The following is a 69576-nucleotide window of genomic DNA, read 5'->3' as shown; positions in this document are numbered from 1 at the left end:
TCTGCCCCCCCCCATATAACTGCTAGTGGGTCCTAATAACGGCAGTAAGTCAGGGGAATGTTCCCCAGGTGACTCAAACAGCCAAGAGAGATAGAGGAGCTGGAGAGGAAATAGAGGAATCGAGCACTGTCAGTGCTTCTGCTGTACACTGTTGGAGGGGCTCACTTCCTTAGGTGCTCCTGGCAATGTGACAGGCTCGCACATGCCACCAGTGGGCACTGGCAGGGCGACACAGGGCTGCACAGGTCCTGCACTGTGTACAAAGCAGCACAAAAACAGTAGGAAATGTCCCTGCTGGGATCAGCTGGGCCCAGCAGTACGGGGCAGACAGCACAGCCCAGCATGGTGTGCGATATGTGGGCTCATGATGGGGAGGAGAAGGACCTATGGGGTCAGGTCGGAGCAGGAAAGGGAGAGACTTCGGCACCCAGCACAGCCACACCTGGGAGCAGCTTCAAAGGGAGAGAAAATGCTGCTGCTCCAAGTTAATATTCCCTGGTGGAGCTTCTTCTCCTCATTATTCTGGTCGTTACTTAAGCAACAGCCGCTCAACACTTGTGGTTCAGCAGCTGAGGAAGGGCTGAGTGCAAGAGGCTAATTTATTTTCTTTTAGTGCTCCTCATACATGGCAGCCCCTGGCTGCTCCTCACCGCTGGTAACCAACTGTAGGCATTTCAGATATTTCTAATGTATGAAAGCAACCGGGAAACAGAAATTACCCTCTCTGAAATAATTCCTGAGACAGATTTCTGTTGGCACTCTGCAATAGATGCGCAGGGGAGGCACATGCTGCAAGCACTAGCTTGCTTTTCCTGAGCAATTTATTAGCCCTGCCATCTGGTTAGGACTTCATTTCTTTCCCCTGGTTAAACGTTCCTCATCGACAGAAATGGCATCTGCAGGAAACATGAGTAATGGGAGCAGCAGTCAGAACCCATCCCAGCCCCACATGCTGCATGGATGTGCTGGGCTCAGTGGGGCTGTGCTGGAGCCCGATGGCTCTGTTGTCACTGCCCTTCCTGCCCCACTGCTCTGCCGCAGCCCAGAGCTGCAGACATTTCCCATGGCGGGCGCCCACTGAGATCTGGAGTGGGTGACGGATGATCTGCTGAGGTTGTGCTGCCTCCGCCTCTGCCTGTGCAGCCCAAATGGAATTAAAATATTGACAGAAGCAATTTCCAGGGGAAATTGGAGGAGTTGGAAACAGAGCTGGAGGCTCCCGCTGGGTGCTCAGCATCCACCATCCCCACTTGGGGATGGTGCTCATCACCTCCCCCTTGGTGTAATGAAGCATCCCAAGCACAGCTAACGGGCACTTCTGGCTGGAGGGTGTCGTGGTGCAACCCATAATGAGCAGTGGCTCAGGCCCCAGGCAACACAGGGCTAGGGAATCTTGACTCCAGGCAGGGATAGGAGGACTTCATGCCTTACTTCCTTACCTTCCTCTGCATAAGTAACACAGATAAACTGAATTACATGTTCTTTAGCTACATGTCTTAACACTGCCTGGATGGAGTTAGTAAAAGGCACACTGTGCTGCTTCATTGCCTTTACATAAGACAACCCATGGAAAGAGAAATCGGACCATTATTCCCTGCATACCTGAACACTGCTTGGGCAGTTGGGTGTTGCCCTGGCACTCAGCCCCAGCCCAGCACTGCCCTAGGATTACTGCAGGGCTCTGGACACATCCTCATGACGGGCACCAGCTGCCACTTGGCACCCTGCACAGAGCATCCCGCAGCCACTACTCCCCTCTGCACCACCCCACGGCTGCAGGAGCACCATCATCTGCAAAGGTGGGAACCCAGGGCCATGCAAGGGCACTGCATGTGCATGCATCAAAAGGCTGAAGAACGAAAGCAATTGGGCTGGAGAAGCCCCACAGAGGAACTGGAGAGCCCATGCCCTACCTCTCAGCGGCTACTCAGAGTCTGATGGCAGCTCAGTGGGCTCTGGGTGTGCTCCAAGCTGCCTCAAACAACAGGCTGGCAGGAGATCAGGTTGACTGCAATAAAAATTTCATTACTTGTGTGTTTGAAAAGCTGTTGTACTATTTTAGAGAAGAAAGGTAACCTGTCATGGTTTATTAATGCGCTGTAATGGGGCTCTTCGCAGGCAAAGGGCACGTGGGAGCTGCAACGTGTGCCATGGGCTGTGCAGCTCTGGCTGCAGCACACAGAGCACACACAGAGCACTGCATTCCACATCCCACCTCATGCAGGGACTCCCAATGCAAGAAGCAGCACTGCTGGGTGCCATTTCCAGGGACAGGGCCCGGCACAGCCATGGGAGCCCAGCATCTCCTGCACACACACTGAGCAAACAGCAGAGAGGTGCTGAGTTAGCCAGCACCCTCCTCCTTCCCCTTGAAATGTGCATCAAAGTGTTGAGGATGGCAGAGACAAGAGCTGCGTAAATCTGCCTATTGCTGCAGCTCCAATGAAAGGGAGTATGGCGGTTAATTAAATCCATTCATAATCAGATGGATTTTGGTCTTACTTTGGGCACAGTTTCTGCTGTTTTCTCTCCTCTCAGAATCATCTTCCCAGAGAGATTCAGGGGAAAAAAGCAAACCCAACACTTTCTGAGTGCACACATTTTCCCCAGAGAGCCTGTGCGTGATTTCCCTGCAGGCAGCACAGCAGGGCCGGCCCAGCACTTGGCTTTCTGAATGCAGTGCAAGGGTTTCCTATTCCCCTCTCTTTCACACTGTCCCACAAGGCAGCCACGTTCCACCTGCTCCCTGCCCCTGGCTCCACATTTCTTGCCACCTCCGTATCCCCCTGCCTATGTCTCCATGTCCCCATGTCCCACATCCCCATGTCCCCATGCCATCCTGGTGTCTGCTCCCTCCCTGCCTCCCCCCCAGCACCCATCACTTCTGTGCCATTGCTCCCATTGGCCAAACTTGTAATCTCATCAGAGAATGAAATCAGGTTTGTCTGACAAACCTGCTCCTTTTCAGCCAGGCTGACAGGCAGAAATTTATGTTCCCAGGCTCTAATTCTCCCATTAATTGACTCTTGCAGCAGTTCTCCCACTGCTTTGTTCAGGACTGATGTCAGGCTAATTGGATGCAGCCTTTCTGCTCACCTCCCTGCTGCCGCATGGTGCACCACATCCTTCTCCTGCTGCCGTTTCCCTGCTCCCACCCCAACTCATCACCCACGGTGCCACCATGTCCGTGCTGCTGCCAGCAGCTGGGTGTCCTGAAAGTAGCTTTGGGACAGCCCAAACTACCATGGCCTTGCAGAGCTGCTGCATCTCTGGGGCTTTTCCTCCTTAGTGTCCTTTTCCTGAGTGTTTAATGCACCATTTGCATGCTGCAGATTCGTTTTTAACAATGCTTTTAATGAACGTACATGGCTGTGTGTATGCATGCGTCAGCTGTCCAGGCTCACGCTACATTTTACAAATCAGCACTACTTTTGGGAAAGCTAATTAAACATAATCATGAAAACCTCATTAGTCCTCATTTACATAAGATACACAGAGAAATTCCTTAACCCTTAATCCTGGCAGTCACAATCCATTTCGGTATCTCCTGTTTGTTCTATTCAAAGGCAGCAGCACAGCCTCATCCTCTCCATGCACACTCCTCTGCAGCACCACTCTCAGGGCAGGATGGGGCTGCTGCTCCTCAGCCCTTCAAACGACGCTGAACCCAGCCCATGCCAGCACAGGTCTGTCTGCATGGTGGGCAGCGCATCCTGCACCACAGAGTGAGCATCAGCACATCTTACACCGCAGGTACCAGGGCTCTGCAGAGCAGCTGGGGATGGTGGTGGTCATGCAGCCCATGCCAGGACCACCACGTTGGTCACCATGAGTCAGGACGGTGCCTGCCACTCCCTGGGCAGTACAGGAGTGGCTACGTGCCTCTGTGCTCCTGGTGTAGAAATGCAGCTCAATTAGAGCCCCCGTGTCATACAAATGTTGGAGCATTAAAAGTATTGGATAAAAGTGCTTCTGCTATTAAAGCAGCTCACGTCCTGGAAGCCTCCGCAGTAAGCTGTGCAATTTCACCCTGCGATACCACTGGATTAAGCTGTCCCCACAAAAGCCTCTTATAGTACGAAAAAAACCATTAGCAACCTATGAAATCAATAGACAACACGGTCCTGTTGCTGTAAAACAACAGAATTAGCCGCAGAGCCAGCAATAGCACCAATTAAGCTGGGGCCTCATTCCATAAACTCACACAGGAAGGACTCAGTGGAACCAGAGGAGCAGTCATCCCACATGGGAACGTGGGAGCCAGCGCTCAGCAGTACAGGCAGTGCACATGGCACAAGGGGCGGCTCCTCAGCATCAGCCCCTGCATGGGATCCAATGTGAGCATGGGGAGCCCCTCTGAGCCCCCACTGCCCCCTGTTATCTTCCAAAGCCATTAGTTCTATTTCTCAGTGGCTCGATCCCAGGCGGAGTTGGACGAAATGCAACAAAGCAACAGCAACAACAAAAAAATGCGGCAAACTCTGCAAAAGTAAAAAAACAAAATGCAAACTGGGATCTTGCTCAGTTTTTGCCAAGTAGGCTCATTCCCTATCAACATCTAAGTCAGCGAGCACAGGAAACCGCTCTGCGAGCAGCTGCCCTGTATCCCTTATCTCAGCTGCCAGCAGCAGCTCTACGTCTGCCACTGGTGGCTGAGCTCACTGTAACTGGGATTGAGGGTCCTAGTGAGAGGAGAAGCAGAACAGAAGTGGGCACCCTGCAGTGAGCCATCTGGGGGCCAGCAGGGACTGTGTGTGGCTCCGTCCCGGTTGGTGCGTGGGGCTGAGGAGGGACCTGGAAGACTGCGTGCAGAGCCTCGAGCCCTGGTGACAAGTGTTTAAACATTAAACGCCGCCTTACAGGGAGCGTGAGGCTGGGAGCTGAATCATCACAGAAAATAATGTGCTGTGAAGGATGGATGAAAGGACGACCAGGGAGCGGCTCTTGGTGAGAGATGTGGCTCGGGGCAGCCATCGAGGGAACTCCCATTCTCTAGAAAGCACAAACCCACCAGACTCCGCCAGAGTGTTGGCACAGCAGTAATTTAATAGAAATCAATCATGCAAAACAGACACGGTATGAGTTTGGGGATTCATTTCCATATATGACGCTGTTCTTTATTGTCTTCCTGGCCTCAGTCTGACCGTCAGAGGCAGCAGGAGCTGGCACGTGGCTGGTGGAACCACACAGTACTCAAGCTGCCCAACCCGCACAGGTTCACCCATCCCAGCTGCACTCACTGCCCCTCACTGCCCACTGCCCCATTCCGCCCCATGCACTGCAGCATCCCCTGTCATTCTGATAACCCAGAGGGTTTTCATCACCTGCAGGCAGCCTGAAGGACACGGGCAGCTCCCCTGCACAGCTGCCCAGCAGCCCCCAGTAGCCCCCAGTAATTGCTGTTTACATCCCCTAATTGGACATTCAAAGGATTCCATAGACAAGGTAGTGGTCCAACATGAAAAACAGTCTTGATAGTGTGATGCAATATTTATACAGAGCCTCATGCTGGCATTGATATGGAGTGTGCAGCAGGCCGACTCCTGATGGGGTGAGGACCACACATCCCCCATCTCCATCAGGGATGCAGAGCCTACACTGCATTCTCATCTCTACCCCACCCACTCCTGTCCCCATCCCATCTTCATCCAGATCCCATCCCCACTTCCATCCCCACCCCATCCCAATCCCTGTCTCCATCCCATCTCCATCCCATCCCCACCTCCATCCCATCCCCATCCTCATCCCACCCCTCACAATCCCATCCCCACACCACACCCAGCACAGCCCCAGTAGCATGCAGTTCCCCCTGGGAGCCCCATGATATCACCTAGCAGACAGCACAGTGAGGGCAGCTCCTCCTGGGAGTGCCCTGTGCTTTATGGAAACATGATTCAAAAATACTATCACCTCAGGGAAAAGAGAGATATATTTGGATGGAACTTTATGGGACACGTTTCTAACAGGTTTAACATTTACCCAGTTTCATATTTTCTTTAGCTCTACTGGGAGAACTTAACTTCCTGTGAAATTCAGGTTGCAGATTTGGCTGCTCAGCCAACCAGGAAAGTGGCTCCAATATATGATTCCATTCCAACTGATCAGGAACACCAGCCCATCTGGAACACGGAGTGCAGGAGCCTGGTGGCCTCTAAATGCTTGGATTCATGCTGATTGAAATACTAAAATCCCACAGAGCACACAAGTACCTGTCTGAAACCAGCACAGAACAGAAAACATCTCACTGCCCACTCAGGACAGGAGGTGCTGCCTTTCCTGACAGTTTCCCTAATTTAATTACCAGCCCTCCAGCATGTCCTTATCACCATTTCCCAGGAGGTACGCCTCTTGGGGAGGTGTTTACAGGGGCTCTGTTCCCAGTAGCTCCACAATTTAATTGCAGTTTGCTGCCACTTGAGTGCAGGGTGAGGGGCCACGCTGGGCCCTATGAGCCAGGCCAGGGGGCACAGCCTGGTGAGTGAGTGCCTGGCAGCACCTGCCTGCAGCAGTGCACAGCCCCAGCAAACAGATGCAAACACATGAGCATGGAGGAAAAGTCCTCAGGATTTCTAAGGCAGTCAGTAACAGCAAGTGAAGGCAATGCATTATTTAAAGGCTCTTCTAAGGAAAGAAAAAGCTTAGTTAGCTTTTTAGGGCAGAGCAAGGAGGGAGCAACAGAGGAGCTGCAGGCGGCAGGCGCAGTGCTGCAGCAGCTGCAGGGCAGGGGCACAGGCTGTGGGCAATGCACTGGAGCTGACACCGCGCAGTGTGGGGTGCCAGCAGAGCCAGGCTCAGCCTCGTGCTTCAGCTGCAGTGAGCAGCCAGCTCAGCTGTGGGCACATGGTGTCCCCCGGGCCGCCTGCACTCGGAGCGCTGCCGCTCGCACCGTGCCCGCATGGAACCTGTGATGGACGGCACCGAGCACTAATGGGCACTGCGGTACCGGAGCGCTGATGGATGGGGTGTCACTGGGTTTAATCCAGCGCCATTAGCCATGCTGAAGACTCGCATATCATTTGTAAAACTAATGGGTTGCTGGAGGTCATTCGGTAATAAGAATGAGAGAGAAGGGTTATTAGTTTTTATCAGACATTAATTGGCCAGAATCGATTACTTCTTTGGCATTTGCAGTATACTAGGGGCACTCCTCCCAGAACCCCCAGTTGGCAGAGCAGGGCAGGTGGCAGTGGTCATGCCAGGCTCTGGGCATCACCCACCCACCCCAGCCAAGGGCAGCCCCAGGTCCCTGCAGCCTCCACGAGCTCCAGCACGGCCCGAGTCTGGCACAGCCATGGGCACAGAGGCAGAGCTGCTATGGGACAGTCCAGGAGCTGTGGGGTCACCCTTTGCTTCCACACTCACAGCACCGCACGTATCTGGGGAGCAGCAGAAATGCCTGTAAGGCGGCTCAGGTGATGCCACATTTATCTAACAAGCTTCCAAATGAAAACTAGCATTTGGACTTACTGCGTTCTGGCTCAAAATTTGATTACATTTTTCTACAGCTGTAAATCTGCCTTCCTTTCTGCAACATTATTATTAAAGCCAGTATTGAATTGGTGGTGTGATACGTAAAATTTCAATCCTGGCTTTGACATTCCAGGAAGTTAAAAACCAATTACAGTGTGTGCTTTGCCTCAGGACAGAATGAATCATTGAACACAGCCACTTCACCAAGAGAAATTAAAGGCTGAAGCAGCAACACAGGGAAGGTATTAAGCTAAAAATCAAAGGTCAATTAAAGTAAAACTGAGACTATTTTATTTTTAATATTTTGCTTACATTTTCATTCCTTGCTGATGAACAAGGCGGCCAAATAGACCTGCACTTTTATTTATTTGCTGGGTGATAAATCTACTCTGAGGCTGGTCTCAGTAGCTAAGAGGAAACAATCAGGGATGAAATTCTCAGCCAGCAACCAGGTTCACTTCACCATAATGGAATCCACCAGGCCCCTTGCACCACACTGCTCTGCACCACGCCATGCCGTGCTGCACTCGCTCCATGCATGTGCACACACACTCTTGTTGCACATGCACACATCTGCTGCATGCACACACACATGCACATCCGCACCATGCATCCCAGCCAGGGCCGCCTCAGCTCACCTCACAGCACCTCACCATACAGGGGCAGTTCCAGGCCATTGCTCATTGCCAGGGCCCACCTGGCACCATCACAGGAGCCACTTCATGTATAAACAAGCCAGCAACCTTCTCCCAGAGGACTCAGAGCATTGGACAGCCCTGGAGAGACAGCCATGAGAGACCATGCACTGATCCAGCAGTGAATCAGCACCGCGCTCAGCCCTTAGCCAAGCACTAAGCTCCAGCTCAACATGCCAAAGCCTCCAAAGACAGCAGAGGGGAAGAGGCAGGACCACACAGCACCATGCCCAAACTCAGGGCTATTTACCAATGTTGTTACAGGACAAGGGGAGAGACCTCATGAGCTGCTGATCCCTCCCAATAAACAAAACAGAAGTTGTGATTTCAGCTTTCTGTTAGCAGTGCGTCACCTGCAGATGCCTCCTGCGTGGGGACCTTAATGGATAATCCATACCCTTGAAGTGGAGTATATCATCTGCTCATTACCTATGATAAATCATTTGCAAAATATTAAAATGCTCCAAGATTGTCATATGGTCTTCATGAATTGCTTTGCAACACACACACTTCTGTCTATTAAAGGGGAAAATGTATTCACGGTGGATCCAGGCAGAGCTATCAAATTCTGCTTTATTTACAGGCTGGAGTACAAAGCTATCAGAGACTCACAGCAGTGCAGAGAGCCACCTCCTGCCCTGCCATTACCGCCCTTCGAGATAATCTGACCTCAGCTATGGAAACTCATTAAGGTCGTTAGGAAGTGCGCCAGTTCTCCAGGGAGCAGCTTCTCGTAGATTAAAAAAGGGAGCGAGCGCTGCTAACCGCGCACTTACCCACATCATACGAGTGCGCCAACCTCAGGGAGAGAGTAATCTAATCTATTCTCAGACAATTTAAACTCATTTCAATAAAAAAAGAATTAGACGGAAGCAAACGGCAGAGAGAGCAGATGTTACAGTGTTTGTGACACCCCGAAGAACAAGCTGATAGCGGCGTGTGGCGCAGCAGGCACTTCCAGCCAGGTGGGAGGGCAGAGCTGTGGCTGCTGGCTATGGGCTGCACTGCCCTCCGGGATCCCCCCCCCCGTGGGGCCATCAGACAGCCCGCACTCAGGGGATCCTGCAAACAGAGCACTTGGTTGGTAAATACCAGCATCGTTATAAATATTCGATTAGCCCAAGAACTGCAGCGCATTAAATAGTGATAAGGCCCTGCTTCCCAGGCAGGCACGGCTCCGTGCTGGTGCCCTGGAAGAGGTGTTTAAAATAGGACGTCAGCGAGGGCTGGCAGAGGTATTTGTCGTGGGGCTGATGAATAGTTTGAGAAGCACACAATACCATGAGGACGGATCAATTCATCACAGATCAGCTCAGACTCAATGGTAACTAATGCTCAGCCGCTCCTGTTGCATTCCTTTAAGAAATCATGTGGTTACACCAGGCTTGCTGTTCCTTACTATTAAGTATTTTTCCACTGGATGAAACTAACATGGAAAAGGTGTCCATGTCCAGCTGAGCTTTGGCAGCTCTCTTAGCCTCACCAATTTCCATTAGTTAAAGGTGTGGTTATGAAATATGATGACAACTGAGCACCCTGCAAGCAATGGAGTCCCCGCGTACAGAACAGCTGTGGTACCAATCCCTAACTGCCAAATCCATTCACTAACCGGGTCAGGCTGACAGAGAGGCAGTGTCAGCGGGTTTATTAAAAGCTGTTTTTGCTGTAAGAGGGACCGGGTTTATGCTATCATAAATTGTCAACAGTTGGTCAGATCCCCACAGGGAGTGGATCAATATGCAGCAGAAGGGAGAAAGTGCTGAGGAAGGAAAAGCAATGCTCTAATTAGAACGAAATTTAAGAGTCCAGAGGTACCGATGACAGTGCCTAATACGTTGTAATTTATCAATGGCCTCCAACTCTTGGTGTCACTGTGCTTAGAGGCAGCAGTGCAGAACACAGGGGGTTGTGCCACTTGCATGCCATGGCGTGTGCCCCAGCTCGCTCAGGGCCTCCCAGCTCTGGGGACAGGCCATGGGGCCACCAGCCCTCAGGCACAGGGCCCTACCCAGCATCAGGACCCTATACGATGCTCAGCCCCCCCAGCACAGCGCAACCCCAACCCAGGGTCAGACCTACCCTTATTGGGCACAGATCCATCACCTGCCCCACCTCATTTTATTGCTCCTTGTTTTCAAGGAGTTGAGAAATTTAATCACTCAAGTTCCCCCGTGCCTTCCAGTTGCCCCCAACACCCTCCCAGCGACATGAAGGGAAGTGCAGACTCCCTGTTTAATAAGTAGCCATAAAAAGCCTTGGGGATTGGAGAAATATCAGCAAATATAATAAACAAAAATATATTAACTCTAATCCCGCAAAGCCCTCGGCAATATTAATATCTGTTTAATGTAATCACCTATAAATAAGTGATGACCCCACGATTCAGTACGACATCTGTCAACCCCATTTCCATACAAGTAATTATGCTTCCTAATAACTAATATAAGCCCAGATCTTTTACACTACCGACCAGCTGGTGTAACACAGCCTCTCTGCTGGACTCTGTCCCCATGGTGGTGCCCAGCAGAGCTGCACCCCATGCAGTGCTGTGCAGCTACAGGCAGAAAGCAGCAAGGCTCAGGAGCAAGGCATGTCCCAGGGACACAGGGTGTAGGGCTGTCCCACCCCCAGGGGACAGTGCAGAGGGGTAGCCACAGAGGACTGAAAAACACTCACTCAGCGAGGAAGGCCTAGTAATAAATTTATTGTATTTTATTACATTTTTCCCCCTTTTTTTTTTTTTTCCACTGAATTCCAATTCCTCATATTCCCACTCTTCTTTCTGAAAGAAAATGATTTTTAAACATAAAAATAGAAATTCTGCATATTAAAAGTGCATACACCTTGAATAATAAAACATACAAATAAATAATAAAAGGCATTGACACAGTCTCATGCACTTGTCCTCAAATAATTTAAAATTTATGGTACAATGTTCAATCCCAAGTAAAGACAGCCTGCTCTCCAGATTGCTGTACAGTTCAAAAACATTAAAATACAGAAGAGAATATCAAAGGTGTGGGCAAACCCCACGTCCCAGTATCGGCGTACAGTGATGTGACATGCAGTTTTCAGAACCATAGATATTCCAGTGTAAAATCTGACGCTGTGTCCAGAGGAGAAATTACATTTGTAACAGGACTTAAAATTCAATTTTAACCAATGGTGAGGCACAGTTGGTGAGCAAATCTGTACAAATTAATACTTGGAAGGCCACAAGAAAATATTGTAGCCGCTTGTAGCCTGTATTCCCTTGTGTCACCCTACCCAAGGCAATGTAGCACCTAAAAAATATTTGCTTATTGCACTGCACAAATGCCATACAAACCTAACACTAACCTTCTCACAGCACATTGTGCTGCAGGGCCTAGAGCGAAACAGGGTTGGTGTTCACAATTTTAATCTGTGTCTTTAAAATAAAAAACACTATCTGCAGATAAACTGAGTGCTATCGCCTTGAAATAAATAGAAGACTTCCTAAACCTTTAGGCCTAAGATAATCTCGTGCAAGTCTTCACGTACCCTTATTTTACAAAGTAAAGCTCCTAATAGTAGATGCTTCATGGTGCTTTTGTTAAGAAAACCACGTAGTTGTACTTTCATCTCACCACAGATTAAAACCAAATTTCAGTTCCCTCCACAGGTAACGTTGGATGCCGCCAAATTGTTTCAGATTAGGAGGCAATGACAAAGATAGAAAAAAAAGATGACAGCAAAACCAATTGGAATGTCATTTCCCACCCCTCTCTATGATGGCTGAGCCCTGGGCACGGCCCATGGGGGCACGGCCCTGCCCCACAGCCCCTTCTCACCACCCAGAGTGTGTCAGCAAAGGTACACAAAGCAGCAGGCTACGCACAGAACGCTGACCAGGATTGCCTTGTTTTAAAACAAACAAAAAGAAAATCAGAAAAAAAGGGGAAAAAAAGGAAAAAGAAAAAACAATACAATACATAAAACCAGTTTGTTCTCATTTCAACGTTTCTAATTCCTTTGACATTACACTGCACTCCAGCCTTGTCAGTTATCTCGAATTCTGCAAAGGAAAGAATCAAAGATGTGCAAATAAAGCAGGAAACCAGGTACATGCTCCTATGTGCCAGCACGGCACTGCACCAAGGAACAGAAGCACAGAGTCAAAGCATGCTCTGGTGCCCACCGAGCAGCTCTGGGTACTGAAAGCACGGACTGTGGTTCATATTAGATGCTTGCATAGATAATAAGTGCATGCATTTGAGTACAGCGAGAGAACCGCCATGCAAAACTGCCTTTGTTACTGAGAAAAAATGGTTGACCATGCTCAAGTTTCAGCTTTGGGAAGCAAACAACTCTGCAGCTAGGAAGGATGAGGGCACTTGCAGTGGAGTAAGTGTATTGTCATTAAGCTGCTAGTTTTCTATCCTAAGCATTTTTGTTTTTTAACGTAGCCTTTTTTGATAAGTTCGAACGGGTTAACAATTTATACACCCAAAGTGAGACATTTACAATTTACCGAGAACTGCAGGCACCAAATTGTCTATCAAATGTGATTAATACAAATAAAAGATGCCTCTTTAATACACATCATTGAAAATGTGCTTATAGTTTTATACACTACTAAACGCTATCCAAAAGACAAAGCCCAAAGAGGGTAAAAATAACTTCTGTAGGAGACTCCAGCAAAGCTCTGGCACTGGGCAGAGGTCTACCCTCCACCCCCGGTGCAACCATGGTTTTAACAGCAATCAGGTGTGGCTTTAAACCATCAGGAACACTGCTGCTTCCTGGGCCCACATCCTTCAGCCCTCTCCTACCCGAGAAAGTTCCTACGCTGCTGGGGATCTGTGACACTGAGGAGCAGAGGATGCTGAGTGGCAGCAGGCAGCTACTTCCCAAACTGCTGTTTCACAGAATCAACACAGCCATGAGAACAGGGACTGCATCTTCCAGGTCCTGTACAGGCAAGCTTTGCACGCCTGATGTGTACCTTATATTCAACAAGAACTACAGTGCACCCTGCTAGATCAAAGCACTTTGCTCGAGGATGCTCAAAGTCATGCCCTCCTGAGCCAGAAAATGTGCTCTAAGACAACAGATCAACAGGAAGAGGGCACTGTCACTATCAGCGACTCAGCCCACCCTATGCTTGTTCACAGCGCAATGACTCGGTGCACTACAGCTTCTGTTTCCAAAGGGACAGGCAGAGATCCAAACAGGCAGCATGCAGAGAGCAGCCAGTGCTGGAGCTGGCAGCGACTGCCATCAGGAACTACAGTAAGCAGAGAGAGAAGAGCTGGAGACTTCTCACAGCAATGCAGAGATTGGACTGTTTCTAACCTCAGCTGCAGGAACGCTTGGCACCACGACCTCTCATCCCCTCTTTGTCCAACCAGCAGCTGTCATGACCACTCTCGTGCCCCAAACACAGACATACTAACTGGCACTCAGCAGAATGCCAGCTTGGACATGGCTTCAAGTTTCCTTCAGCACAGGCATCAGCTGAAGACACCTCAAAAACCACACAATCAGCTTCCAGTTTCAACTTCTCCAGTGAAAGATGGATGATATGAAAAGAAAATGTCACTTGATAAAAATAACCTTTCACAAGTGATCCCATGGTGAAGTGCACAGAAAGTGAGGTTCTGTCTTATTAAAAAGATATCAAACCAAGTTAGCAGTAGCTTCCAGAATTACATTCTTGCTAGAGGAGTTGTTACAAGAGAAGAGCCAACACGGTGCAAGATCTTAATACAGATAAAATCTTAAGTATTTCAATATCGACATTATGGGAGTAATTTAAGTACCACAACGTGAAGCAAGTCCTATCTGATCTGCTGGATACAACAAAAAGTAATCCAGGAATAATCTGAATTATACATGGAAGAAGCAAGTAATGCAATCTTCGCTTCTTGTGCTGCACTAAATGAGAAGGAAACAATGCATGGGAGAAGAAATAGATCAAGATGGCTGTGTTTAGGCTTAAAAAATAGCCCAGGGCACAGAGTCCAACACATCGTAAAAACATGCAGGTCACTGGCACTGCTTCTATGGTGCACAAAGGTAGGCCCTGCAGAGCACAGCTCGAATGGAGCAAGGGCTGTGCTGCAGGTGGGCTCACAGCCACACACCAGCAGAGCTCTGTGGCATCCCGGGCCAACTCCTCAGCTCCAAGGTAACAGCCACCTCAAACTGAGCACACTGAGCTCCAAAGCAGTGAGCTGGGTAAGAGGAGGGTCAGGGAGCAGCCGTGTGCCCAACTGCCCCAGGTGAGGCTCCTTGCAGGGACCCAACAGCAGCCAGGAGTGCAGGTGGAAGAGGCCAGCTGAAAGAAGTGCTGGTTTGAGGGCCACCTGCCACAGTGCCAACAGAGGAGTGCCAGCAGGGCTGCCCACAGCTCAGCCTGGAGAAGCTTCGCTCAACGAGGCAGGCAGGGACCCCACTGAGAGACAAGCACACAACAGGCTGCTGCTGTACGTAAAGGATATGCAGAGCATTAATAAAAACTCATTGAATTACAAAAAAAAAAAATTATACCACGTGTATATAAAAGGACTAGAAGAATCCTCCTCCTAGGAGGAATCTTGAAGAGTGTGAGGACTCTCCCCTTTCAGAAGGGCATGTAAACAAAGACGTCACAAATGCAGTGCTTTACCCCTGACAGAGCCCACCATGACCACAAGGCCCAGCAATGCTTCAACCCAGTGCCAGGCAGGGAGGAGTGCAGCAGTGCTCTGCAGCGTGGCTGCTCCTCAGCACCCAGGCACCTGCAGCCCACATGAGACAGCTTGCTAAGGGCACGCTCAGAGCAGGCAGAGAAGGTGAGACAACACTTTGCTTATCTAAATATTACCCCTATAAACAGCAGATGCCATATTACACCACTACAATTAAGCATCAAAGCACAGAAGCTTCTTCTCAGGAGGCACAGTGGTGCTCTGTACAGCACCACTGCCATCCAGACACTAAGCCAGCTGTTTCTTGTGGCACTGTAACAATCTCCACCCTGTGCTCTCACAGGTACAAGCTGGTGACCAGCTGCTGCTCAGTGGCTTCCATCACTTAGTATAGGATTTTGGAGGAGAGAAAGCAATTAAAGAGGACAGGCTAGAGGTTGTCTTAGGTATGGACAGAGTAAAACTCTCTGCAGACACAGCAACAACAAAAAAGCAGATTACACTTTATGAAAAAAAAAATATCTTTCTGCTGTTGGAATGCCAGAATGGTATCTATTATAAAGACACACAAGTACCTTTCTGTCCATCCACTAATGCTAGTCCCTCCTATACTGGCTGAGTATATACCTGAGAAACAACATTAGTGTTGAGATATTGCCCTTTAGAAAGCTTGAAAATGATAGGGAGTAGGGAGAAAGGGTTGAGAGAGAGCATAAGCAGCGGCAGTCTCTTCTGTCTGGTTTCCTTCGCATCCTCCCAGCTCAGAACAAGGCTGCAATCCGATGTGGAAACAGCCTGCTCAGAACAAGACTAAAGGAGTATCAGTTCACAGCTCTATAAAGCACACCAGTGTCAGTACAACTGGGTTTCAGACTTCGAGCCTGAAAGAAGTTGATGCATTTTCTATAGAGAGACTCCTGTACAAGTGCTACGGGACAGCTGCATTCACGTTCAATGACGACTCCAGCTAGCCTACTTGCATCAGTGCTGGCTGCCTGTGGCTATTTGGTTTGATGGCAGAATCAAAAGGCGCTTTAACAACTTGCAGTTAACTTCTCCTCAAAACATACATTAGGCACATGAACAAAAAAAAAAAAACAAAAAACAAGAGCTCAGAATAAATTAGCTTCTCAGCAGAAAAGACACCTGGATTGCAGCATTTCACTGAGGTTCCATAGAAGGCCGTACAGACACCTGCATGCTGGAAGGTAACCTTTTCAGTGGCTTGTCTGCAGCCTGCTTGCCACTGGAAGGAGGAGACCGGGCTCCAGGATCTAGCAGGGAAGACTTGGACTTGCGGCTGGACAGCAGAGAATGTTTGTTGGGTGCGGCATCTTTTGGGACATGTTTTTCTTTTGCAGTAACGTTGGCATTGGTTTGAGAGGCTGGTGGGACACCACCTTTCTCAGATTTGTCCTCCAGCGCGTTTTTGCTGGCTGATTTGGAGCTGCCACTCGCTGCCTTTTTTGAGAGCATCGTTGTCTTTCCCAGGTCAGCTGATCTACGGGTCTCTTTCTGCCTCAAGGCTGATTTAAAGAAAGACAATCCCTTCTCCTCCGATTTGCTGTCTCTCTTCAAACCAGAACGCATACCAACATTTGGAGACCGCAGGTTTGCCATAGAGGAGCTCCGTGTGTGCTTGCTGTCTACTGCCCTGCTGTCACTCCTGGAGTGGCTGATCCGCGGGGAGCTTGTTCTCGAACTGCTGGTAACACTTGTTTTATCTGACCCCAAGCTTATTTTAGAGCCCTCCCTGCTGAGGCTTCGTTCTGAAGTCCGGCTCTTCCCAGCAGAAGAGCCCTTAGTCAATGAGCCTGATGCAGCTTTCTTGGCAGCTGTGGAGGATGGAGAAGAACCTGACTTTTGTTTCTGTTGAGCCAACGGGACAGTCACCTCAGACTTGGTGCTATGGTCCTTCCTAGCCTGGGTGGGTGCAGGAGACCCGTGTCGCCCAGTGGCCCTAGAGGCATCGGTCTTACTCCTAGACCGGGAAACCTTCTGGGAACTCTTGAGGGGAGGAGAAGAGCGAGACACTTTAGTCTCTTGGGTAGATAAGACCGTCCTTCCTTTCCTCATTCTGTCTGACTCAGAAGCTCCCTTGGAGCTGTGAGCCTTCTTCGGGGTTCCCTCCACTTTCTCTGGAGCCAGTCCTGTCCCACTGGGGGCTTTCACCTCCTTGACTGGAGAGCTATCCACAGAATCACTCTGATCAACAAAGGCGATTTGATTGTTGTTATCAAAAGGGTCCAAAGCAGGGTGACTCCTGTCTGGCTGCTCAGAACTCTTACCAAGCCCATCTGAAAGATCTGAGCTCGATGTCCTTACAACAGGCTCTTCCCTGAATGCCCCTTCCATGACAGCCAAGGGGGCCCTGCGAGCTGCTTTATGTTCTCGCCGGCCACCATCACAGGGCTCCAAGTAGCTGCTAGAGAGATTCCTCAAGCTGCCAAAGCAAGAGGTGGAGACTTTATCATCAGCAGCCTCTCCGATCTTCTCCAGAGTGGAAGCAGAGGTGTGTACAGGGGAGTCTCCAGAGAAGCGCGATGGAGAGTTGGAGCGCATCTGCAGTTTTGCAGAGAGTGACCACGAGGGCCTGACACCATTCTCACTCACGGCCAGTGGGCTGGTGACAGAAGATCTGGATGACAAGCTCTGACGTTGGACACTTCTTACAAAGGGCCGAGTTGAAAAACCTCCTGCAGAGCAAGAAAGCAATGCCATCAGTACTAAAGCCAAGCCCACAGTTTATGTCACCCCTCCATAGGTGCAACTTCAGAGTCACACCATTCGGTTGAGATGGAATAAACTTTAAAGTCCCCTCCACTTGCCTTTCGCTGGTTGCCCTCCACAAATTCAGACTGCCCAGGTCTCCATCCACAGCCTCGGGCAGCTCCTGGGATGGGGCACCAACAGCTCTGGGCTGCTACCTCTGAGTAAAGAATTTCCTCCCTTCCCTCTTTTAGTTCAAAACCTAAACCTAAAAGAGTCGGACAGACACAACCACACCACACTGTGCACTTGTCTCTTCACGCCTGCCTGAGGCACAACTGTCTTGCACAAAAGCTAAAGGATTCAACAAGTGTCCACCTCCCCAGCTGCTAAAGGAACTGTCCCTCCTAGGCATCTTGGAATTGAAAGGCTGGCAGCCTGAGAATTTTTTTTTTGCCCAGCTCCTTCTCCCTGTGCACCTCAGTGTTAATACACACCATCATCCTCACTCCTTTCTCCAGTCAGCTCCACCGATTCCGAGAGCGAAGCCAGAGATGTACGCCGTGATGATGCTGCAGAAGCAATGCTGGGCTGCTTGCTGCCAGGAAGACGGCTGACCCAGTGCTCACAGAGCGAGGAGCTTGTGGAGCCTGCGAGGAATAGAACAGAGACATCAGGCCAGGAGCACAAAGCTGCAGAACACATGAACTGCTGGGAAGATCAGTGTCAGGCATGTACTGCACCAGCTTCAATCTGGGACTGTCTCATGTAGCCACAGCTTTCTGATACAGAAGCGTTAAGTCTCTATTCACACATAGTTATGGCCACAAACAAAAGAGACAATTACACTTGTCCCAGCATGCTGCGAATGAAAAGAATTAACACCACAGCACACAGACAGGACAGTCCTTGAGCTGCCACAAGAACACTGTGCAAATCTTCCCTTCCAAAGGCAAGTCACCAAACCTTTACCTGACCCTGTTCACCCCAGATTCCAAATCAACACATTCAGCTGCCAGCTGCTTACCCAAGACCAGCTGCACTGCTAGTAGGAATGAACTAGGCCCGCTGCTATGGCATGGTGGTTTCCACACAGGCAGCTCTGAGCACATGGCAGCAGAAGGGGCTCCCCCATGTCCACAGCTCCCTTGTCATAATTAGCCAAGAGAGGTAGGGGGAGCAGAACACACGGGAAGCTTCCCATGTCTCCTGTGCACAGCAGAGGACTCATCCCAGCTCCCTGTGAACTCTGACACAGAGAGCTGAACTATAAGCAGAGCCAGGCAGAGAAATTATTCAGTTCTATGCAGAACAAACAATAACCACTTCCTAACAAAGCCAACAGGGCTTACCTGCCACAGAGCTGTTAGCAGACCATGATGGGATTGCTGTGCGTCTCTGGTAGAAAAGAATATACGCTGTCTGCTTGCAGACTTCATTTTCAGAAAGCTGCTGAACATCACTGTCATCAAAGCAGTACCACTGGCCATCAACCGAGTTTTTGCAATATGCTGAGAGAAATATTACCATTACTTTCCTTACTCCTACAACTCTCAAGTTTGCTGTATGATAAGGTTGTGCTTTAATTATGTGCTCTGACGGACTCAGAGGAGAATGAAAGGAATGGATTTATTCATGTAACACATCCTCTTCCAGCCTGACTAGCAAGAAGGAAGCCTGAGATGCAACAAACAGCTCACATTTCAGGATGCCCTTTCTTCAGTATTGCTGCCCAGAACAGAGCACCAGTTGGGGTAGTTTCACTCATTTCATGTTCTGTTCTTTGTGGCAGACTGCTTTCATTAGTGAATCTCCTCCTGCCTGAGCCCACCCAGGACAAGGTGGCCCAGAGGCATTCATCTGAACTACAAACATGTACATTTTTTGTGCTGACTGAAGACATACAGATCCTATAACCACCACAGAGCTATTGAAAAATGCAGAGAGGGATTCAAAAATGGGCTGTGCACAGAGGCAATGTGCAAATGCTTATATATAATAGTCTCTTGCAACTACAGAAGTGGGAAAGAACATTTTTGAAACACGGTGATATTACTCCCAAGGGAAAATAGTGCAGAAATGAATGTACAGTAGGATCTACGGGGTCTAAAGGCATTGTTCCATTTCTCAGAGTCATAAAAGTTACCCCTCCAGTATTACATAGTGAGCCCTCCTGAGCTGACTTAAGTCATTTTGTTGAAGAAGAGGAAGAAGCCACAGACAATAGAAAATATAACTGTTTTCTTTCTGAGAGGACATAATACTGCAGGGAACTTGCCTGTATAGTGTCCCCCTTGCATGGTGCCATGATGATTGCAGACAGCATACAGGTCATAGATATAGTCCTCAGGATCCCTCCCAAGACCATAAGGTCGCCTCCAGGGTGACCAGTGGGATGGCAGACTCCAGCTACTCTGACTGCGCTTAACAACATGAGGGGTCATGTCCAAACCACTCAGGGGAAATTTAACCATGTTCTGAAGTTTCATCCTTCGGTCTCCTTCCTGTGCAAAGAGAGGACAGCATGAACTGCAGTGACAGCAAGGCCACCGTCCGTGGGGAAAACAAAAACCAGGAGAGAAATGCACAGGAACAAGCAGTGCTGCTGAAGAGGTGCTCTTGCCAGGTCACTCTGTGGCTAAACAAGCAGCCCTCCAGGATCACTTACCTGTCTAAACCTTTTGAGGTGTATGATGAGAACATCAGGTAAGGTCCAGAGGCTCAGTGTGATGCTACCCTGCTGTAGCTGCTTGCAGTGTGGGCATCGCCATGCATCATCTGGGGCAAGCTACAAGGAAGAGGCATGAGCTGGTACTAGTTTCAAGTTCCAAGCCACTGCTTCTTCACTGGCCAAGCTCAGCACAGGCACCAACCCACAAATCCCAACTACCTCCAGCATTCATCAAGCTTCAGGGCTCCCAACAATACCTTTCAAAACAGCAAGGCAGAATTCACCTATAGCTGCTGAGCACATTACTCATTTCCACCTTTCAAAGCCCATAGTCCCTTAGAAATGAACAAAAAAAAGAGGCCTGAGTAGAGTTATCCTCACAAAAAAAAACAGCAGCAGAAAAGACATCTGAACAAAAGGAATACTGGCATACTTCAAATTTCATCTCTGACACCATGCTGCCCTCTGAGAATCCTTTTACTCCTTATGTCCCAACAGCCCAGACTTACAAGCTGCAGAAATTTGCACAGTCCACCAAGGAGAATGTATCATTTCAAAGACACAGGCATGACAAGCACTTCCATCCAGAGCCCCACGGTCAGAAAATTCAGAAGGCAGAGAGCTATAAAGCTGTCAAACAATGTTTCTTCCACCTCTGAAAGAAGCGACCAGAGGGGATCCAAAATAATTAAAGCTCAATCAGGGGTCCACAACCCACCTCAGGGACCAATTCTTTTTACAGCAGGTTACAGACCTCTCTCAAAGGGACACAGATCACTTGCACGCTCTGGATCAGAACCATCTCAAGCCTGCCCCATGGCACACTACTGCTTCTGCCCATTTCACCTCCTCACATCAAGAGCTGAGCTGGAGGAGTAGAGCAGCCGCACTCTTAGAGTCCGGTCCCTGGGTGACTGTGCTGCAGGACCCTGCTCAGCACAGGCTGCCTCGAGCCTGCTGCTGCTTCACTCAGGACTGGGAGAGCATAACTGCTCCAAGACAGAGCAGCACATTCCCATGAAGATGCCACAGTGTTTTAATCCTTTCTCCATACATCAGAAAAAGACACTGCTATTTCACAGGAGGAAACAGGAACTTGCACGTCTGTTCTGCAGTGATAAACATCAGGGGTGGAGAAGGAACATTACTGCCTTCAGCTTTCTCCTCACTGCAGAAAAACTGCTAGCAGGACTGCTAACTAGTGCTGTGTTAACAAATTTATTCTCCTGCCTCAACAAATCAGTACTTGCAGAAAACAGCTACTCTGCTGAGTATGGCATTCAGGCAGCACACAGACCAATCAGACATTCAGAGACATGGTGCCATACAGTCAGGTCCTACCTGCTCCTCTTTGGTGTACAGTTGGAAACACTGAGATAAAGTGCAGGTCTGAGGTTGGTGATGAAGCTCTCTCTGCTGGCGGACGCTTTCAGAGTCTGGAATATACTCATCCTCTGTGTTCACAAACAAGCTGCAGAGATACAACACATTTTTACCAGCACAGCCACCTGCTTCCCCTGCTGCTACTGAGCCATTGTGGAAATACAAGTAGAATTAGCAGCTTTTTCCTGGATTTGTCTTATTACACGTGAGCAAGAACTGCCTGGCAAGAGATCCCACCAGAGGAACACAACTGAACACAGGAGCAAACTGCTTCAGCTGCATGTACTGCAGTTTATCTCAGATAGACAACGCTGCTCACAGCCCACTGAATATCTCAAGTGAATCTAATTCCTGAGGGAAGGAGCCACAAGTGAGACACAAGCTCCGTAATTCAGAACCCCAGCTACAGAGCAAAAGGCTCTGAGGCCAGAGCAAACCCAGCATGTACAACCTCCGCCTGCCCCCACCAACAGCAGCCAGGGCATGGATGCTGGTTCTGAGGTCTGGTGTGTGCTGAGAGATTCAGTTCACAGTGTGATCTGGCCAGAGGTCAAAACACTTCACAGCTTTCTATTTCATACTTACAAATCTTTAGTTTCTTTGTCCCATTCTACGACTAATTTCACATGAGCAGTGCCCCCCTGTCCACATGACTTCAATGCCCTGGAGAAGAACAGACACAAGTTAGAGCATCTTGGAATCTAACACCTACATTATCTTCCATACGTATATAACTTGTCTGCCTTTGCTCTTTGCCTTCCTCACTGCCACCCAGATCAAGTTTAAAAGGAGAAAAGGAATTCACACAGCAAAAAGCTTGACAAAGAGAGAACTATATTTACTTAAATGCTTAGTTCTGGAAATGAATGCATGTTTATTTACGAAACAAGCATCCAGAAAAAAAATCTTCTGAAGAATAGTCAAGAAAAAAAAAAAAACCGTGGGGGATGCTTTCATTCTCTTCTCCATTTGTGAGGATAGATTCCAGATGGCAAGATGGCAATCCTGACAACTCCCTGAGGACACCCAGCTATTCCTCTGCTCCTGGCTCCCTGCACGCATCTGCACCAGGACTGCCCCTTCCCCTGTGCCTGCATTCCAGCTCCCAGCTGACAAACCTCTCCCCACCCAGGAGGAGCAGCACCACCTACCTTTCCACTGTTGGATGGCAGAGGGGCCGCTCCTCCTGAGGTAGCAAATACGTTATGCCCACAACACTGACCACTCGCAAGCTGAATGGACAGACCTGCAGCAAGACAGCAGAAGCCACGTGAGTGACTCCAGTACAAGTTAACTTGCTCCCAACATAAGCAGACAGTGAGTTTAACTCAGAACGCATTTTACATGAGTGCCCAAGATCCAGCTATGCCAGGCAGCTAGCAGAGGGGGTGCAGACAGCAGCTAATATTCCATGCCCCCAGACCTCCCCCCTGCAGTGACCAGACAAGCTGTCCCTTCTCATCACTGCACAGAGGGAGCTCTCAGCAGAAACACGCAACCACTAAGCAAACTCTGCAGCTTTCCTTAAGGCAAGCACCACCAGCCAGGGGATTTCCAGTGCAGATAGCAGCACTTATTTCTCAAGTGCCTCTTAGGGGTAAGGAAGGAAGTGAAGCATGTAATTTCTTCACCTGACCAGTTTACTTTTAGCTGGAACACTCAGCAAAGCAGACAAAAGTATAAGCGACTTGGACATTATTGCAAAAACAAACATGGGAAAGCATCAGCACAGCACGTGCATTGCTTCCAGCAACCAGGTTTCCTGATCAGGTCATCACACAGCACAGGACATGCCATAGAAACTGAGCCATATGCCTCACCTGCAAACAGGCTGCAGGCCGCAGGAAATACTGCATCTTCTCCAAGATTTCCTTCTGCAGAATATCCCAAGCAATTGTTTTTTCCAAATGCAACACAAAGGGCAAGCCAAACCTAGAGAACAGACAAGCATTTAGGGAAGAAATTAAAAGATCATCCTTTTCAGCAACCCAGACCCCACACTAGGACAGAGCCACAATGCTCCCCACTCTGCTCCTACAGAAACTCCTCAGCAACAAGGCATTCTGTACAGCTTTGCCAAGATCACTTCTCGCTCTCCCCCACCCGAATGCACTCAAAATCTCCAGCTGTTGTTGAACACAGACACGCTTGCTGTCTCCCAAAACATGTGGCTCCCCAGCAGGTCACACATCTTGATGGGCTCACCATCCTCTCAGTAACACTAGGCCATATTAAACTCAAAATCAGGAAGATTTGCTGCATTCATTAATGGGTTTTGATCAGTTTATTTAATACTCCATGGAAGCTAGGAATGTGAACTGGCCCTGCTGCACCTTGTGTTTTCACTATTCAGTGGGGGAAAACACAGGTCATTCAGGCAACAGCCACAACAGTCAACCTGACAGGGAATGTGGCACTCACCTTTTGCTCTGCTGTCCAGTGCACGCTCTATTACACACCAGCAAGACAATCTTGTCATTTGCTCCTTGTCTAGTAGAGGACTGTTCCAGTTTTCCAGACACCACAGTTCCTTGAGAGTATGATACTGTTCGTGAGTGTTCAGTGCCATATTTTAAGTTATTCAGGTTATTGTTCACATGTATTCCTGAAGAAGTAGAAATGAATTACTTCATTATGTCATTTACAATGTGTGTCCCTCTGGGGAACCTTCTCTGGGCATCAGGGAGCAGGTCAGTATGGAATAGAGACTCACTATTTTTATTACACTAACACAAAGGCTTCAAAGAGCAGTTGCTTTTCATGGTGACTACTTCTTTATAGAGATAAATTAGATGCAAGTGCTCACCTAACTGATTTTTCACAGTAATTTGTGCAAATACTCATAAGCTTGTCTGCCTGCATGAAAAGCTGAAGTGAGAGAAATTCTGCTTGTTACATTCAATAGGAAAATTTACCTTTGATTACCCTCTGTCCACCCAGGATGCAATTACTCCCTTTCTCTGAGAAGGAGATAGAAAAAACTGCATTTCTTGAGCTTTAATAGAGAAAAGTGCTTGCTCATTCCTGAGCCTGTTCATTCATCATTGACAATCTGATTTTAAATAACATGATTTTGGTGTCTTGATCTGGTCCTTAGAAGACCTTTAAAAGAAAACTAAACAGATATTGAATTAAGCCAGCCAGGCCTGCAGAACAAGCCCAGGAAGAGGAAGACAGTCATGTACATCACTTCTTGATAACCTCCCAGCTGGCACCACCATTACACCTACTGGAATAAGACTGGACAAAGCCCGAGCTGAAATCAATACACAACAGAATTGACTATTTGTAGGACATAAATTATTGAGTAAGCTCTCTTCCAAAAATCAAACCTCTCTCATCCAATCACCTGAGGTGGGCACAAACCAGTGTTCTCCACTTACCTCTCTGACTAAGGATACCCTCAGGCCTAAATATTTCCGGGGTCTCAAAGGCAAAAATGCAGTCACTTTCATGAATTGTGTCCAGGTCATCAGTGTCACAGAAGGAACGATGAAACCCATCGTAGTACATCTCCGTCAGCACAATCTAGAGCCAGCAGAAGCAAAAAACCCATGAAGCCACCCTAGTCGAGTCCTGCTGAGCTGCCCCATCTCTCTCTCAGCATGGGCTGCCTGCTGCAGAGTGCATTCCTCAAAGTATCCATGTGCTGGCCCAGAGCAAGGCGCAGGGAAGAGGGCAGTCACAGAATAGAAGACAAGGCAACGGCAGCATGCAGGGGGTTTGGTGGGATCTGACAGCCTTCTTGGAACACTTCCTGTGCCCATAGGTGCCCAACAGTTCCCTGATACATAGGAACCACAGGGTTATCAGGCAGGATAGTGCAAAGTCTGCACAGGAGGTGATCCTAACATCACTAGATTTCAAGAAGTCAACCCACAGGAAAAAGCAGGATCCAGGATATCACCATACTGCTATGGGTTGCAAGTCACAACTCTACACATCCAACACTGCTTGCATACAGGATGAATGCCATGGTATTGGCCTCCTTTAGCAGGAGAACTCAGGCAAGACCAGCCCTTACCTGCTCAGTGGGTATCTTGGTTTCTGAGGACACAGCCTCCCGCAGCCTGGCCACCGTCCCAGCGATGGGTACAGCCACCCCAATGCGCATGCAGTGGGAGCACTTCCCCTGGTACACCACAGTGACATAGAGTGGCCTGCAGAGAGCACAGACAGGTCACAGGACCTCAGGCACAGGCTTTACAGCACCCAGAGGGGGCCAGCCTGACCAGAGGCACCCCAGCTGCAGCTGTGGGGCGACACAAACTTATTTGACTTCCAAAGACCTCTTTTACTATGTATGCTGCTGTTACTTGTTCCTAAAAGCAGGAAGCTTTGAAAAAAAAGATGCACAAAGTTAAAAGTAAAACCCTCTTGTAAAACAATCTAATTTTCCAGCAAGGATCCTGTAACAGGTCAGTTCAGAGGAACAACTCAGTGTACTCAGAGAGCTGCTGCCACAACCACAGGGATAGCTCTTCCAAGTTGTTTCTTAAAACTAAGTCCTGCCTCCAACAGTACCAAAAGTAATACCTCTAAAGTACACAATGGAGAATTGAGCCTACAAGGAAACTTCCCCTGGAAAGCCCACTCAGCCTCCACTTAGCAGTGGAACAGGGATTTTGAACCAAACAAGACATCTTCCTATTTAGTATCTTCTTTCAATTCTTTTGTTCCGTTGCTTCTTGAACTGCATCCATAGTGTCACATAAAGGAGCTGCAGAGCTCAAGTACCCATTGTATAAACAGGTGCCTCATTGCTACGGGGGAAACAGGCAACACATACTTCAAGACAATGCCACATACCGTGTGTGAGGCAAAGGAATCGGCAGAGAGATGCAAAGAAAAGGGTCAAAGGTGTTGCTCTGCTTCTGGCAATGAGGGCACGTCAGAGAGGACCTGGTACAAACACCAGTAACAGAACAGTTATACATCATTTCATCAAGAACAGATCAATGATCACATCACAAATAACCAACCCCACGTGTCACACTTTTCTTCCTCCATACAAAGCAGCTTGGCACAGAGACAGAACAGACATAATTCCTGTAAGAGAAGGGTACTGAATTTCTAGATCATTTCAAAGTAATTAGCTTGAAAGTTCATTACAGGGCATGCAAGGAAAAGACTTCACTCAAGACACTGAATTGGGCTTTGAATAAGCATCACTCCAAGATTAATAATTCACCAACAGCAGCTCCAGTGTGAAAGACCTGAAAGGATTTTCTCTTTGAAGAGAGGTGAAGTGATGGGAAGGAGACTGTGACAGTCAGCACTGCAGGAGCAAAGATCTCTTACTCAGAAGAGGACAAATCCCAACAACATATCTCCTTCCAAATCAACCTGCACCTTGCACTGCCAGTGTTTTACACTACACAAAGTTTCTCCTTTGCAGAAGAAAACCTGGCAAGCAGTGGGGAGAATGCCCAGTAATTCAAGTTCCTACAGCAGCACAGATACAAGACACTGAGGAACACTGGAATTAGTTCTGCACTAGTTCTGAAATTAGAAAGCTCACTTCCCAGAAGTATGAGAAACTCACAGGAAATAACCTGAAGGGACACTGAAGGATTCAACTCAGGATTCTCAAGCTCCAGATAACAAGAACCCGGCAAGGTGCCTGGGATCCATCTGCAACTCCCCAGCAGCCTCCAGGCATCTCTGCACTTTGCTGCAGCCTCTTGCCTCTGAACAGGCAGGGTGAGCTTCACAGCAGTGAGCACCCCGGGCCTTTGCTCTGTTAAGCACTGCCTTGTTTTCAGGACACATCAGGGCAGGTGGCAAAGGGGTGCATACTGTAGAATATACCAAATTTGAAGTAATCAAACTCTTTCTCTCTTCCTTCTGGTGAAAGTTTCTAGTTCAACTTTTATTCAGCAAAAATTCAGAAACATCTGTTAGCAGTCCCAATTGTACTGTGAGCTAGTGTCAGAGTAAAATTAAACTGGGGTCAGTACTGCGTGTAATAATGCCTCAGAATTTACAAAATGTCATACCTGTACTGGGCTTGAAAGAGTTCCTGCACGAAAGTACTACTGATGGGAAAGGCTGGTCCCTCAAGGAGCACATCATCCTCCAGTGGTGGCTAAAAGAAAAGAAGAAACCCCAGAAGCAAAGCCAAGCGTGTAGGTGTGCTCCAGCTGACTCCAGTACTCCCAGCCAAATCTGTGCTCTCCCTGACCAGAAACATCAGGAAAGTGTCCAAGATTTTTAAGCAGTGCTCTCTGCCCACACAGGTTGTCAGGGCCCCGTGACTGCACGACAGGCAGGGGTCCTGCACCAGATGCAAGGCTGGCAGCGTTTCCTCTGCGTGTCAGCATTCTCTAAGGGTTGCGTCAGGGAGCCCGTGCCAGGGATTACTGAAACAGCTAGCCACATTCACAGGGCCAGAAACAAACAGTATTTGAACCCAAGCTTTTGTCTCATTTGAACCACCAGAGTTCAGGCACCAACAGGCAGATTTGATTTGAAGAGCAAAGCAGCAGCTGATCTCCCACATAGGCTCGCAGCAGCGTTTCTTACCTTGAGTGGAGGCACGCTGCTGTAATTCACCACGTTGTTCAGATCCTCGTGGACTCTGTCCAGAAGCCAGAGCAGGAACTCCTGCGCATCGTGCTGGGCATTCCCACGGTACTGCATGGCATTCTTGGACACAATGTTCTGCAGAGGAACAGAGACTGCATGCAGTAAGACAACTGGCACTACTCCGGATAAGCTTTCAAGAGTCGGAGGATGTAATTTACACTTGAATTTCCAGAAAAGCCATCTCAGGAGTGCAGCAGCACACCCAAGGGATTTGCTCAAATCTCTTTTTCTTCCGGATGCAAACGGGAACGGCTTGAAAATTCACCAGCAACAAAAGTCTGCACTTCCACAAGTCTGCCCCTGCCCTGCAGCTCCAGGACACCTTTCGCAATGCTGACATTTGTGCTGAGCCTCAGCCAAGCCACACGTGCCTCTTCCTCCCCATGCAGAAGTCAGAAGGCTCGGAATCATCTTTCACCATAAGCAATCAGCATCAGGAGGTGCTTCCTGTGCTGCAGCCCCTTGATCTCACTTTCATCTTCCCTACAGCACTGGGACAGACCCAGGGGACGGGAACCATGCACCACCACAAGGCACCCAGACTGAATGCTCTCCAAAATAACAGGACATGATGAGCTGACCCTGGAAAGTTACAAACTGAGGAGAAAGCAACCCTTGCTGCAGAGAAAAATAAAAAACAGCTTTTTCTGCTTCTTCAGGGACACAGGGAGCATCAAAGTGACACAATGCTGGCACCAGCCATCTGCAGCACAAAGGCAGAGAAGCCCTGCACCCTGGCAGCACCAGACATGCTGCATGCCCACCACAAACCTCCTTCATTTCTCTAATCAGACTTCACAACAGATTTGAGAAAGGGGGATGGGCTGCTTGCTTTATCCCTCTAAAAATGGGGTCATCGGAAGGGAGGGGTGATGAGAAAGACAGGGAAGGACTGACAGACATATATTCTCTATCCTCTATAATCCGTCCACCTGCCTCAAGGCAGCAAAATAAGGGAGAACAGAAATAATCTGCTCTCATTACACATGTGCATGCCCTTCTGACAGGGGATTTCCTGTCCCTGCAGGCACAAGGGCCAGCACCCTACCAGCTCAAACATACCAATGTGGTGCTAAAGCAGTGAGCAGTGTCCAGGGAACAGCCACTCCACTCCGGACAGGGCTGAAGGTAAGAGCATCCTGAGTGCCAAGGAGCTCTGGACTTCAAGCAAGGACTGATTTCTCACTGCCCCTTCCCAGCACCACTGGCATGGCTTTGGGAAAGACCTGGGTGCTGGATCCTGTGTGCACCAAGGGCTGCCTGCAGGTTGCAGTCTGTGCTCCCAAACCAGCACCAGCAGCGTGCTCCCAGTGCTCCTCCTGCTTCCCGCTGCCATTGGTACAAGCAGATTTGTTCTTGCTTGAACAGTGCAATAAAGCAGCAGCAATTGTGACTGGCTGCAAATACAGAGTTAAGAAGCAAATGGTTTAAACATGCATAAAAACACATTAAGAACAGCACATCCACCAACCTCCTGGCCTTTAATCCCCTGCCCCTAATCTGGGCTGCAGGCAGAGGTGGCACATCCCACCAGGCTCCATCTCACAGGGCAGTGCAGCTGCTCCAGCTGTGAGCAGCAGTGTGGGAATGGGCTCTGGGGACCCACCACCCACAGCCAACAGGATGAGATCCTCCCAGTGCTCAGAAACCCTGAATGGAAGCAGAACTACTAGAAGAGAGAAAGGGGAAATCATAATTTGTGTTGACTGCAGATATCCAGCCCCCTAATACAAGCTCCCCACAATCAAACAAGTCCCTGTCTGTCCACAAAGCTGATTTACAGCAAAGATGCATTATCGTTTTTATCAGCCCAATGAAACTTTAATCATTTATTGCTCTAAATAGATGCCATAAATAAAGCCAAGCATAGCTGAACCACCGGACACTCCTTTGCTGCTATTTTTCTTCCAGGTGGCAAAGATGACTGAAGGGAAAATGTCAGCTCGCTGTTTTCCAGTGTGCCTCTGGTAGGAAGCAGCTGTTGAAAGGTTTGTGGACACGGACGGATGGAACTGGCTCATGACAGCCCTGAAACAATGACACACGTGAGCAGGAAAGAGCCTATTATTTGTCTGTCATTGAACATTGTGAAGTTGGGCTTGGGCAGAGATTGTGTTGTTTTTGAATCCCACAGACAGCTTTGTGTTTGGGTAGCTTCTAAACAGACACCTCACGAAGAGGTCACACACACAAACATGGCAACTTCCCCTCTCAAAGAAAGATTTCCCCTCCAGGGAAAGCAAAACCTGGGAAACAATGGCTCCAACCTGGCAGCCATCCACAGCCCTGGGGACAGAGCCAAAGCCACAGGCTACCCATGGTCAGTGGGGGTCCTGGACCCACCATGGGGGGCACGGACCCAATGCTGGCACAAACCTGCTGCAGAGGGCACAGCAGCCAGGAGAGCCACCCAGACACAGGGCAGTGGAACCACACAGCAGGAACACAGAACTGCAGCTGGAAGGAGGGATGGGCAATGCCAACAGCAGAACAGGGGCTGAACTGGGGCAAGCACCTCAAGGCCCCACAGCACCCAGCTCTGCCCGCTCCAGAAACATGGGAACCATGGGGCCAGGTCACAGCAGGGGGGGCCAAGCACCACTGCTCTCCTCTCTCAGAGCAGGGGGCCGAGGACTGGCTGTGTCCATAGGAGCTGCTCCACAGGTTGCAGACATTCAGAATCCCACAGAAATGAAACACAACCAATGGACCACTCATCCCAAGCACAATATTTACATCAAGAGCTTTCCTAAACACCAGCACTGTAAAACTAAGTTACACACTATTAATTGTTACTGAGGTTTAAAAAAAAAAAAAAAAAAAAAAGAAAAAGCAATTTTTACTTGGCACAATAATCCCTGTTCCACTAACAGGGATTTGCTTTTGGTCCAGATCTAATTCTGATAATCCAACTCCATCCCATTCCTACGGCTCTGCTGTATTTGCTGTACACACTACAGGCAGTTTCATCTTGCAGGGCAGGAAAAGAAACCGGGGCAGCACAAGTACAGCAGGGCCCTGGAGAACATCAGAGTGCTCTGGTGTGCAGCCAGCCTAGTGATGAGGAAAGCCTCAGAACAGCAAATAACTTCACCATCCACAGGAGACCACAACTGCAGGAAATACAAAAGCAGAGGATCTGGGTACGGGTATACAATTTTCAAGCCCAGTAAGTTTCAATAGAAGTTCTCTCCCTGCAGCTCCCCTGTTCCTGGCACAAAGGGCACTCTGTCCCTGCAGCTGATGGACAGAGCTCTGGGGGAGAGCAGGACGGTGCCCTGCAAACAACGGGCTCCAAGCACAGCTATTGCTGACACAATGTGTGTTTGCTGCTATTGTCACACCATCACAAAGGGAAAAAGGAAGCGCGAGCTGCAATACTGGCCCCAGTTATGAAAGCAGCGGTTCTGTTTAGGCAGGAAAATAAAAACCACTGCACACCAGGAGAAAGTGGTTGCTCAAACAACTGTGAAAGAGTACGAGGCCGGAGAGGAGGTCACCCAAAGCTGCACCTGCCTCCTCTACCGCAGTGTGGAACATCTCCCCCTGGGAAGCTCATGAAGGAACAACAGCCCCTCACCCACAGCCCCTTCCACATCAGCCCTGAAGGTCTCCATCCTGAACGACCCAGAGAGGCTTTCCCTTGAAGCAGCATCTTCTCTGCCCTAAGAACAAAGCCTATGATGTCAGAACAAGCCAGGAGATAATACTTATCCTGTATCCTAAAAGGCGCTTAGCACCTGCAGATAAGCACTCCGAGATCAGAAACTGTCTTTACCCCATTATACACAGCACTACCAAAAAATCCCCCACACCTACTGCTAAGCGCTGCCTAAAGAGCTTTGCGAGCAGCAAATGTGACTGTCAGTAAGTACTGCCAAAGGAGTGAAGGTGCAGAACAACTCCTGAAAACACTTCTCACCATTTCAAACAGAAAAGAAACAGGCCTTGAGGGACGTTCTCGTGGGGAAAACAGCGGTTCCCAGAGCGAAAGCACCAACCTTCACCTTCCTTACATGTAAGGTTCTTGTTTACACCTTTAAATAAACCATGCAAACCTGCTGAAGAAAGCTTTAATTAACAACAGTGAATTTAATAGCAGGTTCATGCTACTGAATTGCCTTTAGAAGCATTCATTTACTACTGAAAGTAACTGCCCCAGTAAGAAGCAGCTGCACGCTCACCTCAATGCTGAGGTCACTGTGAGCTAACTCTGGGCACAGCCATGGGGCCCACCTGCACCAGACCCCCAGCATGAGGCTTTGGGACCCAGCTGGGGGGCCTGATGGCTCCAGTTCTCCCAGCACGGACCAGGCAGGCACTCACTGTCAGTTATGGCAGCCACTGGGCAAAGAAAGTTCCGCAATTAGAAAAACTTGGAACGCAGGTTGAGCTGAATACATGGCTCTGCTTCCCTTCTTGTTCTGCCACCCCTATCCAGGCACCTCTGCTCCAAGTCTGCGCATAGCGCTTCTTGGCCTTGCTCTGCTCTCCCCTTTACATCTGTACTGGGGAAAGATAACTTTGCCTCCTCAAGCTTCTAATCATTACCCATGAGAAATTCACACCTGCTGCTGCCAGGGAGCACTCACAAGCTGGGGGGTGGCTTCAGCAGAGCCATGGGGTGGGTGGTAGCACCTCATGCTCCTCACCAGATGCTGGGCCTCCTTTTTCCAACAGGGTGCCTCTGACCCAATTGCAGAGTGTACCTGCTGCAGGGCTCTGTGCTAGCCAGAGCCAGGGGCAGAGCCCGCAATGCCCCAGCAGCACGGCAGTGGGACAGAGGGCTCAGGGCCCCCTCCCATGCCAGCAGCAAGCCGCAGCCAGCCACCACGGCACGACAGGCATGAAACAGCAAAACGGACACCTCCAGCATCAGGCACAGAGCCGCCGGTGGCTTCACCGTGTAGTGGAAATCAACAGGCTGGCTGCCCCACCGAGTCCGGGGCTTCCGCTCCTCCTGAGGGGCAGCCACGAGAATTCCAAACGCACCCAAAGCAGCAACAAACCTTCCACGTACAACGGTGGGAGCGCCCAGGTACGGGTGGGACGCGGAGCAGCGCGGGAGAGAACCCGTTCCTTCAGCGTCAGCCTAACCGCGGCCCGGCACGTGGGAAGCAGCGCGACGCCGCCGGGCCTCCGGCGCGGGCTCCTCGCACCGAGACGCGGACGCACGGCAGCGGCCCGGCCACCGAACCGCGCCCAGGCCCGAGGCCCGCTCCCGCCGAGCAGAAGCGCAGGGCCGCGCCGCGGCGGCTCTGCCCGCCTCACCTTGAAGTCGCGGCTGTGCTGCGGGGTGTATTCCAGCGTCCAGAGCGCCCGCACCAGCTGCGCCAGCTGCTCCGTCACCTCGCCGGGTGCGGGGGGCGGCGGGCCGGGCTCCGCGGGGCCGCGGAACTGCTCCAACGCCAGGAACTCGGCGAACAGCTCGGTGTTGCTGAGGCACTGCAGGATGGCGTTCATGAAGCAGGTGTTGCCGTGGTTGCGCAGCCCCGCCACGCCGGGCACCGCCTCGGAGCCGCGCTCGGGCGGCGGGGGCTCGGGGCGGCGCGGCGGGCCCGGCGGGAGGCAGCTGCCCAGGCCGCCGGCGGCTCGCGGCGGAGGCAGGCGCGGGGCCTGCGGGCCGCGGGGCTCGGGCTCGCTGCTGTAGTGCGAGAGCGTGGAGAGGGTCTTCAGCACGCGGCTCATGAAGCCGCCGAGCGACCGCCCCGGCGCCGCGGACGGGGAGGAGGAGGCGGCGGCCGGTGCGGGAGCCGCGCCGCCGCCCGCCGCCCTCCCGCGGAAGAGCCGCTTGCTGAAGGAGCGCTTCTCCTTGGCGCTGCCCGCCTGCCCGGGGCCGCTCACCCGCGACATGGCCGGGCGGCGCCGCGCGCATCCCCACGACCCGCCCGGCCAGGCCCGCTCCGCGCGCGGCCCGCAGCCGCCTCACGGCGCCGCCATGCGGCGGGCGGGGCGGGGCGCGGCGTCACATGACCGCCCCGCCATCCCCGCTTTGGGCTGACGCCGCGCCGCCACCTTTACTGAGGGCAAGGCGGGTCCCGCGCGCGTCGGGTCTCCACCCCTCTGCCGGCTGGCGGCGCTCGGCGCCCGCGGAGTGCGGCGGGGGCGGGCCGGGGGCGGGCCGGGGGCGGGCGGGCGGGGTAGTGCCGGGGCGGGAGCCCGCAGCGCCATCCGAGCGGCGCCGGGGCCGGGAGCAGCATGGCCCCCTCGGGCCCGGACGGGCGAGGTGAGGGGCGCGAGAGGGGCGATGCGGTTTTCTCGGGAAAAAAACGCCGTTCGACGGCATTAAATGGGGCGGGAGAGGGAAGCGCTGGGTTAACGCCGCAGCGGGCGGGAGCGTCGGATCGCGGCTGTGCGCGGTGGAACTCCGCGAAGCGCCGAGCCTGAGGAGCGGGCTGCGGTGGGACGGGGGGCACCGTCCCGCTCCGCTCCCGCGCGGCCTCCCCCGGCTCACGGCCCCGCTCCGCTCGCAGCCATGGCCCCCGGGAAGAAGATCACCGCCCGCATCAAGAAGACGCTGCCGGTGCGCGGCCCGCAGGCGCCCACGCTGCGCGAGCTAATGCGCTGGTACTGCCTCAACACCAACACGCACGGCTGCCGCCGCATCGTGGTGTCCCGCGGGCGGTTGCGCAGGTTCATCTGGATCCTGCTGACGCTGAGCGCCGTGGGGCTGATCCTCTGGCAGTGCGCCGAGCTCCTTTTGAACTACTACAGCGCGTCCGTGTCCGTCACCGTGCAGTTCCAGAAGCTGCCCTTCCCCGCCGTCACCATCTGCAACATCAACCCCTACAAGTAAGGCCGGCGCTGGGGATCCCGCATCCCCCGGCTCCTCGCGTCCCCTGTCCCTTTGCGGTCCTCCCGCTGCCCGCTGAGCGCTCCGGGCGGCTTTGTGCCGGGGGCGGTCCGCTCGGCTCTGCGGCTCCGATCAGATTCCCTTTTCCCAGGACCGGCGTTACAAGCAATGCCATCTCCTGAGAACTGCAAAGGGAGCGGCTCTGTCCTTCCTCTGTCACCTTTTCCATCCCTCGCGGGATGCTCTGCCTTTTTCAATCAGCAATGCTTTTTTCCTGCCGTACCGTGCTTTCTGCCGAGGTCTGTTTCACTGCCAGCTTTCCCCAGCTGCCCCCCCACATTCCACGGGTGCCGTTTGGTTTCGGGTCCAGGTTGTGTCCCTACCTGTGCTGCTTCTCGGTCTGCCTGCAGTCCCTCTGGCAGCTCAGCACCCTGGGGGGGTTCTCCACGGTCAGCATCCTCCTGATGGTCGTTTCCCTTCACTCCCCTTACCCACACTGATTTAACTTAGCTCGATTGTAGATCTGTGCCAATGGTTGTAGCAGATCTGTGACAAAGACGCTCCTGAGCGATGGGATTTGTGGTGCAGTACTGCAGATGGGTTAAACAAAGTGGAAGATGAGGCGAACAACGTGATTTTCTCACGTTTTCTCCAACGCAGGTACAGTTTGATGAAAGATTATTTATCTGAGTTGGACAGAGAGACAAAAAAAGCATTGGAGACGTTCTATGGATTCTCAGAGGGCAAGTCCAAGGTGAGGCGGGCGGCGGGCGACTGGAATGGCACCGAGAGCCTGTTCTTAAGGCAGATCCCACTGCTGAGGTTAGAGAACTCCTTCAGAACTGCCATCGACTTCCGCAGCGGGCGGAAGAGGAAAGTGGAGGGCAGCGTCTTCCACAGGGACTCGTCCATAGTGAACTCTGGAGATTCAAATGATATAATCGGCTTCCAGTTGGTGAGTGCCACCCTTCCCTGGCCAGCATGTTCCTTGTGGGGTGGCAAAGGGGCTGGGGCAGGCATCCCACTGGACAGATCTATTGCTTGTTTAATGGCAGCGATTAAAGCTCCGACTGATCTTTTACCCATTCTGCTGTGCCTCTGTGGTGGCCTGCATACCCACCTTCAGCTCTCTGGAATAGAAATGCCAACAGTGAAGTACAGCCAACATAGACCTAATGCCATCTACAACCCTTCCTATGGGCATGAAACATTTGGTCAAACCATTTGGCCCCAGATGAAAGGTCTTTGGTGCCCTTTTGTCACTTGCTGCCACTGTAATGTCACGTGATTATTATTGAGAGAAAGAAGTGATACCAGGCATACTTGATAGAACACATCATTTCTTTCCATCTGAAATGCTTCTTCCCCTTTGTAATTGTCAGTGCGATGCAAACAACAGCAGTGAGTGTGCACTTTATACATTCAGTTCTGGTGTTAATGCTATCCAAGAGTGGTACAAGCTGCATTACATGAACATCATGGCACAGATTCCCTTGGAGACTAAAGAAGAATTGAGTTATTCTGCTGATGACCTTCTACTGACATGTTTTTTTGATGGCCTATCTTGTGACAAAAGGTCAGTGCCAGTTATTTCCAAGTCCATAAGTGTAAGTGTATAGTACAGAGAAATTTAATGTCTGGTGTTTGCTGAATTCCAGCAAGAACCACTTCCACTTCTAAATGAAAGCAAACTTTCACGTATTAAGGAACTTCAGTTACAGTCTTTAGTTTTATTTGTCTTAGTTTCTGCTGTCCATGTTTCAGATAAAACTGGATTAGTTGGACATAATTGTTTTGGACGTAATCAGGTCCACCTGCTTACAATTACTGCAGTGCAATTGCTGTGTGCCCTGGCAGCAGTGAAAACATCCCTCAATGCTGGGGACAACAGCAGAGCTCCCAGGTGCAGCCGTCAGGATAGAATTGCACTTGTACGTGGCTTTGGCAGTTTTCCCACTGCCATGTGCAAAGCTGGCTGCACTCAGCAGGCATTGCTGAATCTTTTCTGGAAGCACTTTACTTATGTCTGTGATCACGCAAGTATGTAATATTTTCTTGGAATTACAACGTTTGCTTGAGTGGGAGGGGAGATTCTCAGGAGAAACATGAATGTGCTTGAATCACAAGGGTGTGACGTGGCAGTGGCTGTGGCATCTTTCCTGCAAAGTGAAGGTCTGTGTCCCTATAGACACTAGGCTGTTGGATGAAAAAGGACTCTGCCCTCCACTGCCCCTTTCCTGCTAGCACAGTAATTCTGAGCCCCCACTCCCCCCTGAAAGCCTCCAAAACTTTTGATTTCCTGGTGCTGTTAAACCAGGTCATGTTTCTGTGTAGTTTCAAGATATTAAGGAAGGGGGGGGGGGTAGGGAAGGGGAAGCATTTTTAAGAAAAAAGAAAAATCCTATCCTGCTCTGTCTCTGCCAAAGCAACATCCAAACCTGCTGAGTTTCTGCCAGAGACAGTTAAAACTGCAGAGGGGGCAATGTAACAATGTTTGATTTCTCAGGCACTTCACACGTTTCCATCACCCCCTGCATGGCAACTGCTACACCTTCAACAGTGGGGAGAACGGGACGGTGCTGAGCACCTCCACTGGCGGCAGTGAATACGGTAAGGAGCTGGCAGAGCTGTCAGCGTGCTGCTGGGCAAACTGGATCCTGCTGGAGGGTGACTGATGTGTTGGCTCTAGATGTGCAGCCTGATTGGGGAAGTGCTTGTTTGAACTAGTGCAAACTGTTGCCAGAGAATACAAAGATAATATCATTGCATCACTAATGTTTTCCAATCTGAAATTACTGCTTCCCAGTTATATAACTTCTTAAAGTAATTTCTGCTCCTTCTGAGGAGACGCCATCTGTTTGTTGTACTCAGGGCTGTGCAGGGCCACGACTTGCTGCCTAGCACAGCAGAGGCATCACTTGGTTCTTAAACTGCATTTAGGGCCACGTAGTGCTCAGCACACCGCTGCCCATCCTGCCCAGAACAAGTGGGCTCTAGCTCTGGTGTAACGCAGCCCCTGCTTCTCTGTCCTTCAGGGCTGCAGGTTGTTCTGTACATCGACGAAGCAGACTACAACCCTTTCCTGGTGACGTCATCAGGAGCCAAGATCATTGTCCATGACCAAGATGAATATCCCTTCATTGAGGACATTGGCACAGAAATTGAGACAGCGGCGGCCACCTCCATAGGGATGCACTTTGTGAGTGTCCACAAGGTTCAAGGTGCACAGAACTATTTCCATGATACAGATGTAAATGTGAGCTGAGACGGTGTTCAAACACAGCCACAGCTGGGGAGGCAGCTGGTACCCCATCTGTACAGCTGAAGTGCCCCCAGGAAAATCCTGATAGTACTTTTCTGAGCAAAGTTCTCAGCACAGGTCAAAGGTCAGGTATTCATAAAGCTGTCGCTCCTAGGGATTTGCTTTGCCCTTTCTTTTCTCTATCTCTGGCTTTCCAGGGTTTTTGTTGTTTTCACTGCAGAGCTCACAGCCACAGCACTGGGCAACCAAACACCCAGTTTGGCTGCAGGGTCAGCAGAGGCTGAGCGGGGCGGTGGCAGCCTGCGTTAGGGCCAGATCTCTGGGATGACCAAACCACAGCAGTCTGGAGGGTGCACGTTTTGTTTGGTTTGGTTTCTTGCTGTCCCAGCTGCAAAGTAAACCTTGGTGGTAATGGTTCTGCCTTCAGCCCAGATTTCACAGGTTTCCCCAGTGGGTGCAGTGCAGACAGGCACCTGACCAGGAGGCTCCTTCCCGCATAGAGTAGTGCCATCAGCAGAGCCAGGCATTCCCCTTTCATCTGGATGGGCTGTTAGGGGAGCCTTTTAGCTCTGCCCTTTCATCACTGATAGGTCAAACTGATCAGCCTGCTCTTGTATGCCCCTGGGTGTGCCAGATCAAGATACTCCATGCATTAGAAAAGGCATTAAGGACAGAGCTGATGGTTTTAAAATGTGCAGATAGTTAGGACTGGAAAATGGGCACCAACTGCTTGGTGGAACCGGCAGGGATAAACACTGCCTGAAAACCAGAAAGCAAACAGGAGGCATCAAAATGAGAATGAAAGGAGACAAACTCTTACCAAACTGTATTTCTGCTATAACTCATACATTGCATGGGAGAAAGTCATTGCAGATGGAACATCAGTATTTGCTGTAAAAGTTCCCTGGCACGGTACGTTTGGGCTATTGCACACAGCATAAGAAACAAGACTGAACACATCCTGGTAGCTGTGTTCAAAAGATTTGGCATGAAGATTTGGTCTGATTACATCCTAAAAGTATCAGTTGAAATGGAAGCTGGACTTGGTGTCTGGACCAAAGCAGCAGCCTGCACCTGGAGAGTGTGGTGCTGCAGGGAAACAGAGAGGCAAGTGCAGGGCTGCAGCCAAGCAGGGCTGCAGGGAGTCGGCCCAGCAGGCTGCAGCCAAACTGCTGGCTCAGCCACGTCCCCACATCCAAGGGTGTGAAAGAGGACACAGCAGCCATGTGCCACACACAACACTGCTCTGTAGGCCTGAGCATGGCAAGGGCCTTTTACCAAATGCAGACATCAGTGTCTGGGCTGTGGCTCATGTATTTCTGCTGGGTACGAGGACCGCCCTCCCTCTAAAAATATTCCAAGATGTTAGGAATGCAAACAAGGCATTGCTTGGTAGGAGTTTCAGTACTTCAGGTAAATGTTTAGTTTGGAAATTATTTCAGTACCTGAATGAAGTATGCTTTTGCAGGGGTATAAGGCATGACAAAAAGAAAAATCTGTACGAAGAATCTATCATCTGCCAGAGGCATTAGATTGTCTGTAATACTGAAGTCCCAAATTTCTGTATCCCTGCAAAGAGAGTTATGAGCATATTTCTAAAAGTAGCAACTTGCAGTGGCATGCCAGGGCTTTCTGTTGCCAGGTCCATGCTTGCAGAGTTAGCATTCCTGCAGTGAGAAAGAGGGGTGATGCTTGGTGCCAGGCGTGGCCTCGGGAACCCGTCGGTCTGCAGTCAGTGCCTCAGACGTAGGCAGCATCTGTCACTTCCTACAGAACGGGTCCTTTAAGGGTTCAGCCACTGATTCAAACTCTGTTTGCAAAGACAGGTGAATGGATTCTGAAGCATGCATTGTTTCTTGTCATTTCAGGCCACTTTCTTTGCCATAAAGTGGATAATGTCAGCAGAAAGATAGCTGGAATATGGGGCTCAGGAAGGCAAGGGCTGCAGGAAGCAGCAGTGTTACCTGGATCGGGTCTGGTGAATGTGAGGGATCCAAGTCACACGTGAGCACAGCACGTGGCACTGCTGAGCTCTTTTCTCTGGGCAGAGACTGCAGAATAGGGAAGGCTGCGAGCATTCAACAGAAGAAAGGTCAGAGCAGTTCGTGGAAACGGTGCTGAGGGCGACACAAACATTTCACTTGGAGTGATGTTGGAGAGGTGCTGTTGAGCACTGGTGGAGCCTGAAGTGCCGCTCCCCATAGAGCAGGAGCAGCTCAGTGCAGCACGGGGCTGTGAAGCCCTGGGGCCTTCTCCCCAGGATGAGTGGTGTGTGGTCCCTCGGACCCTGCAGGGAGAGGAACCCAGTGTGAGGATTTTCTAGAGAAGCCATGCAGTGTTGCAGTGATGCCACCACAGCACCTCTGCAGAGGTGGTGCAGAGAGACACCAGGTAGCCCAGCTAGGGCACTTTTCGGATATGAGCATTACAAATCAGAAACCCTTTTATTATCATTTGGGATGACAGAAAGTAAATATGCTGTTCCAACCTTTCCCATCACTTCAGGTCTTAGAATTCCAATGAACTGCTGCTAAATGCTGTGCATTCTGTGATGCCTGGAACTTGAGATTGTTCTTTTCCTGTTCTCAGACACGGTCCCGCAAGCTGAGCAAACCCTACAGTGATTGCACAGAGACTGGTGCTGATATACCAGTAGAAAATCTCTATAACAAGAGCTACTCCCTCCAGGTAAATCTCTATTGCATTTGTTTTTATCAATTGCTTGAAAACTACCTTCATGAAAAGCTCAACAGTATTCTGTGGTTCAGATCTGAGATTGTTAACAGTACATGCACAGGGTCACTGCTTTTAATCACCAATGTAAAATGCCACAGCACTTTTTTGAATCCAAGTTTTATTCCTAAGTGGTTGATGTTTGAAGTTCCCTTAGGCACCTTGTTAGATAAAGAGAGAACATGAGCTCATTAGGCAATTTTCAAGCAATGTGAGACTGGAAAATATTGGCCAAGTAAATGTTGCAGCTTAGTAACCCTTGAAGCCAGAAATTGTGACCTTTAGGACTCCAAGAATAACAGATACCATCTAATCAGTATCCAGATAGCAGAATGTTTGTTTGCAGAGTAAGTTTCCACTAATTTTGCATGGTTTCTGTAATTGGGTCTTCTTGGATAGTGTCAGAACAACTGAAGAATGATAACTGTATTAGCTGCTGCCTTCTGCAAACCCTGTGTGTAGGCTGGGTTTTTGTTTTATGTGTACTATACCTGAAATCTGCTGTGCTGCATTGCCAGGCAGGATCACACAGACATTATCTAGGTTTTTAATAGCAGTTCTTTACCAGAAGTCAAGGCTCAAGTGAGCTGGGATTGGGTGAAAAAGATATCACCCAGAGTTTTAGAAGCAAAGCTCAGATCATGCTTACTCCAACTCATAAAGCAGTTCAGCACTGAACACTGCCTCCAGTTCTCTTTTAACCCTTCCAATTTTTAATTTCCAAATTTGCATCAACACAAATCAGAGTCGTGAACGTTTCTCACAAGCGAGTCACTCACCCACCACATTGTGATTCCACAGACTGGGAGCCATTGAAAACCTCCCTGGCCATGGGAAGAACTGCAGGGCTGTGAGGGAAGGGAGCATCTCCCCCTACAATGATTACATTCCTGTTTTTGCACTACATCACAACCTACAGGGCTCCTGCTCTGCTTGTGCTCACTGCTGGCAGAGCCTGAGGTTCCCATTCTATTGCTGCTGTCAGGAGCGGGGCAAGTTTTTGGGAGCTGGGGGCAGCACTATAGAAGCACAGGGCAGCAGTCTCTATTTCTGAGGCACAGTTTATGTTTTTTCTTCCCAGATTTGCCTGCACTCTTGCTTCCAGAAAGCCATGGTAGAGTCCTGTGGCTGTGCCCAGTATGCGCAGCCGCTGCCCAATGGGGCGGAGTACTGCAACTACAAGAAGAACCCCAACTGGAGTAAGTGCCAGGTGATGGCCACAGGGGCCACCTGCAGCCTGTTAGCCCCATTTCAGCAAAAGATCATTGCTTTTCTTTTCAGCTTTTCACATACCCATCACGTTCCTTTCTTGCAGTGTACTGCTACTACAGATTGCACGAGAAGTTTGTGAAGGAGCAGCTGGGCTGCCAGCAGATCTGCAAGGATGCTTGCAGGTGAGTCGTGCCTGCAGTGAGTCCTGCCGGAGGCAGGAGGTGCAGAGGTGTGTGGGCGCAGGCTCACCACTCACTGTCTGCCTTTCCCTGCAGCTTCAAGGAGTGGGCGCTCACCACCAGCATTGCCCAGTGGCCCTCCATTGCATCTGAGGTCAGTTCCTGTTCTGCACAGTCGTGACAGCTCAGTTTGCTAACAGACCCCAAGGTGGGGTCCGGGGTGTATGTCAGCTGTTAAGCTGGAGTTTGGCTCATGTGCCCGTGGGACAGCTGACTCATCACAGACATCTGTTTCTGGAGTCCAAGCTGGTCCCAGGAGGTGTGGAGCTTTTCTAGTGAATCTCTGCACAAGTGCATACAGCCGTAGCACTATTTTCTGTGTTTGTTTCCAGGACTGGATGCTTCGAGTACTCTCCTGGGACAAAGGACAGAAAAACAACAAGAAGCTGAACAAGTAAGTTGCCATTTCTGTTTCTAGCTTGCACCTCAAGCTCAGATACAATCTCAGCAGCCTTAATGATGGCAATTGGGGAAAAAGCTCCCTTAGAGCGGCCCAGCCCTACTGGTCCAACTGGTTATTGGCATAGCTTTTCAGTATGTTTCATGTTATTGTTTTACCAAACCCCCTCTCAGAACGGACCTTGTGAACCTCATGGTGTTCTACAAAGACCTGAATGAACGCTTCATCTCAGAGAACCCTGCCAACACGGTGAGTGGGATCACGAGGGCTGTGCCACCTTCCTCCTGCAGGCTGGGGGCTGTCAGCTGGCCATGGGGGGGCCCAGTCCCTGCCCTGCCCTGCCCAGCTTTCCAGGCTGCCCTGAACAGTGTGGCAGGCGGGGGGGCTGACTGCAAGCCCTGGGCACAGCACAGCATCCCTGCAGCAGGTGCCCTCTGACTCTGTGCTCTCCTGTCCCCCAGATCGTCATCCTTCTGTCCAACTTTGGCGGGCAGCTGGGCCTGTGGATGAGCTGCTCGGTTGTCTGCGTCATCGAGATCATCGAGGTCTTCTTCATCGACTCGTTCTCCATTGTCATGCGGCGCCAATGGCAGAAAGCAAAGAAGTGGTGGAACCACCGGAAAAGGGACCAGACGGGCAAACCCCCCGAGGTGGGCGACGTGGAGCAGCAGGGCCACGACAACCCGGCCTGCATCGATGAGGACCTGCCCACCTTCAACACCGCCCTGCGCCTGCCGTTGCCGCAGGAGGGCCACCCGCCCAGGACTCCCCCCCCAAACTACAGCACTTTGCGGTTGGATACCGCCTTCACGGAGCAGCTCCCCGACACGCTGGAGGCTGAGCAGCACTGATGCCCCTTCACGCCTCGTTCAGGTGCCAGGGTTGGAGGTGAATGCCCCTGCCCTGTGTCAGGATGAGAGGTGCACACCCAGCGAGCACTGAAGGGCTGTTGGGTCAGACCCTTATTCAGGGATGGAACTTGCGGTCAGAGCCTCTCTGAGCAAAGCTCAGACACAAAAGCCGAGGGCTTAGAGACATTAGGAACTTCAAACAACACCAATTCCCCAGTTAATTACTGCAGGAGGTGGTTGGAGCAGGATGCAGCACTGAGCCAGGAGGACTTGCCTTAGCAACCAGCTTCATGCACCCCATCATTTGTGAACAGGAGTTACTCCATAGTAGAAGATTGATGCCACACTGACTATCAACACTAATTGCTCTCTGCCGTGTGGCTTGACTTGGGGGAAAAACCCCAGGCTTTCAGGAATGCAGGAAGGGGAAAGACAGAGGTTTGGAAATAGCACAGGGTGGATAGGAGGAAGGTTCTCGAGGTGGATTTTGATTAGGATCCTGATTCCAAAGGTGTTATTCTGGGAGGAAAAGTTAGGACAGTCACAGATGTGCGTGCAGAGTAAATTACTCATAGCTTGAGTCGGAGGACCTCAGTCTCCCCAAAATAATCACCCGAAAAGGGCATGAAATCAAATTCAGATTGCAGTAATGAATGGGGTATCCCGCAAGCTTCTTCCAGCTAACATGGTTTGAGGCACTCATTACACACAGCCTTAGAGCAGCTGCTGGCACTGCCTGGGCTCTGTGTGTGCCCTGCTCGGGGCACAGCGATGGGCTGCAGCTTCTCCTCCCTGGCTTGTAGCTGCCTTCCTGTGGGCTCCTGCCTGACTCCTGCTCCTGCAGTGTCTGCTGCAGCCCATCCTCACTGCCTGCAGCTGTTGGCTGCCGTGGTATTGAGTAGTGAATGTGCAAGTGTGCATGCATGTGTGTGTACGGGAGTCCCTCTCTTGCTTTTTCTCTCTAGATGAACTTATTTTATATAGGAAAGTGAGAGTCCAGAATGGTTCTTTCATGTGCAATAAAATATATTTTAACTGGATTATTTAAATAGCTGATAAACTAAGAAAAATAAAGATATATTTTTGAATAAATGCTTCCTACTTTTTTTTGAGGTTGTGTTTCATGCAGGGAGCAGGGGCAGCTCTGCCCTGACCACGCTGTGCTGCTGTCTCACTGCCCTCAGTGTGAACAGCTTCTTCCTTACATCCAAGGGTCTTCTGCACTCCTGGTGGTGCCACCAACGTGGCTGTGCAGCATCGACAGGGTGGATGGTACCTGAGAGTCCCCTTTCATGCGGTGGGCCACAAACAGGTTTGAGGGTTGAATGCCTCATTAATGTAAATGGCCGGGGCTGGGGAAAGGCATCTCTGGCACGTGCCTATGGGAAAGGCCTTCGGGCTCAGCCCCCACCTGTGACACAGCAGGAACAGGCGTGCATTGCCTTTCTTATTCACCTTTAATTTTTTCAGGACATGAACTTACTCATCCTGACCCAGAAAAGTGTAATGAAATGGTGCCAGAGCAGATAACAGCCACAGTGTGGTGCTTTGACCCATACGGAGCACAGCCCCGTTACCCCACTGCCTGCAGGGCACTGCGACTGAGCACCCCCTGGTTAAGAACAGGGATGCTACACACAGCGCAGAGAGCACAGAGTGAGGGCACCCAGCCAGGGCAGCTGGACCACAGCAATAGGCAGGGGATATGGATACAAACATGGATATTGGACAGGGGATATGAGACACCAGACATGGGATAGGGGACATGGATTTGGACATGGATATGGGACGAGAGACACGGGATGGGAGACATGGATGTGGACATGGACACTGCCACAGGACTTGAGACAGGAGACGAGGGACACAAACGTGAGCAAGGGACAGCAGACATGGGACACAGACACGGGACATAGATACAGGACACGGATGCGGATGTAGGGCACGGGCATGGGGCATGCTCTGTCCCACCCGGCGCTCCGGGCACCACGGCATGGGCACGGTTGCTGGCCGGCACTGCGCTGTGCTGCGCGGAGCACCACGGAATGCAGCGCGGCGAGTTCCTTGCTAATGCGGCGCTTCCCCTGGCTCACGCTGAGATCATGCTTCAGCTCAGAGCTGAGCTGGGACTCGCTCTGCTCCCAGCCTGCTTGCAACACAGCTGGAGCTGCAAACATGAAAACAGCCCTGCTCCGGGCCCACGGATGGTGTGTTCCGGCGTTCTGTCCTCTCCTGCACCACGGTCTGTGTGTTGGCACCCTCCAGTCAATCCGTGAAACCCAAATCAGACCTGAGGATTTCCAGCTGGCTGTGGAAGCCCAGCCTCATGCAGCGTCCCGAGACATGACCATTCCTCTGCATCTTTGTCCTCGTTCTTTTCCCCAGGTATACTCCCAGAGATGGAAAAACGTCCGCATTCACTCATTAACTCATCTGAAACTAAGAGCACGCTGCGGTCCCAGCGGAAGATGCAATCGCTGTGAAGCACGGCTAAAGCCCGCTGCCGCTTGGAGTCACCATGAATCACAATGTTTTCATAGGGCAATATTGCTACAGTTCTTCCTCTGTTATATTTTAAGACCTTCTCACCCAAGTTTACATAATCAATCCTGAAAGGTACAACGAGTTCCTTGAGATAATTGCGGCGAGCAATCATCCCTCGGTCTCCTTCTCGTTATAAAAGTTCATTGGTCACAAAATATTTTACATATTGTCCCCAGAGCATGGGAAGAGATCATAAAGCAGTGCCCTGGGGCCCTCCGCAGCACTCCCCCTCGATAGCATAGTATTATGGGCTGTACCTCAGCTGCGCCACGCAGTCGCGACCAAGTTAATTTTTCTGCTGAAGTTTTATGGCAGGAAAAGCAAATTGGTGCAGCTAATTCCCCATCACATCGCCACCCATGACAAATCCTTGTCTGAGTTTTAAGGCACAAAGATGTGTGCAGCCGTGGGTTGAGGTTCATTCACCGATCAGTCTGCAGCTGAAATAAGGTTTGCCCCCTCTCACGTTCTGAATCAAACAGCGTGGTTGGAGCTCCCCAAACCAGGGGCTGTGCATGGAAAGGGTGTGCACGGAAACCACACTCCAGCAGCCCTAGCAGTGACCCCAGTGCCCCATCACCTTATCAACCCATTGCCCCATCTCCCCATCACCTCTCTGCCCCATCACAGCACCTCCCCTCCCATTGCCACCCTCCTGCCCCTCGGTGCAGCACTGCACGGTGCATTGGGACAGCCGGCCAGCCCCACGGGCAGCGATCTGGCTGTAAACCTCACCAGGCTCCATTTTACTGCCTGATCTTTGTAACGCAAACAGAGATTAGTTAAAAGGTTTTATATGCAGTGATTGCCCGTGTAACAGCTCGGCAGGTTGGATGCTCAGTATCTTTTGACTGCAACTTTACAGGATGAAACTAAATTACTTGCTGTCTGATTTTGTTTAGTAATGGCGTTGTTTCTGAAAGGGCACCTCATAAAGCAGCAATTAAAGTGCTGAATTAGCCTCTTTGCACAACGTATAGGAACAGGGGATGCCATTTCTGCGGGTCAGCAAGGGACACGAGGGCAGTGCGGGCAGTGCTGCCTCCCTGGTCCCATAGGCACATGGCTGGAAGTGACCAATGCAGAATTGAGCAATGTTGCACAGCAACCCGCAGCTCCTGTCTGCTGCCCCCAAGCAGCCCCTGTGCCGAGCACTGGCGGCGCTGTGCCAAGCTGGGGGGTGTGTGCAGCCTGGGGCCACTCAAACAAATGCACAGTAACAAACCACAGCACCTGCAGCATTCCCTGGTTGCTTTCCCATCCCCTTGCCAGAGGTCACAGTGGGAGGTTAGTGTAGCCGGGGTGCAGCGCTGTGACCCCATCCAATGGCCCCAGAGGTGGCACTATGGGCACTATGGGCACAGTAGAACCAGGGAACCCTATGGAGTTGCACCACCCCCTGTGCAGGGCAGCGCTCAGCCAGGAGCAGCACAGCATGACGTGGAGGCAGTTACAGAGTTTTGTGCCTTGTCCGTGGCTGAGATGGGTCTCACCTTGGGGGGGTTCCCTTTCATGTGGAACCATCCCAGATGCTCCAATTTAAGCTCTGGTGAGAGCAGCTCTGCACTTCTTTATTCCTACCTCAACCTAGAAGCCACCCCAGACCCTTTGCAATCTTCTTTATACCATTATCATTGCAACATTTTCACCTTCCCAGACACAGCCAAGGCCAGCTGATGCTTCCAGCACGGATTGTCCCCGGATCCCATTTCCCAGCTGTGTTTAGCAGCCACCAGCAGTGCATCACGCCCTGCCACACAGAGCAGGAGCACAATGCCATGGCGTGGGGGCACTGCCGCCTGCCTCCCAGCTGTGTTTTTAGCAGCAGGTTTCTGCTTATGAAGTAAACTTTCTTGGGAAGCAAGCGGGAGACACAACAGCAGGCTGAGCAAAACTCAAGGTCACCTCCATCACTGACTGTGTTCAAACCATGGAACAAACACAGCCTGCTCTGTGCTCAGCATAAGGGCTGCCAGTGCTGCTAGCAGATGTTGTTTTGTGGGGAGATCAGCAGCAATAGAAGGGCGATTATTTTGACAAGATGGATGTTATAGGCCAGGTGAATGCTGGTGTTCACTACCAAACCTGTTCGTTCTGGCTTCACCTGAAAACACTGCTTAAATACGATCCTGCATTCCACGTCTGACCTCACGGCAGGAGGTGTTCTTGTGCAATTTAGAAATAAAAATCCCTTTTGTTCCCAAACAGCAAACATGGGGACATTTGGGAAGGTCTGACCAAGTTCTGATCGAACACAGAGCTATGGTTACTTTTCCTAGCAAGGAGCAACCGTATTTTACAACGGTGAGAGGTGATTTATGGTTCTAAGGGTGCCTCGCTCCCGGTCCCTGCTCGGGATGCTCCGGGCGTTATCCCCACACCGCGGCAGCGCGGCTTTGCTGTCGTGCCACCGAGGCGGAGGTCGCTCGTCCCGACAGGAGACGGCCACCGCCGTGCCCCTCCGCTGCCTTCTGTTTCAGCATCAACACTCCCCATAGTTCGCACATGAAGGCGGCGGTGCGCAAAACACCCGCGGAAAAGCGTGACCAGCAGCGTCCTGCTCCTAAACACAGCTGCCAAAGGGCCTCCAGGAAAAAAAAAAAAAAAAAAAAAAAAAAAAAAAAAAAATGGGGGGGGGGAAAAAAAAAAAAAAACAACCGTAACCGATTTTTGACAACAAATATCGAGCCGTTCGGAACTGCCCGGGCAGCTCCGGGTGGGCACGGCTCTGCGCTAACAGCGCAGCCCAACAGGCCCCGGTGCGGGCCTCCTTCCAATGGGGCTCCGTCGCTTTCCCGTCGGGAAACACGCGGCGGGAGGTGCCTGCAGCGGGGGAGGCGCGGGGCCGGGACGCGGGGAGCAGCTCCGGGAGGAGCGCGGGCGGCGGCGCTGGGCGGCTCCGGATGCCGTGCGGGGCGGGGGGCGGGAGGAGGGGCGGAGCGCCGCGGGGCCCGGCGGCATCGGGGCGCAGCGCGGCGGAGCAGGTACGGGCAGGGGGCGGCGGGGATGGGAAGCGCCGGGCCGGCTGCGCGCCGCGTATCGTCATCCCGTCCGCTCCTTTGCCACGCTCCGAGCTCCGTCCCGCGGCTTCTGACGGCGTCCGGCGGGCGCGGGGTGCGGGGGAGGCGGCGGCGGCTCGGAGGAGCCCCGGTGGGAGCAGGGGGGTGCGTGGGGGGCTGTTCCTGCGTGGCTGCCCCGCAGCGCGCGGAGCCGGGCAGAGCCGTGCGGAGCCGGGAGAGGAGAGCTGTGCGGGGCCGCCCGTCCCCAACGCCGGCTGCTAAAGCGTTCGTGAGAAATTGCTTGGGGGTGATCGGAGGGAGTAGGAAAGGCCAAGAGCGTTCTGCCGGTGTTCAGAGCCGAGCGGTGCGGAGCTCCGGGCGTCTGTGAACCTCCCGAACTGTAACCTTTACCCAGTGCTGTTCTGCCTCTCACAGCTAAGGCCGTGGGTTACCATCCCGGCAGGTGTAGCGTTGCTCATAGAGAGAGAAAATAATATTTAAGCGTAGTTCTTTGTTGACATTTTTTTGTGGGATGGGAAACGCTCACTCAGTCACGGAGCTCCTCAGGGTGAGCTCCCGGGCTGACTCGCAGTCACCGGCCCCGACACGCTCTGACAGCAGCGCTGCTCCGGGTGCCAGCGGCGCTTTGGATGCGCTGTGCTGCTGGGTGCAGCCGTTCTGATTTACCCTCTGTTTACACTCGGCTTTCATACCTTAATCTCCACGATAAGAGGGATGGAAGTAGACCGCAGCTCTCTGGGCGTTCCTCTGTCCGCTGCCTTTGGGGACGCTCCCGTTCCGGGCCTGTGGGAAGCTGCCGGGGGCTCTGCCCCTCTGCACCGTGAGATCCACGTTGCTCGGTGCCCAAGCTGCGGAGACGACTCTCAGCAATATGACTGTGCTGCCGTGCGAGGAGTGAGGTTTCTCACCGTCCCTGGAGACAGTGATGCTGTGGGAAGTGGAGGGACAGGGAGAGGTGGGATGGATGGGGCACTGAATCCACTGTAGGGAGCCAGGTGGTGCTTTGCGCCTCTGCCTGGAGCTGCTCCTCGGCACCACGCACATTCAGCAAAGGTTGAGAGGCACATAGCAGGCGGGAGCTGGTAGTTGCTGCATTGTTGCAGGGCCAGAGCAGGGCAAAACCAACCCCACCGGGCATGCTGTGGGGGTTAGAAACCTTCTCCATAAGCTGCAAAAGCATCATTGGAGAGCATCACTGCCCTCTCCAGGAGGACACGGCCAGCTTCCTGCTGCCGGCTGCTGCTCCTCCAGCCCTGGAGAACACGGTGTGTGAGCAGAGAACGGTGACTGCAGTATGCCTCAGCAGAGAAAGTGTGCAGTAATTGCAGTATCAGGGCTAGGCGCTGCTAGGGTGATTTTACAGCCCCGGTATCACCCTACAGTTTCCAGCAGCGCGCTGAGTTTTGCTGATGTCTTTATTTCCTGTAAATGGTGAATGCCCTGGAAAGAGCCAAGAGCGAGCTAAACTGTCTACTAGTAAACTGACTAACACTGTCATTTCGTAACGTGGGAGCCTGATCTCACATCAGATGTGGAGTTTCATTGGGATGGTGCTGGGATTGTGGCCACAGGGAGGTGAAGGCAGTGGCAGTGCCCCCTGAGATCAGATGTCAGGGGCTTTTTTACTCAGAGGGCACTCAGGCCATGGCACTGTTGTGCCCCATCCCTGCAGGTGCCCACGGCCATGGATGGGCACTGGGCAGCCTGAGCTGCTGCCTGCTTTATGGGTTGGCAACCCTGCCTATGGGTTGGAAATGGATGATCTCTGATGTACCTTGCAACCCAAGCCATTTTATGATTCTATGAATGTAACTTTAAAAAGTGACAATGCCATTCTTCAGTGCAGTGTTTTTATGGCTGCTGAGCAGATGAAGCAAGCTGGGAGGCTCCTGATCCTTAAACCCTCATTAAACTCCATGTGAAGCTGCTTTGCCTTCCCATTGCTGTCAGTAGCCAGTAACGGCACTCTCAAAGTTAGCAGTTAAACAGAAATTAACTCAAGATGGAGACTGAATGTGTGCACGACTCCTGTAGAACTGAGCAAAGGGGCAGGCAGGCTCAAGCCTGGCAGCAGTGACTTTTTTCAGATACAAAAGTGCAGCATTTGCTCTGTACCTCATGCCGCAGGTTCATGCCTCAATGGAAATAGTGCTTTATTAGCTCAGGATGCTGTGATGGGCACAACATTTATCGCTGGTTCTGTTCTCCCACAGCTGAAGGCTGAGGAATCCTCCAGGTAGCCGACTGTTTTGAAATCCTGCCCCAGGATATTAAGATTTAGTAACACAGATTCTCGCCTCAGAAATAGCACAAAATGTTCTATTTACTCACAATATGAATGTAAAATATGCAGCATCCCTCACATGAGCGGTCGAAACATACCGATATTATCTTAAAGACAAAGGAATTTGGTGGAAAAAAAAAACACATCTATTGTTCTTCCTCTGGCGGGCAGCACACACTGAGCAGCATTCTTGGTCTTGGGAAAGAGTCTGCCCTTTCTAAATCCTCTCCCCCCACCCCCTGCTGTTCTTGTACACCTAAATACTTTCTCATCCATTTAAGAAAAACTCCATTGAGCCCCATGGGAGCTGAACACCAAGTCCAGCTCCACTGCAGCATGTATGCAGCTCCCGTGGGCTGCCCCACATCCCCCAGGGCTGTGACCCACAGCCATGTCAGCATGCAGCGATGCAAGCCCTGCGTCTCCCAGCAGCTGCTCTGACCTCATTTTCCTGCTTGCAGATACCAGGATGAATCTGAAGAAATATTTCGTCCGGGCCCTGCACCGCCTCCAGAAGGGCCCTGGCTACACCTACAAGGAGCTGCTGGTCTGGTACTGCGACAACACCAACACGCACGGCCCCAAGCGCATCATCAAGGAGGGGCCAAAGAAGAAAGTCATGTGGTTCTTCCTAACGCTGCTCTTCGCCTCCTTGGTCTTCTGGCAGTGGGGAATCCTCATCAACACCTACCTCTCTTACGACGTCACCTCATCGCTCTCTATCGGCTTTAAGACCATGAAGTTCCCAGCAGTCACAGTCTGCAATGCCAACCCCTTCAAGTAAGCTGTCCTTCCTCCAGCTCACCCCACATTAGCGCGCTCAGTTGTGTTGCTGGCAGAAGATCTGTGAGTCTGTTCCTGGCTCAGATATGACAGTAGGAGCATCGGTGAAAATGGTCCTTCGACTCACGGAGTGGCACTGAAAAGCAAACAAACGAGCACAGTATAAAAACCATTGGCTCGGATCCAGGGAAGGGTTTGTGTACCCGCGGGTTTGTCTGTTCTCATTACCGTATCAGTTAATCTAATAATGGTTATTGCCTCCTTGTAAACTTTCCCTGGCTCAGAGAAAACTTGAAGTTCAACTAACTTGTCACAATCCAAATCAGTCTCGTGATCTCTCCCCACAATTCCTTTCTTTTTCCCCGCTATGAACATCTCTCTTATCACACACACTCAGCTATTAAGAGCTAGTTAAACAGCGGTATCTGCCATGAGCTACAGTAATATAATTCAGCTGTGATTTCAAAGGAGATCTTCAGTAGAGCCGCTTCAGATTTATACCCATACAATAGAGTCGTGCAAGGTGAGATGCTCGTGACCAACACACAGGGATCTGTTGGTTTTTCCTTTCTCCTTGCAATTAGTGTTTTGTGTAAACTCTAGCAAATCACTGCAATACAGCTGTGCAGTTCCGTGTGAGCACAACAAGGTTGGCAGCACGGGGTCCCAGTGCCTCTGACTGTCGGTGCATCCTGCTGCTGTGCAGCACATCTGCAGCACGGAGTCCTGGTGAGGGGGCTGCCGTGCACTGCCCGCCCTCCCCCTGTGTCCCTGCAGGTACTCAGAGGTGAAGCCCCTGCTGAAGGAGCTGGACAAACTCATCGAGGCGGCACTAGAGAGGATCCTGCAGCCCACACATGGGGACCCCATTTCGCCCCTGCCGCTGAACGGCAGCAACACCACTGAGGGGCTGGACTTGGAGCTCTGGAACCAGATCCCACTGGTGCTCATTGATGAGCAGGACAAGGACAACCCAGTCATCGTGGAGATCTTCGAGACCAACCAAAGCGCCGCAGGGAACCAAACTGCTGCTCCTCCTGCCCCCACCAACGCGACGTCGGAAGAGAAGAAGTACAAGCTGGCGGTGAAGCTGGTAAGGGCGTGCTGCTGAAAGCATGTAGCTGAAAGTATTTCTAAGCCCCTATGTGATGATCACTGTAAGCATGTGTTGGTAACTGCTGGGGCCAATGGAGCACCTGTCCAACAGAGAAATGTCCCAGGGAAGTGCCTGCTGAGCACACCCAGCTGAGATCGCTGCTTCCACAGCTTCCCTGGCCGTGCTTTTTGCTCTCATGAGGACAGTGGATGGGGTGGCACGGAGCAGGGTGTGCCCTGGGGGGAACGGGGAGACCTGACCGTGTGTGTCTCCAGTGCAGCCACCAGGGCTCCAACAACTGCACCTACAGGAACTTCACCAGCGCAGCGCAGGCGGTGACCGAGTGGTACATCCTGCAGTCCACCAGCATCCTGTCCAAAGTGCCGCTGCAGGAAAGGATTAGGATGGGCTACCAGGCAGAAGACATGATCCTGGCGTGTCTCTACGGGGCCGAACCTTGCAACTACAAGTAGGTGAACGCTGAGCATCCTGCTCTTCCTGGCAAATGGGGATGGTGTAGGACTCCAAAGGCACAACAGCCTTTTTATGTATCGGTTAATGGAAAGATCTCCTCTGCTCCTTAAGTCTAATGGCAGTTCTCGGACATGATCCTGGCTGAAACAATATTAGGGGATAGCATGGCCTGAGTTTTAGTTTTGGGTGGGCTGTTTGGCTTGTGACTTACTAGCACCCATGAGGGCTTCCTGAGGTATTTAGCAATAATCAGCTGCCAGGCACTGGGTCAGCACAGACCTCGGTTTTACTTTCTCTTTTTACACGAAGCTCTGAGAGATGCATTTTATCCATCTCTGTTTCTTGGGAGTGCCAAATTTACACACAGTTTTGATAAACATGGGTGCACAGCAGCAGCCCAGGCTGCACGGAGCCCTGCCAGCAATGCCACCTCTGCACAGAAGACAACAGAGAGCTATTGTCAAAGAGTGAGGTGTAACACCAGCCGAAGCCTGTTACCAGAGCTCAGAGCAAGCCAGTATTTTTTGGTCTCATGTGCATGACAGAGTATTCTTTTCCATTACGACAAATCGTTATCTTCACCAGCTGTGCTTCAGCTCATGCCAGTACCTGGCTTTTCTTCTTTTCAACAGCAGATTGATTGAAATTAAGTCAGCTGAAATTTCTATGCAAGTGTTGAACAAATGAAGCAATTTAAAGCAAATCCCAGACCTAGCTGCCCAAATCCAGCCTCACCAGATGCAGCATTTTATAACCCTTTAGTTATCCCTGAGTCACAGTTTGATGCATATGATTCTTCCAGGAATTTCACCCAAATCTATCACCCAGACCACGGTAACTGCTACATCTTTAACTGGGGCATGGACAAAGAGGCTTTGAATTCTTCCAACCCAGGAGCCGAGTTTGGTAAGAGAGAGCTGCACTGAAGCAGGAGGAGTTAAAGGAACAGAAGTGCTGGGAACTGTTCTGTCTCTCAGTGGCAATTTCTGTGACAGATCTATGATGTCCGTTTCTCTAGAACCCTATAGCAGGGAGTAACTTTTTCCAGAGGGGATAAGCCCCCAACAGGGAAATTGACAGCATAGAGACAATTGGTGTGACTGCAGCTAGCAGAAGTGTATCGTTTGGCTAGCCAAAGCATGAGGGAATGGCTGAACATTCAATGGGACACTTCCATTCTGTGCATTTGCCAAGGGTGATGTGACAGACAGACTTGGGTTCTCCCCTCAAGAAATGAGATTTCTGAGAGGAAAAGATGCTCGTGTTTTTTTTTCTTTTTTAACTAAAGGCTCCAGTTTCCCGTTCTGAGTATTTTGCCTCCTGTCACAGGGCTGAAGTTAATTCTGGATATCAGCCAGCAGGACTACATCCCCTACCTGTCGTCTGCCGCCGGGGCACGGCTGATGCTGCACCAACAGAAGAGCTTCCCATTCCTTAAGGATCAGGGCATCTACGCGATGGCTGGGACAGAAACCTCCATCGGTGTGTTAGTGGTATGTGTGGCATTCCTCTAGAGCAGATTGTCTGAGAATAATGTTATCTGATGGGACCGCAACCAAGTTTGTTTTAAGTCTTGGCTGAACTGGCTCAAACCAAAAGAGTCAAGGCACACACTAGCTGTGGGCTGGAACAGTTTATGGAGACTTTTATGTAACTGTCCTGGCAAAGTGCTTTATCAAAGCCTTACGGCAGCCCCGAAAGGCGTAGCTCCTCCTGTGTGTGTGGGCATAGCTCAGAGCTTTGCTGTTTGGGTTTTCCTCCAGGATGAGCTGGAGCGGATGGGCTATCCCTACAGCGACTGCACCATGAACGGGTCTGACGTCCCAGTAAAGAACCTCTACAGCGAATACAATACTTCCTATTCCATACAGGTAAAACGTGACTGTGAATCAAACAGGGCTTTTAGGGAAAATCCTCAAAGCAGTTAGAACTTGTGCCAGGCATTCCAGGTTCCCACAACCTCAGCAATGACACAAAAGGAAGCACGGTAATTCAGAACTCGAGTCTGAACATGCAGTAGCCCCAGGTTTGGAAACAATCCGGTGGAAATAATGCTGTGTTGCAGGATGAAAATCTAATAATACAATTACTAAAACTTACATCAAGAGGTTAGCACCGCTGCTTTGGCAGACAACCACCATTCTCACTGTGATGCAGCTCACGGCGCAAGGAAAAGGGTTTATCCCCACTGGGATGAATGCCACAGGGATTGCTTCCCGCTCCTCTTAATCGTTCTCTTCTCAGGAGAATTAAGTCCTTTCTCACACTGAGAAGGCCACTTGTTTTGTGCGGGATGTGAAGGCAGAGCTTTGTCTTTTCTTCACTTTAAAATTGGGATGAGAAAGTTGGAGTGTTTGTAAACCTTGAATCCCTAATAAAAGCATAGTGCAAACATGGAGCACTGGTTAATCTGTAACTGGCTATAACAGAAGGGAGAAGCAGTTCTGAGGGGTGAGACTCCGCAGTAAGGAAAACAAAAGCATTTTGGGGTTATCTACAGATGGCTGAGGATACATCTCAGATGGGTTGAAGGGCTTTGGTTAGCAAGGTTTTTATATATATATATTTCTGCCTTTATATAATTTCAACAATTGGACCACTTCACCTTTCCTTCTAAGACGCTCGTGTAACATTTAAGCAAATACTTGAAATGATTGCATTATTACTTAGAAGTTGCTAAATGCTCACTGTGCTCCTGTGCCCACATCATTCATGTCCCTTAACAGACTCCTTAGCAAAACCTTTTTCATACCAAACCACGTGCATTTCTTATGATTTCTTATCACGCAGGCACTCCACGCGCTCTGCCTGGCCAAAGCTCTAAAATTCAATTATCTTCTCATAGACTTTGTTATTGCTTTGTGCATTGTTTCACGAGAAATCCCACGTGGATCTCTGCTGATTAACGTCACGCCTCGCTGAGCTGACGGCACTGCAGCCCTGGATGGCGTCCTGGCATAGCTGCAGCTGTGCTCCCTTCAAGGAGAGAAGCAGATGCCCAGATGAGATCATTCAGATTTCTACAACCTGCTCTTTATGTCAAAATATTTCTAAAGCCTTGGCTTTAAAGTGAAAACCAGCCCTTTGTTAGCATGTGATAGGAAGCCTGGAGACAACAGGTCTGTCTATGGATAAAATAGGGCATTTTTATTCCATTTTGGAAGCTCTGTATTGCTGCCATGGAACCCTACAATAACTAGTTTCTTCTGTGCCCAGAATTAGGCATTTAGCTCCTTCTATGCCTGCAAGGTGAATTACCTCCATTTGACTTGGCACTACAACATGTTCTAAAATCCAGAGCAGTAAAACTGCACCATAAAGAAAAGTGTAATTGCAGAGCAACTACAAACAGGCTGGCAAATTCACTCACCTCATCTTGCCAGTGCAGCTCCCACTGGATAACCGACTGCAGTTGCAGCACTGCCTGTGAGGGGCTGCAGCCCAGCCCCACAGCAGCAGCCCAGCCCCACAGCAGTGCTGGCTTCTGACCACACACAGCCCCAGAGCATTCTGCTCTGTGCAGGAGAACCACAGCAAGGAGCATGCCTGGAGCAGGGCAGTTCTCAAAGCAACACAGGAAAGTACATCCCCTTTGTAAGCAGCTCTCCCCTCCCTTTTTCCAGGCTTGCCTACGCTCCTGTTTCCAGAACCACATGACAGAAATCTGTGGCTGTGGTCACTACATGTTTCCTTTACCAGAAGGGGTAACTTACTGCAATAACGAAGATAACCCTGGTTGGGGTAAGGACACGAACAAAACCAACCATACAGCTCCCAGGGCACGGGTGTGAGGAGGGAGGGACTCCAAGTCCTGCAGCTGAACTGCTTTTGCTGGCACTGCAGTCCTTGCTCTGCTCAGGCCCTCGGCTCAGTGCTGCCTGCAGGAGGGCACTTGGTTGGCTGCTGCTTTGTGTAAGTTTCTCTTAGAGGGAAGAAAGCAAACTTGTGCAGCATGCTCATATTGAAATACTGCTTATGGGAAATTAATGTAATCCAGTAAGTGGGTTCTTATCTAAACCGATGCTTTGACTTTTTGTTTTCACCAAACAGCGTATTGCTATTCATCACTGAGATCGAGTATAAGACACAGACAAATTTGCATTGACTCTTGTAAGGAAACATGCAAGTAAGTGCTTAAACCACTTCTGGCAGCTGTAACGGTGGAGGGAATCCTGCATTTCATCTCCCATCAATCCTCACCTCTTTACAATTGCAGAAACCCACGTGGGGCTGCTGTCTGAATGGCACTGAAGTCCCAGTGACTCCCAACAGGGGAAGCCCGGTACTCACATTCTGCTTTCCTCTTTCCAGTGACACACAGTACAAGATGACCATCTCCATGGCAGATTGGCCATCTGAGGCTTCCGAGGTAACTCCAGTTTCTTGTTTTGGAGCAGCCATTAATAACCACCTGTTGGTAACCGTGTGAATCACCTTGTATTTTTAGAGCTAATGTTCAGGTAGCTTGCGCCTCGGCGCTCAATTACACATGTTCATGTTCAGCCAGCAAACAGAGCCTGGCACCAGGGGTGAAACGCTACGGTGGCACCGCCTTGCGCAACCCTTCCTCGTGCTGTAATGCAACAGAGCTGTGTTAGAACAGGACTATTTAGGACAGGTTTCCTCCTTCGCTGAGCTCCTGCCCTGGCAAGTGCTCGGTTCTGAACGAGTTCTGTTTTCCTAGGACTGGATTTTCCATATTTTGTCTTATGAAAGAGATATGTCAACAAATGTGACTCTGGACAGGTAAGAGAAAGGAACAACCACTTTATCTTCTCTACTGCGCCTGTTAACATTAGATTTACATGAGCCTTGGCCTCCAGCCAGAGCACACGCGCTAACGCAGACGGGAGAACAAGCTGCGGCACGCGCTTGCCTGGAAGATACATAAAGCGATCCTCAGCTGCGCTTCATTCACATGCTCTGCTCCCCGTTGGAGCAAGCTGGGTCAGACACAGACCCAAATGTGCAGTTAAAGCCAAAGGAACATTAACCACACATACCCAAACGGTTGCCTGCAGCAGTCTGAAGCGCTGAGCTGCTGGGGTTCAGCTCCTGGATGACTGCGTTCAGCCCTTTATACCCATGTATGCTCTGCCAACAGCAGCAGGACGGGGCTGCACTGCAGCCGAGGGAGCCGATGAGCTATTCACTGATAACCCAAGCCCTGAATTATGGGGAGACAAGGAATGGCCAGTGGGTGCACAAACAGCTCCCACGGCACTCACTGCTTAGCCTGCCTGACAAGCCAGTTCTTGTGGAGGCCTCGTGTTAACCCACACATTGCGACACAGCCTTCTGGGGTGGTACAAAGCCCTAACACAGTCCTGCCCTCATGCCAGGCCTTGAAAGCAAAACAGTGAAACAAAGAGATGCTCAACTTGTGCACGGTGAGCAAACACCCACCTGCACCACCCAGGCTCCCACAGGCTGTGTGTGCGCTGTGACCCGCTGAGTGCAGGGCAGACACTGAGCAGTGATTACCTGGGACTCAGGCCATCAGCTCCTTGATGCCCTCAGAGCATGAACAGCAGGGACTGAGCAAGGGCTCTGCACTGACTGAAGCAGGTGGGGAGAACCCAAGCAGACAGTCCCCACAGGAGGCTCTTGTTGCACCTGTGTTGCTTGCTCAGGAGCAGAACCGTGTCTGCCCCGGCATATGGCTGCGAGCACTTCTTAACCTTTCCCTGCCCCAGGCAGAAGTTTGCATTGCAAGCAGTTACAGCATGGCTCGGAGCAGCTCATCCCCACGTGCAGACAAGATGCACGCAGGTGGAACACCTGCAGGGCAGGTTTGCTCGGAACTCCTGCTTTGTGTGTTACAGGAACGGCGTCATCAAGCTGAACATCTACTTCCAGGAGTACAACTACCGGACGATCTCGGAGTCAGCTGCCACCACGGTGAGTGTCTGTGTGGTGCTGCTGCGGTGCTGCGCCACGGCCTCAATGACATCACCTCCCTGCTCCTATCTGTAGATCGTGTGGCTGCTGTCGAGCCTAGGAGGTCAGTTCGGGTTCTGGATGGGGGGCTCTGTGCTATGCCTCATTGAGTTTGGGGAAATCATCATTGACTCGCTGTGGATCACCATAATCAACATCATCAGCTGGTGCAAAGGCCTGAAGCAGAAGCGCGCGCGGGCACGGTACCCAGACGTGCCACCGACTGTGTCGGAGCTGGTGGAGGCTCACACCAACCTGGGCTTCCAGCATGAGGAGGCCAGTGCTGCGACGCAGGGAGAGGCGCTGCCCCCCGAGCCCGGCACCCCCCCACCCAACTACGATTCACTGCGTGTGCAGCCACCTCGCAACCCAGGCACAGACAGCGACACCGAGAGCGAGGAGCAACGTTCTGCAGCCAAGCACCATGAGGATGCCTCAGTTTGGGCTGAGTGACCAACAGAGCTCCACCCAAATCAAGGAGCCGGCAGCCCTCGCCTCCTCCCCTCCCCTAAAAACTCTATCTAATAAATCCCTCAGTAAATCTCAGTCAGCATCGTGCTCTGGCTTTAGCACACAGAGCTGGTGTGAGTCGGTGCTGGTACACAGCAGTGGGTTGTTACTTCTCTACAACACAACGTGGTTGTGCACAGCTCTGGCTCAGTGGGTGCTGAGCTCCTGGGAGCACCTGGGGCCAAGGAGGCAGTGCTGGTAGGCAGTGGCAGGCAGGCATGGGGTAGGCAGGAATTACTACAGCCCACTGGCTGGGGACAGAGCACCCAGTGCTCCAAGGGGTCTGCACTGAGGGCTGAATCACAGGATCTAAGCTGCTTTTGGCTTGAGGTCATGGTATTTCCACGTTTAAGTGACACTAATGTAAACAGAGTGGAAAGAACATCCCTCTGCTGCTCGGAGGCCTCGCACGCTCTGTTTGTAGTCTGGGTTTGCTGCGCGGGAGCTGTTAATGCTGCCTGCAGGTGGGCATGCCAGTTAATGTGTGTCAGAGATAAATACTCCAGATGCGATAAAGCTTCAGGTGCGGGAAGGAAGTGCCAAGCCATTCACAGTGCCATTCTCAGCAATAAACAAACAAATTCATTAAAAAGTCTCCATTGGAGTGGTTCCTGTTGGCAGCAGGTGCTGAGCAGCAGCTCGTGGGCGAGGGGCTGATCCAGGAACATTGGTTCCCATGCTTGGTTGGGTTCACACCACACATTCCCTGGGGCCTCCATGCCCACCACCACCACCACCCCCCAATGATCTGCGTTATTGAAGTACCTGTGCATAACTTCAAGAGGAAACATGATCGTGTGGTTAAATCATAGGCCCAAGAACATGATGTCCTGGGCATGGTTCCCAGCACAGCGGCCATGGGTCCCAGCACCTCCCTGCCCACAGGTCTCAGTGCTGCCCACAGAGAGGCAGTGAGCCTGGCTGCCACCAACCACATCCCACGGTGCTCCCACGTCTGGACACGTCCATAGCACAAAGCACCTCATCTCGTGCACGCTAAACACCAAACTGTGACAACTGTGCACAGAAACAAGTGGGGTGAAATGCTGGCCTGGACACAACTGCTTCTCGCAGAGCCATTTGCACTGCCTGTTTCCTATGTTTCTGACAGGCGGAGGGTCCCAGTCTGCACGCACACAGGTGGAAGCACGGGTCAGAAAAGCAAAGGTCTTGAAATCCCAGCAGCCTCTCATCACAAACTGTTCTTAAAGCAGGAGCCTGTTCCAGGTTGCCACATTCACATGGGCTGGAACCAGTTACTGCTGCCCACAGCCTTTATGCTTACATTTCCTTTTCTGTGCATATCAACAAACAAAGAAAGATACAGAGGGACAGATTTACCTTGACTAATTGCCCGGAGCACGAAGTCCCTGAGTGTTCAAACAGTAAATTGTATTCACGACTCAAGTTCCCTTGGCTTCTAAAGGACCAAAGAAGTGATGGGTCTCCAGTCCAGGCTTTGTGTGATCAGCAAGCAGGCGCTGTACCTCACCCTCCTCACAGGAAAACGCCTTCAGGTTACCTACAGCAGTGTTACAGGCATAGAATGTGAGGACCTGAAGGGTGCAGGCATATGAAGAATAAATAGGACAATAAGAAATGCTGTTTATATCTGCAATTAAGAGCGCTGTTGCTTCCTACTGTTCACCTACTGGAGACAATGGCTCCTTTGCTTAAGCTGCACTATCACTGATGTATCTTCTCTGCAAGGAAATTCAGCGTTCAAAGTTCCTTGAAAAAGCCAATCCCTTAATAGCAAGTGCATTCCTGGTCTAGGGCTGCTGCAGGTACAGCTGCAAGATAACACCGCACTGGAATATTCACAACCTTAAATTTTCTAAGACTCGATGTTTAAAGTTTCAGGCTGAGATGCTTTGGACACACTGGGAACTTACATGGCTCCAGCCTGAGCTGCTGCTGCTGCAGTGAGAGCACAAGGCAGCACCAGTCCCAGCCCCAGCACCTTCAGCTCCAGGCACCTTTGGCCCCAGCTGGGCGCCTGCCCAGGGCCATTTGCCCTCTGCACTGCAGTAACAGCAGGTGAGACAGCCACAGAAACCCTCAGTTTCCAGTTGCGAGGCAGGAAAAGGATGGGAGAGGCACAAACAATGAGATTCACCCCTCTCACCCCGATGGTGAATTGGAACAATGTGTACTCTGGTAGGACATGGACAGTTTACTATTCCAGTTACTGCTGGTTTATTGAGGGCGTCTGACAACTAATAAAAGTGGAAAGTGTCTCAGGCACTTGACTTAGGCTCTTTACTAGCTTAGCTCTCTCCCCAAATGGACTGATTGCATCAGGCAGATAAGTGTACATGTGTGAAGGGTTTGCTCTGGCTGCAGCAGCGGTGCAGTCGTGGGAAGGCTCAGCTCACTGTGCACATGGACACAGCACAGCCAGACACCTGAGAAGCTCTGGTTCAGCACAGCACCAGATTTCCTTCTTACTGGAAGATTTCTGAATAGACTTTCCATGCTTTCAAACAAAGAGAATAATAATTTAACTGAAAACATCAACAAGAAAAGAGCGTAACAGAAAACATACTTCAATTTCCCACAAATTTTGGAACCAAAAGTGTTTCAGAGCAAAGTCCAAAAACTGTTTATAAAGCACACCTGCTTTCTTCACTTCCTTACTTTTTTTTTTTGGTCAGTAAAACATCACCATAGTCCAGGTGAGAACAGCAAAGGAACCCACTTTCACTTTAAGAATACACCTGGTAAAGTATAAGCCTGTATGTGCACATCACATGTGTGCTATTAAACAAATGTCTGAGTGACAGAACACACGCAGGACTGCAGGCAAAGAGGGACAGATCTGGCAGACCTGGTTTTAATGAATTTTACAAGAAAACAAAACTCACATTAGATTTCTTACACTCGTCACAGCCTTCAGTAGAACACATCAATCTCAAAAAACAAAACAACCACAACTTACAAAACTGGTTTTATTCTCAGAATTGAGCTTGATCATGCCTGTTCTGCTAACTGATGAGACTGCCTTCTTCACATTGTGAATAATGACAGACTTGAGCAATGACCACCGCCCCCAGGTAAGAGGGCTTCCAATCAGTTGATCTCTGTTGCACCTACCCCATAATTTCAGATTCAGAATTGATTAAACTGTTCTGACAAAGCCAGTCATCTCACCGCCACGAAGCGCGGACCTCCCAGTGAGCAGCAGAACATTTCTGCTTAGAAGTCAGCACTGCTCAATATTATCCAGACAGTTTTTGGCTTAGAAGTCAGCACTGCTCAATATTATCCAGACAGTTTTTGGCAAATTTGGTGGCAGGATACCTTTCCACACTTGTAAAGATGCAAAAATGGAACCAGCTTTTCCTAGACAAAGGCTTTTATTACACGTCCTTCAGAAATAAATCCTTCTCATTTCCAGAGACATTTCCACAGTCTTCACAAAATTGATATGGAATTAAAAAGAAAACTCAAACCAGTTCAGCCCTTGAGCAGTGTGGGCATTACAGCTAACACTCCAGGCCCCTCATTGCAGCAATGCTGCTGGCCATTCTGCGAGGCACACTTTTTGCAGCTTGCCTGTAGTCCTCTGGCTTTGCCTTCAACAGAGTTACAATATTTTGCAGTGTTCTTGATGGCTGAAGGCCAAGGGCATCCATCACATTTATTAGATAATCTGCAAGACGAAAGATAAACATGTATTTGAATGGGCATCAGGCTCTGTGCAAGCAGCACTCAAATAACAGTTGTTCTGTCACTGCTAGATCAAAATCACAGAAAAACTGCAGTGTATTTGGAATCCAACTGTACTGATGAGCATTTTTGGCTTCCTGTACACTATTAGATAACTGCTCTCTTCAGAGGGCTGAGACATATTCTGCATGTGTCATGATCTGCACCATGACATTCCCAGAGTGGTCAGTCACCACGGTCACAGATCACAATTGCATTTTCAAAGGCAAAAAACTTTGGAAATAACTTGTTACCAATCACTGTGATCTTGTGATGACACTCTCAAGAGCTTAGGATAAGAAAAAAAGCACCTCAAATGACTACAAAAGCATTTTCCCAACACCTTCCTATCAGTCCTCCCTCAGTCACTCTACTGGCGTGGGAGAAGACAGAAACAGATATATGCCAACTGTCTCTCACTTTGTTCTTGAAAATTTCTCCATGCTGAAAGCAACTTCAGCCATCAAACACCTTCAGTGCAGAAAGGCTGTAAGTTAATCAAAGACAGATGCAACCAAACACAGCAAAAGCTGTGAACCACTCACTCCTCCATGCAACGTGCCAGATAAACACGCTCACAACTAAAGGAGAAACCCACACTGCAGTCCCTAAAGCAATGAAAGAACCCGTGTGCCACAGCAACACTTCTCAGGACAACACGTGCACCAGCCTTACCAACGTCTGTGGAAAGCTGCTTTGTGGAATGCACCGTGAGCTCTGGTATCTGCAGGATGACCTCGCAGTAAGTCTGCATCGTAGCTCTGGCGATGGAGCCCAACCAGTAGTCAGCCATGTTGTCCAGCTCGGGTAGTTCGTCTCCTGGACAGAAAATTCACATTAGCACAATCAGAGATTAGCAGTCTCACTCACTTTCATTTTCTGGTTTTGTAAGCAGTCAATCTGCAAGTGGTTGACTTTTTCTCCACTAAGCCGTTAAGGGATTCATTAGGATTCAGTTCATCAGCTGTTTTCGAAGCAGAGCAGCTACAAATCTTCCACGAATGCAAAGTAACATGGAAAGTTAGCTCAGGACCCAAAACACTCTGCTTTCCTCTTTCACTCCTCCAGACAATTTCTGAAGGGCTGACTGGTGAGCAGGCTGAGATCAGAGTCACTCCTCAGCACATTCTAAAGGGCCATCTTCAAGGCCCAGTTTAAAAACCTACAACAGTGACAAAGACTCACAGCTTTTTTCAGTGTCTTAAAGGCACTCTGGGTTCATCAGTGTTTTGAAAAACTAAGAAACCATTAAACATGTAAATGCTTCATGCTGATAAAGTGTTAAAACCTAAATTGTGCATTCTCAGAAGGCTACAAAAGAAGGTGAGAAACACCAAGCCCTACACAACCTTGACTGTCAGAGCAAACACTGACTGTCAGGAGACAAACTGCAGCCAATGATCCTGGGCTGCCAACCTGCTGACAAGTAGCACTGTTGTTAAACGCAACGGGATAAGAATAACAGGTATGCACTGCCATCTGAACAATCAGTGTGAGCCAAAACTCAGCTCGCTGCAAGAAATGAAAAACATACAGAAAGAACTCCGTAGGGCTTCTGAAGTGTGCTCTAGGGAAAAAGTCTCAAGAAAACAACTGCACCAGTGCTGTCTCAGCCGTCACTGCACTTCCCTCAGTGCGTGGTTTTTATCATTCCAGCTGGTATCTGACCACTAAAACGGGTAGCACAGACAGCAGTGAAGCTTTAACGACTTCCCAGCTGGAGCTGAAACAGTATGGAAAAGACATTTAACTGAAGTGGTCAGCATCTCAGAATTGTATCCTCACTGAGCAAGATCCTGACTGCAGGGACAGAACACAGGGGTGGACATTAAGAAAATAAATTCTCAAAGATGCAAAACCTGTCCTGAAACAGGACAGACTGCAGAGAAGTTTCTGACCATGGGCTCTTAACCTTTATAACAGGTAGGCGTAGCTTAGTGCATCACAGAAGGTATAATTGGAGGTTTTTCCCTGGGTTTATACAGGAAAGAGGTAAGGGGAAGGCCTGTTTACTAGCAAACAGCATTACTATCCTGCTTAAGAACAAATAACCTTTTCCTGTGGAAAAGAGCTCAGTGAGTCCCCCTCTTTAACAAGAAATGAAGGGTCTTCGGTTATGAGCAAGGTCGTGGAAGACTGCAGAGGCAGCCACATTCTGTTTGTTTGTTTAACACAACTGATACATGTAAGGTTAAGCTTATGGGACATTCTCATTTCATCAGGGTCTGACAGCTGAGCTACTTCATGCTGGGTCAGATCCCACAGCAGCTGCCTTGAGAACCCCAGTTTGGATACTGTCTGGGGTCAAGAACACACCACATGACCACTGATGCAGGGGCATCACACAAGAGGGCCAGCCAAACTAACAATTCACTGCTTCTAAACACTGTTACAAGATTCCATCTCTTCACTTGTTCCTTGCTCTGCACTCCTGCACGGCTCTGGTGCGTCACAGGACTTTTAGGAAGCTGATTTAAATCCCTTTATTGATGTATCTTGAAAGAAACAAGCCCAGAAGGGAAAAAAAAAGAAAAAAAAAAAACAGCCACTTTCCTGTGGAGTTAAAGAGTGGCCATGCCATGGAATCAGCACAAAGAAGAGGGCAGGACTGCAAAGCTGGAGCAAGGGTCCTCCTTCATCGGGCTGTTAGGCAGCCAAGCAACTCTGTGAATTGTACAGCAGTAGACATGATAAGGAGCAGAAGCCATAAAAGCTAAGTTGAGAACCTGTTCAAACAAGACAATTAGTTCACAAGAATTTCCTCCCTGCCACCTCCCAGTACACAAATACAGCTAAACACAAACCAAGCACATTTTAATATTGTCAAATACAAAGCAAACAATGCTGGACATCAATAACTCAGATTCTTCCTCCAAAAAGCAGTGACACTGGGAAGCCTTTTCTGTCACTGGGTTTTCACTTTAACACAGATTCTTAGCACTGGGCTGTGACAAGAAGAATACAACCTAGCAACAAATAAAGCTCTGGCTATCAAACCAAATTTGGCAAAGTTATCTCACCTTTCTATGCAATAATGACAAAGGCAAAGTTAGAAGATGGTATCACGTGCTGACATCCCTATTCCAGGAAACACATGAAAATACCATAAACAGAGAACAGGCAACAAAAACAACCAGGAACTGTAAAGCAAGTCTTAATGAGAGGCTCAAGGAGCTCCATTTACTTTATTCCCAAGCGGATTTAAAATGACTTGTTTTGCTTGAATGCTACACACAGACCCAGATGTCTTCTGTCTGAGTGTAAGAGCTTTGGCACCCGAATGCTTCCACTTGCAGGGCAAAAACTGGTCCCCTGAGGACTAAATGAAACACAGCAAACTGCTTTTGAGCTTAATAGGAGATACTAGAGTAAAATGTACTGACCTGAAATATCAAGGGCAAAGTCCTTAGCAATTCCTTCTTGCCAAAACAGCCATAAGACCAGGATTATCTTCAGCAATTAAGAATGTTTTCTCAAAAAGTTCATTTGCTTTTAACAGGACCATGCAGGTCTGCTTTAACCTACCACACGCACAAGCACTGCAAAGTCTGATCACAGCAAAAGGAGCAGAAAAATAGAAATGTATTTGGCATCAGAACATCACTGAAGAACTAAGCTGCAGCAAAGGCCCAGGGCTACAACTGAGCCATAGTTACGGAGCAGCAAAAGTTTGCTAGAGCAAGATCAAAGCAGCCTCGCTCCCTGCAGCTTCTCCTCCTCACACTATGACTTCTGGTTCAAGGCATTCTCCTGCCTGAAAACCAGTTCTGCAAAATTCACTGCAAAATACCTTATTTTTGGCCTGATCCACTCCCAGAACTCATTTACCACACTACCAAAGCAAAAGGTGCAAAGCCAGAGATGATAGCAGCCCAAGCTCCAACTGAAGCCACCACAGATCTGTGTTGAGAGTGAGCACCACAAAAACAATGGTAATGACAGCACATCACCCTCAAAGGACAAGAGACAGCATATCAGGTACTCACTAGATGTGAGAAAGCACCTAGGATATCAGATACTGCTCCAGCTATGATACCGTAGTAATTCATACCCTGCATCCTTAAATAAGCTGAACTAAAGCATCCAGTTTGAACAAAACTACAGAGAAGTTTTAGTTATCATTTAGAGACTCTTGGAAGAAACAGCACAAGCAGATGGTAGAAAATGGATCTCAAACAGAGAGTTTGAGGTAACTCAGAGTTACCGTACCAGATCATACCCACACGAGGTCAAAAACGTGAAAACTTTCCACCAGACACATCATCTTTGGTTTCACCTAACCTTGTTCTGGGGGATAAGGCAGTTTTCCAGCATGTAATGCCAGTTCCAAAGCAGAATCTTCCTGAGTGACAAATGGTTCAAGGTGGAGAGGAAGCGACATAATATATTGCCCAATCTAGAATAAAAGCACAAAGAGCTGAGTCACCAAACAAATGTGAAGCAAGTGCTTTGCCTGAGAAAAAAGCCAACTGCAGCAAACCACAACTGAAAGCAATTTGCTGCTGAATGGTGTTATTTAGAAAGACACCTGGAAATTCAGTAGCAACCTATTCTTGAAACTTTACCTGATAACTTCCCAGGACCTTTCCAAACCTCACTGAAGTCCTCAAATAGCTAGAATCAGAACTACTCACAATAAAGTTATCTCACAGCTTGGCTGAATACCCATTTCTATTAAATAAATAAAGCTTTAAAAACATAAGGTGGCAGCTAATTGTAACATCTGAACTGCACAGTTGACAGTAATTTAGAACACCAACCAGGAGAACACGAGTGGAATTTCCATGCTGTTCAGCAGCACGTATCTGAGGAGTGCCTCAGCAGTGATGAGCTCACTCTACTTTTCAGCTCAGGACACCCCAACGTCAGAAAGGTTTCATTGTTATTCCATCAGAAACAAAAAACAACAAATCATACAGGGATTAGAAAGGTAAGAGCTCAAGCCTTTTTTGGCTTTGCAGTATGATGAAGTCACTCCAGTACACATTGCAGGAACTTCTCTGCTACACGAGCTGCGTTATTAAGCTATGCTCAGTATTCACCACTAGAAACAGCTGCTGACTTTCCCATCCCGTTACAAGAGTTAACACTGAAAGCAGCACAGCTCAATTAAGAAGTTCTCCTTGTGCTCCCAAAATTATTTTGCTATTCCAGGATTTGACAGAGATTTCATAAAAGCTACAAAGAATGGCACAATTAACAAGAACCTGGCCACTGAGAGGATCTATCACCATCATATTACAATTTAAACAAACACTATGATTTTGCTAAGAAACAGTGAAACACAGAAGAGATCTCCCCCTCTCAGAGTTGGGCTCCCAGTAACTATCCTCTCATGCTCTTACATTGCTGATGTATTCCAGAGGAGTGAGGCTGAAGTTTGGCAGGTCCTCTGTCAGGGTCTCACCAACGCCACCAGAGGTCCAACTCTGCAAGGCAAACAAACAGCAGAACAAATCTATGGCTCTCTGAAACACAAAGTCTGTAAGCATTCTGGGAAGGGACCACTCAGCGACACAAAGACTACCCATGAACTTCTAGAAATCAGAAGACAGATG

General features: G+C 50.2%; 4 protein-coding genes across 5 annotated transcripts in view; 2 read left to right on the top strand and 2 right to left on the bottom strand.

The window, feature by feature from the left end:
- Positions 1 to 10849: 10849 nt before the first annotated feature.
- On the bottom strand, positions 10850 to 34022 carry USP31 (ubiquitin specific peptidase 31). Its single transcript, XM_042864475.1, has 16 exons — positions 33441 to 34022; positions 28107 to 28244; positions 27581 to 27669; positions 26391 to 26483; positions 25606 to 25741; positions 24965 to 25109; positions 24003 to 24186; positions 23402 to 23513; positions 22733 to 22827; positions 22167 to 22244; positions 21540 to 21669; positions 20196 to 20315; positions 19806 to 20031; positions 18880 to 19038; positions 18025 to 18177; positions 10850 to 17514 (listed from the first exon to the last, which is right to left on the bottom strand). Exons 1-16 carry the CDS (start codon positions 34020 to 34022, stop codon positions 15980 to 15982), a joined length of 3975 nt encoding a protein of 1324 aa, XP_042720409.1. The 3' UTR covers positions 10850 to 15979.
- Positions 34023 to 34352: 330 nt separating this feature from the next.
- SCNN1G (sodium channel epithelial 1 subunit gamma) lies at positions 34353 to 44711 on the top strand. The gene is made up of 13 exons (XM_042864304.1): positions 34353 to 34395; positions 34643 to 34961; positions 35623 to 35917; positions 36345 to 36538; positions 37469 to 37572; positions 37998 to 38161; positions 40814 to 40912; positions 42039 to 42156; positions 42273 to 42351; positions 42445 to 42502; positions 42741 to 42802; positions 42982 to 43057; positions 43270 to 44711. Exons 1-13 carry the CDS (start codon positions 34368 to 34370, stop codon positions 43657 to 43659), a joined length of 1986 nt encoding a protein of 661 aa, XP_042720238.1. The 5' UTR covers positions 34353 to 34367; the 3' UTR covers positions 43660 to 44711.
- Positions 44712 to 49141: 4430 nt separating this feature from the next.
- On the top strand, positions 49142 to 60343 carry SCNN1B (sodium channel epithelial 1 subunit beta). Its single transcript, XM_042864698.1, has 13 exons — positions 49142 to 49184; positions 51966 to 52284; positions 53065 to 53380; positions 53659 to 53852; positions 54660 to 54763; positions 55187 to 55350; positions 55621 to 55728; positions 57481 to 57598; positions 57908 to 57983; positions 58169 to 58226; positions 58542 to 58603; positions 59683 to 59758; positions 59834 to 60343. Exons 2-13 carry the CDS (start codon positions 51974 to 51976, stop codon positions 60248 to 60250), a joined length of 2004 nt encoding a protein of 667 aa, XP_042720632.1. The 5' UTR covers positions 49142 to 49184; positions 51966 to 51973; the 3' UTR covers positions 60251 to 60343.
- Positions 60344 to 63111: 2768 nt separating this feature from the next.
- The window catches only part of COG7 (component of oligomeric golgi complex 7), a 19995-nt gene continuing 13530 nt past the window's right edge, over positions 63112 to 69576 (bottom strand). For both annotated transcript variants that reach the window (XM_042864385.1, XM_042864386.1), the window contains 4 exons: positions 69364 to 69447; positions 68300 to 68414; positions 64694 to 64837; positions 63112 to 63962 (listed from right to left, as the gene is read on the bottom strand). In XM_042864385.1, the coding sequence (XP_042720319.1) occupies positions 63796 to 63962; positions 64694 to 64837; positions 68300 to 68414; positions 69364 to 69447 (510 nt within the window). In that variant the 3' untranslated portion in view covers positions 63112 to 63795. The remainder of the gene's footprint in view (positions 63963 to 64693; positions 64838 to 68299; positions 68415 to 69363; positions 69448 to 69576) is intronic.

The sequence above is a fragment of the Lagopus leucura genome, unplaced genomic scaffold (genome assembly GCF_019238085.1).
Source record: "Lagopus leucura isolate 7727_CA_CO unplaced genomic scaffold, USGS_WTPT01 Super-Scaffold_760, whole genome shotgun sequence".
NCBI classification, from domain to species: Eukaryota; Metazoa; Chordata; class Aves; order Galliformes; family Phasianidae; genus Lagopus; species Lagopus leucura.
Note: the sequence above shows the minus strand (reverse complement) of the source record. Positions and strands in the feature narration are given on the sequence as shown.

Bases quoted from the DNA above. Each gene is read 5' to 3' on its own strand.
- SCNN1B (XM_042864698.1), top strand. From the start codon at position 51,974: ATGAATCTGAAGAAATATTTCGTCCGGGCCCTGCACCGCCTCCAGAAG. The intron at 53,853-54,659 runs GTAGGTGAACGC...TGATTCTTCCAG, and splicing joins GCCGAACCTTGCAACTACAA to GAATTTCACCCAAATCTATC. The intron at 54,764-55,186 runs GTAAGAGAGAGC...CTCCTGTCACAG, and splicing joins CAACCCAGGAGCCGAGTTTG to GGCTGAAGTTAATTCTGGAT.
- USP31 (XM_042864475.1), bottom strand. From the start codon at position 34,022: ATGTCGCGGGTGAGCGGCCCCGGGCAGGCGGGCAGCGCCAAGGAGAAG. The intron at 27,670-28,106 runs GTAAGAAACGCT...CTTTTCTTTTAG, and splicing joins GCAGCGTGCCTCCACTCAAG to CCACCACTGGAGGATGATGT. The intron at 18,178-18,879 runs GTAAGCCCTGTT...TATTCCTCGCAG, and splicing joins TGCTAACAGCTCTGTGGCAG to GCTCCACAAGCTCCTCGCTC.
- SCNN1G (XM_042864304.1), top strand. From the start codon at position 34,368: ATGGCCCCCTCGGGCCCGGACGGGCGAG. The intron at 40,913-42,038 runs GTAAATCTCTAT...TTTTCTTCCCAG, and splicing joins ACAAGAGCTACTCCCTCCAG to ATTTGCCTGCACTCTTGCTT. The intron at 43,058-43,269 runs GTGAGTGGGATC...CCTGTCCCCCAG, and splicing joins CAGAGAACCCTGCCAACACG to ATCGTCATCCTTCTGTCCAA.